At 31.0% G+C, this 62005-nt stretch overlaps 1 protein-coding gene across 1 annotated transcript; it reads right to left on the bottom strand.

Moving 5' to 3' along the window:
- Positions 1-25468: 25468 nt before the first annotated feature.
- Positions 25469-61735, bottom strand: LOC126770686 (uncharacterized). The gene is made up of 4 exons (XM_050490197.1): positions 61532-61735; positions 27266-27379; positions 26438-26539; positions 25469-25944 (listed from the first exon to the last, which is right to left on the bottom strand). The coding sequence occupies exons 2-4, from the start codon at positions 27279-27281 to the stop codon at positions 25799-25801; spliced, it is 264 nt and encodes an 87-aa protein (XP_050346154.1). The 5' UTR covers positions 27282-27379; positions 61532-61735; the 3' UTR covers positions 25469-25798.
- Between the last annotated feature and the right edge of the window lie 270 nt (positions 61736-62005).

Below are 62005 nucleotides of genomic sequence, written 5' to 3'. Positions count from 1 at the left end.
ATTTAATTAAATGTGCAATACGAATATAATGTATTGTTGTCTCACAAAATGAAATTAAAACTATTATTTAATTATTCAATTTTATTCAATTGCCTAAAAATAAAAATGGCGTAGTACGCGACGGGATTGAGATGTAAGCAAAGTTGGGCGTAATCAACTACTTTTGTAATCAGATTAATATTTTGATTGAAAACAATCTTGTAATCGGTAATCAAATTTACAAATATGTATGATTGATTTTTACGTAATAATTATATAAATTTGCTCTATTTAAATGATATGCATGCTTACCTGTTTACAGTATAACGAAAGTAATAAAAAAAGTAAAGTGTGATTGAGTCAACTAAGTAACCAAGAGCATCCCCGCGCGTCCTTTTCAGAATCAATCAAATTTCATGGGTAATCGTGAGCGATGATTATACGTAATCGTAAATTATTAAACTGATTACATTTTGCCCAAATCTGATAGAAATAGTCTGGGAACAAAAATCGCTTAGTTGTATTGATCGCGAAATAATATTGTTTAAGTTAATGTGAAAAATACAGTTTTCTACATATTCTTCCTGACGTATCCTACGATTTTTTTGCGAACTGAAAATTATTGTTAGGTGTTTTAATCATTCAACAGTAAATGTAGGTCCTGAGCAATAAATAATAGTCTAAAAAAATATTGATAAGGTAACTTTGAACTTTAACAAATTGTTTATATAAAATGGCTACTTTTTAAAATAAAAAGATAAACTGTTTTAAATGAGTATAATATGGTTGTAAAAATTTCATAATTTTATGCGGAACCTTACTTTATTGCTTTTATCTGAATATATTTATTTAAGTTAATTATTTTGTAAATATTTAATCAAAAATTATTGGTACCTAATAAGAGTTTTGTAATCTGGTTGATAATGTTGTAATATTTTTGAGCAATAACGTTAAATTTCTTAACTCTACTACTAGAAGTAACTAGTAGGCACATATTATGCATCTACAGCCAACACGTATGTTTTGTCAAAATTATTCTATCATAAGTAGGATATTATATACCTACATATAATATAGGATACGGATGAAAAAATAGGATAATTTGTAATATATTTAACGTCTTCGTCAATCGGGAAAAGTTTTTGTAGAGGTAGGTAGTTAAGCTTTGTTTCACGCCAATATTAATTATCAATACCTTTGATATGATAGCGAAAAGATCTAATAAACGACGTATATACGAGAAGCTAAAGTAGTATTTTATAATCTAAATTTTAGATCATTAAAAAAATGTTATTATCTGATATTTGTTAATTCTTGAAAATAATTCATTAAATTGCTTACATTTAATGGATTTACATTTTTATCTTTGGGTATTGTCATGCAAAACGTGTGTTTTATTTTGCTACTCGCTTACCTACACTAAACAGAAATACATTTAATTCAACAAACTAGCTGATTGAGTTAAATAAGTATAGAGTTGCAAATGTCTTTACAATATATTTTGGATTATGATGTCGTTTCTTCATATTTTAAATCAAGTAGGTAATTTTATATATTTATATCATTCTTCTTTAAAGGTGATATATTAATAATGTTTTCAACTCGGTGTACCTATTTTGTAGAGTACACAAGCAAGCAAATAACAAGATTCCATAGGCAAGGCACACATGCTAATAATTAATATTAGGTAAGCCGCTGTCAGTTTTGACATGTTTGAATAGTATAATATTAAAGTTTACGCCAATTTTGTTAAAGTACTTTTCAAAAACCTTAAATTAAAAAGTCGTTTAACAGTTTTTCTAACTAGAAATAAGTTATAAAACGTTTTACGGGAAAAAAGCCTTTAATTAATTTGTGTACCAACGTAAAGTGCTATGTCGAAGTATATTAAAAATTATATCAAATCGAACCCATCAATAGACATTATTTCAATTTTAAATGAAATGATTGTTAAAATCCTTTATGTATAAAGAAAAAATATATGTGAAAGGATATAAATTAAGTTAAATTCGGAGATACCTAACCAAGTTCGATATTAATACCGAAATTTAAATATTATATTAACAATTAACTGGTAAAAAAACTAAGATTTTTTTATCGGTTTACTATAAATGTATTAAAAAATGTCGTATTTTTTATTGGAAACTAGAAATTAAAAAGGAAAGGAAAAAAAGGAAACTAGAAAATGAGATGTCTTTCTAAATACGATTAGTCGATCGAAGATAAATTAAAATTAAAAAAAATAATTAATAAGATAAGCACACTTTTTCGCGATGAGAACCCGAATATAAAACTCATTTTATTGTCACCTTCATTACATTTGCTTACTTTTAAAAGTTTTTTTTTGAAGAATACATTACCACTTCAATTTTAGGCTCTCTTATGCTATGCAGAGATGCGGGCTAAACGGGCAGCACTGACCTAAATAGTTGAATATAATTTGAACTTATAAATAGATATATATATAGTGTTCTTTTGCTCTCTTAATAAAAAGTAATTAAACAGAGCACATGTTGTAATAATGAAGTTATCTACAATTCACTTTATATATGAATACAAACATAAAATACATTTTATTTAAGTAGGTAATTGACTATGTAAATTAAATTGTTTTTTTCACTTTTTAATTATTGTTTTTAATAATGAGACTTTTAGTTTATGTTTTCTTGCAATCATCGATAATGAAAAAGTATTGTGAATTCTAATTATTGTGAGTGGCGTCTTGTCCGGTTGTTACAAAAATGCTACGCTACCGTATATTTTTTGCGATAAAAAGGCGATGTTCTAGCTTAAAAATAATATTAGTATATATATATTTAGTTTAAGTTACTCGTAACAATGTGGATGTATCTAGGTAAATTATTATATCTCATTATTTTTATGTTTTTGTTTGTGTGCAAAATTTTCTTATTATTTGTTAGTGTTAATTTAACACAAAAAATATCATAATACCAATAAAAGCGATTCGTTTTTTCGCAGTTAGGATACAAATAAGAAACATCGTTACTTTTATTTATTACTAAAATTTCATTACTAAGTTGCCAGTAACATTTTATTGACAAAAGGTGTGAAATCAAGCATGTTAATAAATAAATAACATTTACTTTTGTTACATGGCGATTTTTATGCAGGTAATATTTAATTAAATACCTGTTTGAATAGCAAAAGCATTGATTTTATAAAGAAAAAAAATTAAGCAATATGCCACCAAGTTATTCGATGGGAACATGAATTAAATCATCTTTCTATTTAAGAATTTTTGAGGGAATTATGCAAAACAATCGAGTTGAAATAGTTTTTGCTGTTCGCTAATTTCTCCCCGACTACATTTTTAATCCACATAAAACGGCACAGTAGTGAAACGAATAAAACCTTTTTTTATTCAAAAGTGCTTGTTTTTGCAAATGCGTATATATGTTATAATAAATAATGTTCTCCCGACCGATTTCGGCCACGGCGGCCAATCTCAAAAGAAATTAGCCAACTGCGCAGGACATATCTATTCCCTAAATCTCATAGTCCGATGGGATGACAATTCGATACGACCGGAAAGAGTTCAGGCGCAAGACCACCGGCTTTACGTCTTTTCTGAGGCAAGGGATATATGTACATACATATATAACATACTGCCAAATAAGAAAATATAATATTTGCGCATTATATTAAAAACTAGGAATAATCATCAAGAGTGAAAATAATATTTTGTACACAACCGGTTTTGTATGTCAAATAAAGAAAATAAATGTTTAAAGAATCTTAACAACCGCATGTTTTTATCAATCTAGTCCACGGAATAGTTACAGAGGCGCAAAGTTTAGAGAATCGATCAATGACGGTTTCGGAAGGCAGATGTTTGACTTCGGATCGCATTATATGTAGGTATATCAAATTCCTTCCATTTCGCTTCTCAACAATTTCGTTTAGATGCAGGGTATTCAGTTAAACAAGTGACACACTTCACTATTTAGCTCATCTGAATAAATCTGAGTTAAAAGTGAGATCAAGTACATAATACAAAAAGAGCTTTTATGAGGCCTTGGTACTTAAGCAAAAATTATATAGATAGATATATCACATTTCGCAACTTGGGTTTCCCAGAATACAATCGATACGTAATAGCTTTGCAGTTACTACATATGTAGTGGAGTACAATATAAGCCTGTTAAAGGAAAGGCGATATTCATTAGCTTTTTTTATTTAGTCGTGTTTTAAAAATTATTAAGTTTTTTTTATGTTAATTACCTTTGCCTTATTTACATATTTTAATTACAATATTTAGGCCAAACCCAAATTAGATGTCATTATATTACCTAAAACAACTTATATTAATAAAAAATATTGAAACTTGTTTTTTTTTTACGTATATTTCGGTATGTACCTCCATCATTAAAATAAAAAACTCATACGGTATAGCATATATACGATCTCTGCCCAAATCAAATAAAACAAAATGGAAAATACATTTTTGAAAAGTTTCTTTTCCAAAACGGCTGTATATTGTAAAAAGCAATATTATATATAATCGCATATATTCTTAAAAGCTATTTTTTCAACATTTTTTATATATTTATTACCTAGCCATTTTTGCATTTTAGGAATTTATTGATAAAAGGTAGCTAGGAGGTACCTAAAAGAGCCGTACGTGAAATGACGGTGAGGACATCTATAATGAAATTTTATCAAGAGTAACTGACGGTCGGCACTTGAACAAATATCAATCTCGCGAATATCTTTACGACAAGATTTAACTTTTCTATATTCAAACGTGAGCTCTTAATTTGAATTATAATACATCATATACATATTAAACGATCCATAGTCATCTGTACGGAGATACACAAGATATTATTCATATAAATTCAGTTTTTTGTTTAACTATTATTATTACCTTTACCTTTATAAAACCTATTTTAAAATTATTACTATATCCACATTTTTATTTAATAACTTTTTTAAATCATTTTTCTTCTCATTTCAATAGGTACTGTATACCAGTATTTTACCTTTTAGAGATGTTATATCATTATTAGTTATAACAATAATCCCAGATCTGCGAAATTATTAGATTCTACGCAGACCCATTTGACCTTCGCAACCGTTATGGGCGAACCACTAACATTATATTAAAATAATTTTCTCACATAGATTATTATCACATATTATAATTTTAATGATAATAATTGGATCGACAGCTTAACTTGCTCCAAGGCAAAATGTTGTCATGACTAAAATTCGATTGGCAATCGAAAATTTGATTTTTGACATTCAACACAGATTTTCTGACATTCAATCAGACAAACTAAATATAAATGTAGTAGAGATCTGACTCAGAACCGTAATTTTTTTTTTTTTACTACTTTACTACAGTATTTATGGTTATGTCGTAATATAATTTTAAATCAGTCGTAATTTGAAATTACAATAGGTTACGGATGGCTTACATTCGTCTCAGTATTCATTAACAATTGGCATTTGGAAAAATTATAAATCATAGAATAAAAATGTTATCAAACGACCTTAATTATTTTAGTAGTTGCCAAGAAAAGAATTAAATTAGTTTTGCCTATTGTTTTCATTGAGGCCAACGATAGTTATGTCGTAATGATTAAATCATTCGGATTTTCTTGAATCATAAAGTTTTATGAACCCCAAGGACATGTCTTGTAAAGAATAAAATTCAAAAACTATTTTTAAATAAAACAGATGATGTTAAAGTTTTTTTATTTAAATTTTGTACCATTAATTTACATCCTGTAAAATTGTATGATCTAAACTATAGAAAAATTTAAAAAATGGTGGAAATATGTGTTTATTTACTTTTAAATCTTTAATATTATAACGTTTAAACATTACAAGAATTACTCAGTAATAGACTCAGTCCTGAGATTCCAAGTTAAGCCCTCGGTTTGTGGCTGGAATAAACGGTATGTGGGTAAGGGGGCGGCAGATGTAAATTTCTCGTGCTATTACAAAATAATTCTCATAACTTGACTTTCTGTCGTGGAACCAGTAGCAATGCGATCGTTAAATGTCAGAATAACATTTAAAGGGTACACTTATCAAAGTAGCATATCATCGTATGTATGTTTTCTATAATTATTTACGAGTGAGTAACGAAGTGAGTTCTGCACAGAAATGAACTGCAGATATGATTTATCTTCGTAGGAACATTTATTCCTCCAGTTTTATTTGTATTTGTTACATATTCTTTGAAATATTTAAATGTAGTAAATAAATAAAGCTTTATTGATTAAAAAATATATTAATTGCTCCCAACTTTACGTCTTGAGAACTTTATTTTCAAAATAATCATAAAAGTAAACAATACAGATTGAATTAATATTATATCAAACCAATATTGCTTGAAGCGATCTCTCCGCTCGTAATAATTCTTATGCTTTCCTTCAAACATTTCATATTAATATTTCCGAAGGTAATGTAAAATTACGATTTTATTATGATAAAAAAATAATACATACATCTGCTTATAATTTATTAGGTAGGTATTCTAGCAATGTATTATTAGATACACCAAAAAAGTAATGCAAAATTTTACGGCCAGAAACTGGAATTGGGTTAAAATTTTGTTGCGAATTTTGACTCACAATCTCACAAATTTGGACTTTTACTCATGGTTTATGTATATGTATATTCTATCTGATAAGGTTATATAAAATAAATAAAGATTGTCTATTACTAAACGTTTTTATTCAAATAAATAACCTTTATATATATTATTTAATAACTTACATTGAATAAGTTACTGCAATAAAATGCAATAACGATAATAAATTCATTATTTAAATATTTTATTTAAATGTTTCTAATTCGATATAGTTACGTAGTTCACATTCTCTATAAAGGACAAAACCTGTAAAGCTTTTTTTATTGAAATTGAAATTGTATTTAAAATTACTATTTTAAAACAATATAAACTTACAGTAAAATTACAATTCATTAAGCAAGTCCAGTAGTGAATAATTATGTTTAACAGTTTCGAGTGTAAAAGATTATCACACCGTTGAAAAATACACGTTAATTTTCTATCACAATAAGTTGTCTGTTCTTTTAATTTATATAAAACTAAACTAGTTTCTTTGTTTTTCCTATTGAGACTAAACTTTTTTACAAAACTATTTACTAATAACTTGATGTAACATGTGATTTTATTTACTTTTGGTTCCCTTGGGAAATCAGGTAAACTTAATGGCCTTTTAATTTGTAACCAATCGCAATATGATGAATAATTTATGTACAAAATTAAAATTAATGGTAAATAATTGCATAAAACTGTTCGAATTATATACACTAAGTTATTGTAACATGTTAATTTTGTACTATCGCAACCCAGTACTGGAAAGAAAAGATACATATTTCTGTTTAATTTAAGAATTAACTTGTTAAATGCCGTAATTAAACGCGATATCCAAACTATAACCGATAACGTTGCAGTCAAGGTTCTTTTAGTATTATATTTCAAATTCTCTGAATTTAAAACAAAGAAAAAGTTTTTATGATAAAAGCTACCTATGTATAATACATTACTTATTTCAGTAAAATAATATACAATACCGAAAAGTTCACGTAAATCAAGTTCACCGACTTCACGATCTCCACTGAAATTCAAATAGTCTGAATTTGAGGGAGAAAGAAGAACTTCTTTACTAAGTGGAGCACGTCCTATCGATTCTTCGCATTCTTTAGATGCGAGATGATAGACAAATTTGCTTTTAACACCTGGTGTAATCCAATCGTTTGTATCAGAAAATAATGTGTATAAAGAATTTTCTCCGAGGTCTTTACTTGGAAGCTTTACCAGCAATAAAGTGACATCGTCTTCGTTTTCTTCACTTTGTTTATCTTCAGATAATCCATATTTTTTAATTAGTTGACTATAATTCAAATGAATGTCTTCATTTCGTATGACCCATTTGTGTTGTGGTAGAAAATATTTAGTCATTTCGTAGTTACCATAACTTTTTGATAAATTCATCAAATCTTCAGTTAATGACAATATGTCAGAAATCAAATCAAGATCGAAGTCGAAGATTGGGTTATTGTGTGCATATCTACAATCTTTTAAATACAATATTGTAACGAAAAGCAAAAACTTGCTTTGTTTTACAATGAAGTCACCATTAAACATCTTCAGAAGAATATCAGTAAACTTTAAAAAATAGTTGGACTGCAATATATATTAAGTGCTCTAATGTACCTACTAAATGGACAATCTTTTAATGGCGTAAAATTAGATAATTTGAAATGGTAGTGAATAGTAAAGGCGCACTATTTCTATTTAATTGGAGTAAGTAGTAAGCGCGCAGTCTCGTTTGTTATTTATAAAAATAAATTATATTTTTTATTCATTCTTATTTTACTGCTATATGTTTTGTGAATTGTTAATTGATTTTTATACGATTTGTAATAGTACTTTAAATGCAAGCGAGAATTCCGATTTTAATGGTATTTGTGTGAATTTTCTTGAAATTGCTTCACATTGGAGCAAAAATGTACTCTACATTTATTATTATGAATATATATATATATTTGTTAATTTAAATCTCATCTCAAAAATTTTGATAAAAAAGGTATATTACTCAACACAAGATTATATAAATGACAAAAAAGTGTGGAGTTAGTATTTGTTGATATCCAAACAGGACATGCATAAATATGATTGACTGTATTTAAAAGAGTAGAAAAGAGTAACAACTGAGTTTCTTGCCAGTTCTTCTCGGTAGAATCTCCACGTAGAACAGGTTAAAGCTTTACGTTTAATTCAATACTGTAACATGACGATTCAAAAGTGATCTTATGGTTATTTTTCATAGTTATTTTCAAATGCGTTTGTAACTGCTCTTTTAGAATAAGTTAGCCCCGATTAACTGTAAATAAAATAATATCATGTAATAAACAATTAAAACATACTTTATTCAAGTAGGCGCTTATAAGTGTATTTGAATCATCATTTTTAAAAAGTAATTATAATGTAAAACTACCAACGTTTCGGAATGTAATTTCTACCAAGTAGAACCGACAAGTAACCCAATAACCATTAAAAAATGTACCTTCATGTAATAATCATAAACAATTATACTTATAAGTCCTTGTTTATTAATATTTTATAAAATTATTATACTTTTTAAATATTTATGTGAAATGGTAAATGGGAAATGATCGCGGTAATTTATTATGGAATCAAATAGGTACCCAGATAATAAACTTATTAACTTTGTGAACTCAAAAACCTAAAAGTTACAATTTCATCTTAACTTCTAGTGTTTATACAATGATGGTTTCATTTATATTAAAATCTATACAATATTGCACCACAGTTATTTTTTTATTTTCATTTCATTCGAAATAGAGATATGAACATCTCTAGAGAGATTAGCCAACTGTGCTAGAGTTATTATTGTGCACAAGTGTGTGCGCAAATACAGGTCCACTCTTTATTCTCGAACTCTCATAATCGGACGGCACGACCGGAAAGAGTTCAGGCGCAAGACCAATGGCTTTATATGCTTTCCGTGGCACGGGAGTGTACGTACTTTCAACTTCAAGACTCCGGGCTTCTTCTGAGAATTTTTGACAGCAAAACCCAATAACTTTTTATTGGTCCAACCTGGGATTTGAACCCAGGACATCGGTTTCTGAGGTCTTATATCTAGCTTCTTGACCCAAGAGGCTGCCATTCTATCATATTTTCTGTACAATAAATAGATTAACATAAACACTAACAAAACTTTTTTTATATACTACCTGAACCCGTGTGGAATTACTTTGTGATGACTTTTAGCGTTTGTCTCTGGCAGTTATTAGTACGAGGCCTTAATGTATTAGGTCCTTAGATATGAAATTAGCGTTTTGTCGTACTGACCACTTTAATCTGAAATATCTTTGGTTTAGAATTCCAAATTCAAATTTATAAATTCATTTAGCTGGTACATTTGAGTTTTGAAAACAGTCATTCATTTGTTTTTTCCTCATTATTTTTTTCCTTGGCGTCGCTTATTACCGCACAATGGAAAACATGAAATATCGGTATATTTACGAGTACGAGTTCTACCGTAGCACCAGTACTACAGAAACAGCTCGAAGGATTAATGATGTGTACGGCGCTGGTGTGGCAAAGAAACCACGGTACTTTTTTGGTTTCAACGTTTTTGTTCTGGAAATTTCGACCTTCAGAACCAATTCCGTGGATGGAACCCCCGGAGACCAAAGTGAAAAATGAAGAATTAAAGGCTATTGTGAAAGCGGATCCATCACAAAGCACTTCAGAGATAGCTGCAAGCTTTGGGTTAAGTGATAAAACTGTATTAATCCACTTCAAGTAAATCGGGAAAGTTAAAAATCTTGAGCGATGGGTACCTCATGAATTAAGTGAATCGAACTTGCAAACACGCGTCGACTGCTGTGTTACTTTGCTCAACCGATACAATAATGAAGGGATTTTAAATTGAATCATTACTTATGATCAAAAGTGGATACTGTACGATAATCGGAAGCGCTCGTCGCAATGGCTGAACCCTGGAGACCCAGCCAAATCCTGCTCTAAACGAAAATTGACTCAGAAAAAGTTACTTGTAAGTGTTTCGTGGACTAGCGCCGGTGTCGTTCGCTACAGCTTTCTAAGATATGGCCAAACGATTACGGTAGATATCTATTGTCAGCAACTGCAAACCATGAAGGAAGAACAAACTGCTAAGCAACCGAGATTGGTCAATCACTCTAGGCCACTGCTGCTTCACGACAACGCAATACCATATACTGCACAACAAACAACCACTAAGTTAGATGAGCTACAGTTGGAATGTCTGCGACATCCACCGTACACCCCGGACCTTGCTTCAACAGATTACCATTTTTTCCGGAATTTGGACAACTTCTTACAAGAGAAAAAATTCAACTCCGATGCGGCAGTCCAAGCCGTCTTCAAAGATTTTATAGATTCTCGCCCCCATGGTTTTTTTAGTAAAGGGATCAATGAAATACCTATGATGATTAATTAAATATATTTTACAAAAAAAAAAAATGACTTTATATTCCTCCCGTACAAAACGTCAATTTCGTATGTAAGGACCTAATATTTCCGATATATTTTTTAATTGTGTACACTATTTTTCATTCCTCTCTCAGCTTAATTCTGAAATTCACGCATATGAATTCGCATGTAGAAACTAATTTATAATATTAGTAGGATAGTATACTATAGAATTATTAGGATTTACCGGAATAAAAGTGTCCTATATGTTAATCCAGGTTATTAACTTCGTTCAGCCGTTTTTTCATACATACAAACTTTTACATTTATAGTACCAGTACGATCCAACCACACAAATAAAGTCGCAAGTAGAAGCTGATACATAAAACGAAAATGAACGTGTTTTTGGCGATACGATCATTTATCCCTTGGGAGTCTTCATTGGCCAATTTGTCACTGTCTATGTTACGGTTCTGAAGCTTCTAACAGATCTATCTTATTTTAAATTATAAGGAATGATATATTTATTACTTTTTAATATGCAAACTTATATACAATATACATTTTTTACATGTATAAAAGTAATATAGACGTTGAGCTAATACGTATAAATTATTATATGTATATAGATTCCATTATAGATCTGTGTTATATCCTACCGGTCTATTGCAGGCCCACCTGGGGTGTTATTATATACTTATAATCTGTCGCTATACAGAAATAGTACTATTGCAATGTTCACGGATGAGCGAATATAATTACAAGCGCAAGGTACATAACAGCTTACATAGTCTGGCTATATATAGAAGTTACCATGCGAATATGAGCAGATAAATATTTACTATCACTTGACTCATTTGTCCGCCGACTGCCAAATAAAGCAGACCAAGCTAGACATTAATCTCAAAGTGACTTTTGCTATCTACATCATGTTCGAATGAATGAAGACGTTCATGAGGATTTATATCGGTATTGATAAATGTTCACAAAATAGTTTTTATAATATAAGAATTAAGGAGCTCAACATTCTGTATGTTGAGCTTCTTAACTTTTGCTAAGTATTACGTCTTAGTTACAAAAGTTCTTGGTAGTCAGAGGTAGTTAGACTACGTTTGGTAACTGGCTACGTTTGCTTACAAATAATTTGATAGCGACTCGTATGACTCGTATCTATTATTCAAGTAGTAATATGATGAAATTTATTTAATCGAAATTTTGTTTCGAGATTAAAATGAAATGAATTGAATGAAATGAAGTCTAGATTAATATTATCTTAATTTACTTGTATCTCTTTTATCAAATAAAATAAATACTTTGCTTTCCTAAAAAATAGTAAAAAGTGAAAATGATTATAAAAAGATTTGATTGTATGACATTTGGTTGGATAGTTAGATGCTTTTTCTGTAATTATGAAGAGAATGTACATCATCGAAAAAAGTTGCTTTTTGCGGCATAGCGTTGATACATTACAATGTATGTGCATACATGCATTGTGAAGTATCATTGGCTTCCGACCCACTTTTGGATTCATAGTATTTTTGTTTAAAGTCCAACATATAAAACTTTAATCTTAAAAGTATGAAATTTTATAATGATTCTAAAGTTAATAATGAAATTTGTATGATATATAATTTTGAACAGTTTAGGGTCGACCTTTTCTACTACTAGGAGTTTGTATGTTAGATTGCGCTGATCTTAGGAACTACAAGTCTGATATGAACAATTTTCTTTTTGGCGTCAGGTAACCTGCTTATTAAGGAAGGTTAAAGGCTGTAATTTCACGCTACGGCGTTATAGAGTGGAACAATAACTATAGTCCTTTCTGGCAAACTGTTAAGTACTACTTATTACTTGGTTAACGGGATGTATCTACTTAAATACTTATACTTATCATGATGAAACAGACATGGATAATCCAAATTAATTACAGGTGGCGCGGGGTAAAGCTAATTATAAATGCTTTAGATTTTTAAGTAACCTTAAAAACATAAATGACGTAAATTGAAATGAATATGAAAATAAAGTTAACGACGGGTCTGGTAATCTGTTACACGGAGAATTGCTGTGCTGTTAACAATTTATCATTGCCAGCTCTAGAAGATATGCAAATTTTATTAGCATTTCCATAACGTAAATGAATTGTATAAGCTCCAATTAACAATATTGAAAGCTATTGTTCCCGTTTGAATGAAAGTAATAATAATACATCAAAACTGTTCATATTTAAAAAAATAATAATAAAACGAGCATATAAATGTGACTCCAAATTGACTACCAACCTAAATAGTTATCATCACAGTTTTTATACTTTGGTAACTGATATTTATGAACAACTGTTATGGAATGTTCACTATACGCGATCCATGCCCTAAATGAGCTTCCTATTAAAGTAATAAATAAAATTAGTGGCAAAAATTTGTAAAGCAGTTTCGTTTCATTCAGGTGGATAAACTAAAACTATGGGTGGTTTATGCTCAAGGAAAATATTTGTATTTTTGTATTAAAAAACGAAAACGATACATTTTACTTTTTTCTTATAAAACGATTAGCTTAAAACAGTCTAGTGTCCTTAATTTTAATGTAAAAAGTCGAGATAAAACGGTTATTACATTGTCTGTTGGTTTTATTGTTTCTCTTCAAGAATGAAGGTGAATAAAGATAACAAATAGCAAAAGTCGCCCGTCATATTTTGTTTATTAATTAATTTATCAATGTCGCTTATATTTTGTTTTAAGGTATACTTTAATTGTTACTGAGCACGTAGCAACGTGACTTAAGTAACATTTGCTATTAATAAGACACGACACATACTTTTGTATAAACAATTTCTGCATAGTTAAAATACTTAAGCATATTCTGTTGAATATTATTTAATAGTATATTTTTAATAAACGCCGAAGAAATCCCATTTTCTACATGACACTTGAACTTGACAGTGACGAAGATGCATTAAGATAAATTGTATGGAGGACTACGCATTTAATGTAATCCTAACTCACGTGCCTATACCTGCCGAATAAATTAAGTTGTCATACACATACAATATATCAATTATATTATTTATACATATCTAATAACGTATAATATAAACATAACAGTATAATTTTGTATTAAATGATAAATAAAATAACCTAAGAATATTAGTTATTTTTTATGTACTCATGGTATAATCAAATTATTATTTGTTATCACATTCTGAAATGAAATCAAGCTGAATTTAAGTTTAGTTTTAGATGTAAAAATAATCAAGTGGAAATTTCCTTGGTTTTTGTAATTCAGAGATAAATATGTTATCTGGCCTTCTTCAGTGTAGAGTAAGTGTAACTAAAAGCGGTCATTACCGCAAATAATTAATCAGGCATTATATCATTTTCGTCCAGAGGGTGGATCTACCAGGTATCTGTCCGATAGCTGGTTGGAATCACTACGGGTACGCGACCCCGGACTGCTTTTCAGGGCTCACTCACCTTTCAAACCAGAACCCAACAATACCAAGTACTGCTGTTTTGAGGTAGAATATCTTATGAGTGGGGGGTACCTATCCAGACGAGCTTGCACAAAGCTCTACCACAACAGCCTGTGAATGTCCCACTGGTGGGCTTAAGGCCTCCTCTCCTCTTTTTGAGGAGAAAGTTTGGAGCTTATTCCACCACGCTGCTCCAATGCGGGTTGGTGGAATACACATGTGGCAGAATTTCAGTAAAATTAGACACATGCAGGTTTCCTCACGATGTTTTCCTTCACCGTAAAGCACGAGATGAATTATAATCACAAACTAAGCACATGAAAATTCAGTGGTGCTTGCCCGGGCTTGAATCCACGATTATCGGTTAAGATTCACGCGTTCTTACCACTGAACCATATCGGCTACACCAATAAAATAAAAAGCTTCATGCAGAGACTATCGCATCGGCAAAGCAGCCTCTACTTTCGGGAGGCTCTGTACAAGGGCTTGGGATAACAGACATCTTAAGGTAAAAACGAAAATGCTTGTTTACCAATCATGTGTCCTAAGCACACTTTTGTATGGAGCAGAATCGTGGACAACGTACGCAAAACAAGAACGTTGATTGAACACATTTCACTTGCGCTGTCTTCGAAACATTCTGGTCATCACGTGGAAGGATCGTGTGACAAACGAGTCTGTTCTAGGCGAGGCACAGCTGCCTAGCATCACGGCCATTCTCAAAAAAAATAAAACCGTTACGGTGGCTGGGACACGTGCATCGAATGGAGCAGACTCGTCCTACTGCAGACCATACGCAGACCTATTTTCTCATCTGACTGCTTATTGTTGTGTTGATGCGCCCACACATTAAATAGTCGCAATTGTATAGAGTGCAATGCTAATTAATTTAAAAGTGTAATTTAATAAAATATACAGAATACTATCGTGATTAGTTTGGTTTATGCAAGATTTAACCAGCTCACAACATTAAACCATTTTAATAAGGAACTCAAGCATTAAATCGTTTGAAAGTTTATTTCTCAGTCTTTGTTCCATTTCTTACGTAATTTTAAATTCAAAAGTTTCTAAAGAAAGACAAACTCTCTTTAGTTATTGCAAGGACTATTGATTAAAGTAAGTTTAATATTATTAGGTAATTGGTTATTATTAATTGCGAATGCTTACTGACATTAAAATTAATTGTTAGCATTTTTATCGTTGGTAAGTTAAAAACATCGACGTTCTTATTAGTCTGTTCAACTCATTAAAATTTTCCTTTTTTTCATTGCAAACTTTTATTTAACGATGTGAAAAAGCAATTTCATAATTATTAATAGTTATTTCAATACCTCGAATTGATTGATGGTATCAATAATTTAGTGATTTTAACAACGTTTAATATTATAAAATCTGTCGAGTCGTGAAACTTTAATAAATTTCTATTGGAACTAAATGAAATGAGTAATTCGTACTAAGTTTGATTGTTATTCTAATTTTTTTTAATTAATAAGCGTAATAATTTTTTGTATTCCATATGTTTGACAGTACGCCAGTAAGTCTGCATATGTTGGATAAAAATCTGCCACTTCTGTATCCACCAACCTACGTTGGAGCAGCGTGTTGGAATAAGCTTCATAGTTTTTCCTTAACGGGAGGAAGGCCATAGCTTACCTATTATCTTATGTAAGTTAAAGTTAAATAAATGTAAGTATAGTAGCGGATCAATGTAATTTTTCATAACACTTTAATTTTTGATAATTAGATATTTAATTATATATATGTATATTATTATTATATATGATATAAAAAAGCACGGCAAACATTATTGATCTTTTCTTTTTAGTTGTACAAAGTGCTAAGAATAGAATTGTATTGTCTACTCCTTTGGAATTGATTCTGAAAACATTTTCTTTTATCGTTTTTGTGAATGACCGCAACGTAAGACAGGAAAGTATTTATCGAGACAATTGAAAAGAAAAATTGTAAAGAGCACTCGTCGAATGCTTAAGCGTACAAGTTTTTTTTAATTTCTTTTATGTTTCCTTTATCTATTTATTTGATTGTTTTCTCTGACTTTGTAAAATAGACATTAAGCGTTTCGTGATAAAATAATTGTAGCATTTTTATTAGCATTTAAGGGTCTGACAGACTGTTAGGTCATAGATGTTTGCTAAATCATGGAATTTAAAGTATATATATATATAATGTTATAAATGGTTTAGATATATATATATATATATATATATATATATATATATATATATATATATATATATAAACGGGCGAACGAATGATGATGATAAATTCATCATAAACATCGAGTGCTCGGAGATAAACAGAAACTACACGAATAACCTGCAAGGATCAACCTGCTAATGAAAGTGTGAAACATGCATATTCTGCTTCCACTGCAGCAACGTAGTTGAATAAGCACCAAACCTTCTCCTTAAAAGGAAATGAGTCCTGTAGGTTTTTAAGAGCTCACTATTAAGAGAAAATCTAAATATATAGCTAAACATTTACATTTTCTCATAGCAAGCGGGCGGAAATTAAACAAGTAGCATACTGCAACGACCAATAATAAAATTGCTTACTAATACTCAGGTTTTTGTGAAATGCCCAATCACTTTGTATTTTGTGTGAAAGAGAAAGTAAGTTTGGAAATATGCAATTATGCTCTGCGCTGCAATCAGCACAGATTCGTTCCATGCGGCATATTTAAAAATGCCTGTTGCATAAAGCATTTATGCATACACAAGTTCGGAATATTTTACAATCAAAACAAGAATAAGGTTTTTGAACAATGAAACAAATTATGCTGAAGTGAATTATATGTTAATGATATATAAGTACGTCGTTATATGACATGTATATATACTAAATGCAATAAAAAAATCGAAAACTCCACCTTATTATCTCTGAAACTAATGAGCTTATGATTTTGAAAAAAATCGGCTTTTTAAACTATTAAATACGGGACATTTTTTTCCTTCTGATAGTAATTTTATTTAACATCACTTGGTTGAATTGCAACTAAATTTTAAACGAGAACTATCCCTCTTTTGTTGTTGGTGACAGCACAATGTAAATGTAAAGTGTAAATAGTTTAAGTACGTGGAGTACATTAAACATTGCTAGTAAAAATATTTTTACTTTAATTTTATACTTATTTTCAAACATTGTAGTGTAAGGTTTTTGCATCGTAATAGTAAGAAATCATCTTGCACGACTTGCACTTGATCGTTTTTTATTGCTGACTAAATACGTTGCGAACGTATATACAAGTCAGAAATATATATAGAAGTTTCTAGAAGAGGTAACACAATATCTATGATCAAAGATGCCAATAACCTATTTACTCTTCTATTTCCCAGATGTAGGTATATTTATTTGTAATAAATTGTATATATATATTATAAGCTTTTACAACTACACAACCTATTAAGCTAGTTAAAAAAATATAATTCTATTACGAAAAAAATTATACAAAATACAGAATATATTTTGTGTAGCACAATATAAATAATGTGTTAATTAATTCAAATACTTGAAAACAGTTACAGGCACAAGAGGCATAACATCTTCGTTCCCAAGGTTGGTGGCGCATTGGCGATGTAAGGAATGGTTAATATTTCTTACATCGCCAACACCCATAAAGGGCGGTGGTGACCACTTAACATCAGGTGGCATATTTCCCCGACCGCTTTCATATAACATAAAAAAGGACATAACTTTATTTTAATATAACTATTTAACATACGTACTGTATGTTGAAACTATTATATTATTTCAAAGACATTGTCAAAATGTCATTTACTTAAACTGTCTGTCAAATCCTATCTACGGAAATGAAAATATGGAGTATGACAAGAGCCGACGATCAAAGTCAAATAAGATCGATAAAAGCTTATATTTTTCAAACCCTAATATAAGAGATTGAAAGTATTTATATAAGTTTCAATGATTACTATTATATATTACGTATATACTCGTATATTATAATTATAATGATGTCATTAATCTTATTTTTTATTATTCACATTTAACTATTAATTATTTATTATAAATGTTATAATTATAATAATTCATCTCGCGCTATACGTGAGGGAAAACATCGTGAGCAAACCTGCATGTGTTTAATTTCACTGAAATTCTGTCTCATGTGTATTCCACCAACATTGCATTGAAGCAGCGTGGTGGAATAAGCTCCATACCTTCTCCTCAAAAAGGGAGAGGAGGCCTTAACACAGCAGTGGGATATTCACAGGCTGTTATTGTTACTGTATAAATGTTAATAAGTCATTTTTTGAAGATCTGAATATTTCAACCGTAGCAGTAACCGTTTAGATTCGACTGTTTGTTTTAAAATAATTCATAAAATTTCGCAAATGAATTTAGAGGGTTGTATTGTTCATGACGTTTTGGTGTAAAATTATTTTCAAGAGTTCAAACAATTATTATGAATACTATTTTATCGTAAAATATGAAACAAAAGCATAAATCGTTAATATTTAGAAAACAGCCAGTAATAATATTTAAGAATTATTTTTATTACATAGCGACCATTTACACAAGAAAATTTGTGTTTCTCGTTATATATATAATTAAACATTTTAATGGTGAGTGCAGTCATTCATTTTTCATGATGACAGTTTCATTATGGAAAATAATAATTATCGTCTAAGGTCATAATATTATGGGACATTATTCACACAAGGCCATCTGATCATAAACTAAGCAGAGCTCGTACTATGGAAACCAGACAAGTGATATACTACTTTTCTTTTGTAAATACCTACTTATACAGATAATTACACCCAGACTCAGGACAAACAGATAACTTTATACACACAAATGTCTGTCCTCGGTGGGAATCGAACCCACGACCTGCGGTGCGAAAGGCAAGTATCTACCAACCACGCCAACCGGCTCGTCTGCTCTAATGTTTATGTCAAGATTAGAACGATACACTTGTATAACAACAGATTTATGTATGTAAGCTTTGATTAAATTATTATTACAATGCTCTGGGTGGAGATGACCGCTAACTATCACAGACTTATATATCTGTGTTCCTACTAAAATAAAAAGAATACTGTCTTAATTAAACTAAATAAATACTTATTCTAAATAGACTATACTTTAATTCATATTTAATGAATGAACCAAGATTTAATACGACAGTCTATACCAAGAAAGTGAAATGAAATGACTACTGAAAATGATGCCATTTGAAGAGCTCTTATTCACTTCACTAAGAGTCTACCATTTAAACTTTAATATTTCGATGACCCTGTTGGCACAGTTTACAGACGTAGTTTCGTTAATCTCAGCTCATTTCATACGGCCGGATTGAGATAGATGTTTTCAAGTCACCAATTTGTATACATTAAATTAAGGTAATCCTTCGATCATAAGTATTCGTAAAAACAATTTGAAATTCCTTTTGAGATACTTAAGTTTGCACTGTGACTAGAAAATTTATTATTTTTATCCGCCTTCCTGATTTGTATATTAGCCAAATAGATAACTTAATTGATGTGCTTAATTTGGGCTTAAATTTTATTTTCTTCTTATAGGACCATATAATTATTTATTAATTTTATTTTTATAGGACCATAGGGTCCTCACAAGTTTTTTCTTCAATACCGCATAGATGCATCTATATGCATCAGATAAAACTTACTACATTTGTGATCTCCAGCCCGCACTAGAGCAGTGACGTGAATAAGATCCTAATTTTCTTGTTAAAAGAAGAGAAGGTCTTTACCAAGCATTGGGATATTTACTAGCTGTTAATTTACTTTACTATTTCTGGACATTCCATTTTTTTTTCTTTTCCTTTGTCTTATTTCTACTTTAAATCACATGAGACATGGTACGTACCCGGCTTATAAGCAAGCTTTGCTATAGATAGTACAACTAAGCCGAGTAATAACTGTCATGGCATTCTCTTGGTTTCACGTAGTAATCGCGGCATGTCGCGTATGTGTTTCCATATTGTGACTATCTCTATGCGATGTGAGGCGTGTAATAACTTTGCGAATAAGGGAAAATTAAATGTCCTTTTCTATCTCTGCATAGAATATGAATTATATAATTGAATACATTTGATATTTATAAAATAATGCCTTATGATTAAATTAAATTCTTTATGGTTAAGTAACAATTAATATTTGTTTATTTTGATAGTTTTTTACCAAATTTTATAATTATTATAAATTTAAAGTCAGTGCGGTTTTTACCGAGTAGAGATTGTTACATGATGCTTATTTACAATGAAAAATACATTTTGCAATATGTGAGGCGATAAAAAAATATGTTATTGAATTTTAATTTGGAAGTTTGTTAAACTGTAAGTAATATTCTGTTTTAACGGCTTTAGCTTCATTTTCAACTATTGCAGTACTCTCCCGCATTCTATGCTCTTTAACAAATAATAATAACGTAAATAAATATTCCGAAATTATGAAGGTAAAAAATAACGCGATACATGTAGCATCGCGTTATTTGTTAAATTAAAGCTTATAAGTACATCGTACCTAGTTATATTAAAAAGTAGTATAATATATAAACAAAAATCCATTTCTTTTGTAGAAGGAGCACATTGCGGCAATCGCCTCGGGTGATAAAATGTATATGAGATGGGTATTAAGATCATCTTTTATAAGCTTTTTTATAATAATGGCAAAAGTTAATGTGACGTTTAATAAGAAACATGTGTAAGGAAATAAAAAAATAATAATAGTTTTATTTCAATCACATTAGTCAAAATACATATTAACTAAAATCATGAGCTAAAAGTTACTCGACTCATCGTAATGTTGATTAATTTTGTAGAGATAAATTTGTTAAAAACCATTATTACTTAAGACTCTCATAGAGTACAACTTAATTAACGTATTAATAAAGGTCCCTTGAGTTGCCTATTTAAGTAAAGTATAGTGACGGTGTTAGTTTCCTCATTACATATGTACATACATTTATGTATATGAGATATATGTCTATTTGATAATAAATACGTGGTTCGTTAAATTATATAATGTTCCAAGATCTTAGAGAGTCTAGAGCTACGTCTGTTTGGATGCTAATAAGCATTTTTTTACGTGTGCTTTTAGTAAAAACTTAAGTAAAAGCGTAAATAAAACCGAATTAAATCAAATTAAAATATACTTTATTCGTGTAGACTTTTAATATCGAGTGGCAATTTCAGTGGTTACTCCTTTCCACCATTTCAATTACAATTATGTCAACCAAATTCAAAGAAATTTATATATAACCTGCTTGAAAATAAAAAAATATTAACTTTTGTGGGTAACAAGTTTTACTTTAAATGATAATGCGAGTTTTTATATCTTCTATCTCTTCCCATGTGCCGTAACTACTATAATAATAATAAATAATTTCTATGCGATCGGATATTTCTTTGTTTGATAAAGTATTTTATTAAGTGCCGTTTGCGGTCAAACAGCAATGTTTTTTTATTGTGGTGTTCCGGTTATGTCACAAAGCTGGCAGCGATTTGTCTTCGAGTAAGAGTATAAAAATGGGGTTAAATGTTGGGTATTCAAAAAGAGTTTATTCTTAAATACCTCGATGATTCAATGGCGTGTTTATAAGGCTGTTTACATTAAAATCTTGGGTTGAAATCAGACTTATTGAGTTTTTCTAAGAAAAATTCTTAATAGAAGCTTACAGGTAAAATAAGGCAACATTTGTGCCCCAAAAAGAAGGTAAATACGTTGTTACTGCGACCATTATTTTCCAATTTTTGTCGGGTTGCCATTTCATGGGATCATGAGCCTGACTGAAAAGAATTTTGTTCAAGCAACTTGTATGTTATAATATCCCTGGCAAGACCCTAAACTTTGCAACCTAAACTAAACTTTAGTCAGAAGAATTGAACATAATTTACTCCTATATTTAAAAGAAAATATAAAAATAATGCTTTTATGAAACTCAAAAATAACTGCGTTTTATATGTTCATAAATATAGATAAGGACATGAATAGATATCACATTTATAATGTGTATATAAATTTGTTATCATAAAAGCGTTCCTTAAACAGTCTGTTACCTTTGATGTTAAAGATTGGAAATTTCTCGCTATAACTTTACCTTATTAATTATAATTATACCAGTCGTAATCATAATATATAGATTAGAAGTATCTTCTGGTAGGTATCTAAGGTAATTTGATAATTCTGGTATCTAAGGCATATGATAATTCTGGTATCTAAGGTATGTGATAATTTATTGCTTTAAGATGCTAATCGACAGTATGTATACTTTTGTAGTGGTAATAACAATAATAAAAACTTCTAGTGTTAAGTTTTATAAAAACACATAAGTAGTATGAAGGTTAGTAGTGGGGAACTGTAATTTTTGTTTGTTTTAAAAAGGTAAATAACAAGTTATATCTTATCCTACATCACATAGATATACTTAATAGAGATTTTATCCCTAGATATGGAAATATTTAATAAAGAAATACTAACATAATTCGAATCAAGGCCAAGTGAGTACTCGTCTCGAGTTAACCTTGGGTAAGTGCTGATAGAGATTATCGCAGAGATACGCCTTTTTCCTTATGTGTTATTTAGTACCACCGAATGTAATCCGTAAATTCCCTGATGCTTACGCCCGTTTTTGTTTGCGGGAAATGCAAAGCTGTTTATGTTATTTAACTAATGGCAAGGGTGGCCCTTAGATATGGCACTGTTAGAAATGTTAGCCACTTCATTCATTTTAGGAAACTAAGATGGTATATAATTTGTGCCAGTAAAAACACTGGCTCAATCACCCTTTAAAACAGAACAAAACACGAAACGACTCTTAGCAGTATTAGTTATTCTTAGGTAGAATATGCAATAAGTGGTACCTACCCAGACGGGCATGCATAAATACCTACTATCGAGTAAAACATTTACACTATATTTATGAACCAAGAGTTCAGGTAAGCCTTTCAGCTATATTTATCTTTATGAAATAACAAAAACGACTCTTGCCTCTATCGCCATTTCTTATAGAGTTCTCTGGAATTCGTAATGATGTGAATATATAGATTGGCGCTGGTTCCCGATTAACGAGGGCGGGCTCTATTGTGGCACGCGACCTACGTTGATACATTACCCCGTCTCATGCCAGGGAGGCATGGTGGAAAATGCTGAAGTTTGAACGCGGTGCTTATATTCATTTACATACTTTGAAAAAAACCTGTATTAGTAAAAGCTGATCTTCTACGAAAAGTGCAAATAAAATCGTAACTGATCTATTGAAAGACAGTTTCATTATGCGCACAGATCATCGGAATTGCAATTTAACGGGGAAATGCTATTACCACTCCACGCGATCTTTATTTGTATAGGTTCCTATTTTCTTGATCTTGATACATATTACTTAAGTCTTCAATGTACCTTTTGACAAAACTTAATACAGTATTGCAACGTTCAAAATGCTAATGTGGTTTTGTTCTTGAATTTATAAGATTTCATCAATAAAATAAAATGTTGTATTTTATTGAAACAGCTACTTATAATTAGGTATATTTTTATCCTGTAATTGTTTTTAAATGTTTTCACCAAGTGTCAAAAGAAGGAGTAGAATAATATACTTTTTAATTAGTATTTCATTTATTTATGGTTATACCTTACATCACTTTAAGATTAAGGCAAGATACGGATTTTATTTACAAATGTTACTGATGGAAATATTTTACATAAAATATATTCATTTTGTCGATGTAATTATATTAAGACAGACAAAATTATTTATATTGAAAAATGTTATTTTATATAATTGGCAGTTAATAACTACAAAAATTACATTTGCTATAGTGGTCACAAAATTTCCTAGAATACTATAAACATTTATTTTATTTAGCTTATCAAATAATTAAGAAAATAATTCTTTACAAAGGTGAATCCACATCTACGAAAGTGCACGAGCGGTGCACAGGAAAAGCATCGGATCGTTGTAGACGCATAACTTTGACAAGATGCGAGAATTTCAGGAACAGTTTGTGTGTGTGCTGTTTTAGCTGAGCTCACTAAGTTGATATTTCTCATTTATTGTAGCCATAAATATAGAAAAGCATTTTTAAATTGCTGGATTGAAGCTTATATATACACGCTAAGTTTTCGGAGTATATGACTATCATAACATTCCTGCAAATTACTCGTAAATAGCTCGCTAGCGTCACGTCTATACTATAAGAGCTTACGGACAGTTTTTATGTTTCAAAATGATTGCACGGATCATGCACATACGTATTTATGGAAGTTTCTTAAAATAGTTTCTCAGTATTCGTAATTCTATAAAATTATATTAAATTTATACGCATAGCTGAGCGATTTTATTTTGAAAAACATCGTGGCTCAAAATTACATTGACAAAATAAAAAAAATATTTTTTTGAGTATGTTTTAAATTATCACAAGTTTTTACTCTGATATATTTAGACTGTTTTGTATAGGCAGAGAAAAAGCACTATTGAGATTATGGCTTCAACACATAATTAAATAATATACCAACAAACGTATCGAGAGTTAGGTAAAAGTCGTTCTTCCAGTCAACGTATTTTTTAAAAAGTTAATCTCACTCGGGAATTGGGAAAAATATCCATTTAACGTGCCTCTTAGCTGAACGAGGCTATTTTAAATATTAGTTATATTTGTTATTAAAATACTTCATTTTTATTTTATATGTTATTATTAAAGGCAAAAATATTAGTAGAATAAAAAATATATTTTCATAATACTTTATCACTGTATTTCTGAACCACCAGGAATTATAGAAGTCGTATATTTTTTTTGGAAGCTTAAGCTTACATTAATACTTTTCATTAGCTATCATTTTATCCTCTCTGAGGACGTCTACATCCTTTAGTCCAAAAATTCTATCACAGTAAGTATCCTATTTGTATTTAAAAATGAACAAATTGTTGAACATTCATACATTGTTTGTAAATATTAAAATTTGATCATTCATTTCACATGCACATTTTGTCTACAATTATTCACTAATGATCAAACAAAATTATAAATATATGCTATATCTACACATTGATTCCTTTCTTTAAATAAATTCAAGTTACGTTGGCATTGAATACACATTTTTTTATTTTTTTAGATAATTTATTTTGAGTCACTACAGACTCACTTATATAAGATAAAATCACGCGTTTATGTATATTTCTTCTTTACCGTATGACGGATAATCCTTAGGTGGTAATTTAAAACTATCTCTCAAATATGAGAATCGGTGGAAATTATAGAAATATTCCGTTCCATCCGGTGAGTACTGCGGGTAGAGGGTATAGGCTGGGAATTCGACGTCGGTGAGGGAGTCTGCAAGCGCGTGCTTCGCAAACTCCTCCTTGTATCGTCATGATTGTTCTCTGTACGCCTGCCTTTTGCTGCATTTCTCTTTCAGTATATAGCAGAGTGCGATTGCTATTAAAACAGCGATGGCGATCGCCATGCTTATGCTTATCCAAATGATCTCCTCATTGATACCACTCGTTGATTTACCTAATCAAAAAAATATTTTTACTTAATTCATTCATGCCATGGAATTTTAAATCAAATGTTGTTTATGATTAAGCACAATTTCCTTCATACGATAACGTAAGTTAGTCCATTTAATCTTGTAATACGACCTTTATAAATACATGACTCGTGCGGCACAAAATTGTTGGGTGTATTAGGGTCGGCGGAGATGACTTGAGTGAAGAGTAAATATTCATCCTAACATTTTACGAAAACGATTTTTAAAGCAAATTTTTTATTTTTGTAAAATGTATGTAAACGTTTTCTAAAGATTTTATAGAATTGGAATACATTTTTAATTGTCCAGAAATACTGAACAACTACCCTACTTAATGAAATATAGTTATGATATTATATAATTTAATAACATGGAAGTTACTGTCTAAATAAATAAACATTAATTTACAAAATTCATATGGAGATATTTTTACTTGTTGTATATTATAGCTATTTCAAGCTTATGTAAAATTCTAACCTCCCATTTTATTAGAGTAGCCACCCATCTTTCCAGCGACTCTTGCATAGGCACCGCTGACTGAAACCAGCACCACGACTCCCGTCCGCACACATCTTTGACCTTAAACATATAACCTATAAGTACAATAATTTAGTACGCAACAATTACCAAATAATAGTTTTATTTGAAAATATAGCAGTTGGATATCTAGGGACTGTTATCGCTAATATCATAATACATTTATTGTTTAAATTTCTTTAAAAATACCAAATTAACGTTTAAAATTTAATAAAAATACCTGTAGTGATTTTGTTTTGTTTACATAAGCAATGAAACCGTTTTATAATCACGGAATTGATAAGATTTTACACTGGGCTGGTTGTTTAACATTTTAATAAAGAAAACCGTGTCTAGTTAAAATGACTCTCTCAACATTTTACTCGTTATTTTTAATTGAAAAAAGTACAAAGGCTGCCATAACAGAGGCTCACCGACTACCATAATTAAGGTGTAAAATTTATCTCAACAGCTGGAGTGGCGGAATTTAATGAAGAAATTTTCCTCTGATGTAAGGCGCAATTTTTCTATTTAATTAATCATATTAGGTCCTGAATTTTAAAGAAGGTTGTATTGTTTGCTGTTGAAAGACTATATATGTATATGTAGATACTGATTAAAATAAAACTCTTTTAATAATGTTTTTTTTTTGTAATTAGTGTAGATATGTAAGTTTTATGGATATCTTTTTCAGGTCAAATATATTTCAAGATCTATTTTTACTTAAAAAGAAGCAAATTTTAGTACTCAGGTCTTACGTTCTTATCTTTATATTTGCATATTACTTACCGCTCATAATGGCCATCTTGCTGATAGTTCAAATTTACGGATCTTTCTTTCCACTAAGAACTAAAATGTTCGTATTTTAAATCACGTGGAGTCCAGCATTCTCCTACTGGCTTTCTGCAATAAAGTATTTCAAGATATTAAGCATATATATGAAATATAAAATGTATGTTAGTCTCACTTTACTTCACAGTCTTATTTTATGAGATGGTTTAATTTTTGTACCAGCTAAAACTTTTAATAAGTTTTTAATATGGAAATATACTTTGATAGACGATAGTAATTTCTGTCAGCAATTACTTTTACTTGTAAGTTTTTTCGCTTATTTCTTGACTGAAGAAGCAAATACGACGTTAACAGTCCATATGTTTATGTTTATCTGTTCCCGTTTAGTTTCTAGGCTACTTTCATATTTTGACAATTGGCTTATGTACTATCAAATTAAATTTAACATGGTGGATAAGGCTTAAGTATAAGCCGAGATGCCCTAGTGGTTAGACCGCGTGAATCTTAACCGATGAACCCGGGTAAGCACCACTGAATTTTCATTGGAGCAGCGTGGTGGAATCCTTCGCTCCGTGCTCTAAACCTTCTCCTCAAAAAAGGAGAGGAGGCCTTAGCCCAGCAGTAGGACATTAACAGGCTGGTACTGGATAAGGCTCGAAAAATACGCAAAGCAACAAAAAATATAGTGTAGTGTAATTTACAGATCCTTAAAATATATAAAATAAAAATATTTCGCCTTTTTTAGAAGTCGGATTTTAGTTTTTTCATATAATACCGTTAAATAATAAACAAGATCCATTATAAAAATGTATGGACACAACTTTTATAACGTTCTATAATTTCTTTATGTTTTTAATGGTATCTCAACGTGAGATTGAAGACATTAATCAAACGAATAGCGCTCGTAGCGAACGCCATTTCATTTCAGAATGGAAGGAACTTATAGTGGATAGTTTCTAGTGTATTGTAGAATTTTAATTTAGTTACGAGTACCATTGATGTTGAGGAGAGATAACATAATTAAATGCATAAAGATAAAAGTTGCAGTCCCTGCGTATGTTTTTTAAATATTAATAAAATTATGAATTAATTAAGTTCAGAATATAATTTATAGATTAATGTTTAAAAACTATAATTTAATACTGAAATCCAATGGCAAAGTAGCTAGAACTCGTAGATATTTACTAAAGATTGCGGGTTCAAATCCAGGCAAACACCACTGAGTTTTTATGTGCTTAGTTTTTGTTTAATGTATATCGTGCTGATCGGAAGGAAACCTAAATGCTACCAATCCTATCCATCAAACCACATTGTAGTGGTGGAATAAGCTTTGCCTAACATTTACAGGTGTTACTTTAGAATAGCAACGTGAAAATATTTATGAAAATGAGGAAAAAAATGTTTACAAAATCCGTTAAATGATATAATTATATGGTAATTTATTTATATCTGTAATAATAATAGATGATGATAAAGTAAACATAGATAACGTAAACTTGAAATTAGATAAAACTTATATTTAGCTTAGGAGGAAATTTTAAATTATGACACGAGCGAAGCCGCGGGTTTACCGCTAGTTATAATCAAGAGTTACAGTAAAGGTATCCGGGATGTTACAGAGTAGACAATCAATACTCGATTGCCAATATAAATTATTGCGCAAGGAATTCGAATTTCAAATTTGATACTTAATATATTCTTTATTTTTTAAATCAAAGTTTTTTTTTAGAAAATCATCACTTTGTAAAATCTAGTCATTAAATTGTAATACATGTAAAAAATATACCATCCAACCCTTTTAGATTTTAGATAAAATGATGCTATAAAGGACATTTTATTTCGTTTACTTTTTACAAAAAAACCTCAGTAACAAAGAAACTGTTTTATTAGTGCGTGGGTAGGCCTTTGTCCGTGCAATGTGGCGGGAAATGAGTGGCACGTTCCAACGAGTTTACTCGCCGGTGACCTGCTCTCTAGATGGTTTAAGCCCGTTTTAGTGGAATGAGATTTACATTACGTTGCGATTAGGTGAAACTCTTGTCGTATGTGAATTGCAGCTACAATATAGCTGCAGTCAATTATTTTATTAAAAAATACCGTTAAATTGATAAATCTATTCACCTTACCGTTTGTGTATAATTTAAGTAGGTAAGTAGACTGACAAATGATGGTAAGTGATCACTACCACACATAGACATTAGCAGTGTAAGAAATATTAATAATCCCTTAAATTGCTAATGCGGCATCAACCTTGGGAACTAAGATGTTATATCCTCTCCATGATTCGAAACATAACAACACTAAGTAGCTGTAAGCTGATTGGCGGTAGAATATGTAATGAGCGGGTCGTACCTGCTTCGACGGGCTTACAAGTCCTACCAAGTAGATATGATGCGAGTCAAAGATTAAAAGTAGAATTGTCAGCGATGTTGTAATGTTAATAATGTTATAAATTCATCATAAAATTCCTTCTGAAAACCTTTTATATCTCGTGCATTCACGCACCGAGAGTTTCGCAACACATTACGAATTAATGGTTGGGAAGGGTTGTGGTATTTTATGGAGTTACTAGTTTATTGTTAAACGTACACGCTCGTTGTGTTATCAAGATGAAATAAAATATAAATATTTTATACATTAGTTTACACGGACAAATACGTAGCAGTTCTAAGAAAAATCGCTAATGTCATCTAAAATGGAGAAGACGCGAAAGAGATTGATTGATCCAGATAGTTGTATGACAACGATATGTATGTTGTTTGTATGTTTTTATTAGTAGATATGAAACAAATAGTTGTTTAGCCGGGAAGCCGGATCTATCGGCTATCAGTAGCCGGACATTCCACTAATCTGATGTCACTTTGCATATTGTGTTAAGCTTAGCACTGCACAGGTACTGCGTATGCGATCGCAATACCCACACATGTCAAAGTTTGCCAGAGTGTACCTTTGCACCTTGCAACAGTGCTTATTGTAGAGACTGTTTTCAAAAGCTAGCCTCGCATACGAAAACAAGCGAAAGAGCTTGTTACTGGCAAATGTCGAAACTTTTGTTTATACCACGAATTAATTTTGAGTATTAATTTAATACTTAAAATGATGTAGTGGTAGGTAAATTGTTGTGTGATTGTTTCCAACGCCTCAAGTTAATAAATCATTCCTGGGAAGAGGAATTCCTTGCTAAAATAAAATTCCACTGATATTTTTAACTTTGCCAATCAATAAATTTAAACCTTTTGTTAAAAAGCATTATCATATCAGGGAAAATTCATATTATTGCTTGATTTTTATATTTTGATAAATTAGTTATTTTATAAGTAAATTTTGTAATTTTAAAATATCCGTTATATTTGAAGTCTAAGGAATTTTGTAACATCATTTTTTTTCATTATAACCTGAAATAGACAAAGACCAGTAATTAATATATCACTTTATATTTGTATATTTGACGTAGCCTGACTAAATAAATAAAAATCTACTTACAGGAATAAGTAAGTTCGAGTGTGTGGTACATACTGAAAATTATTATTATAGTATTTTCAATAGAGATTTTATTTACCAAATTTGGCCTGAATTTTTCATGTTAGTTAACTACGGTTTTTAAAATAACTACAGAAACAGTACAAGACGATTCAACTACAACATAAGTCTAATTATATTATCATTTAAAGAAAAAAAAAAACATTTTTTTTAAACCAAAATTTTAAGTCATCACAATTATATCATATGGTCATAATTATATATTTATATCATATAGTCATAATTATTTTTCGTAATTGGTTGTCAACTGCCTACAAGTATCATAATTCATCGACACTGCTGTAAATGTACTTTTGTCCATAGTAATGAATATTAGTGACCTTCCAACTTGTACTGGTAATGGTATAACTACATAGGTATACAGTTTAGTTAACATTTTCCTAACATACTGATAAATCGCCTCTAGTATAGGTGTATAATGAGAACATATCTTATATGATTAATGCCCTAAAATTAAATAAACTTTGCATCAGAATACCTTAATGATAAATTTTATTAAAAAAAAAATACAACGTAACAGAGTTTGCTCCATTCCTAAAAGTTAAAATTGTCTTAACAAAGAATAAGTAACAAATGGTAGTAACAATTAATTTTAGTTAATATCAATATACCAAGGTTTTTTAGACTTTGTATAGACCAAGATCCCAGGGCCCTAGTATCTTACTCTATTATATTTGTATGTATAAATCGTTTTATCCTCATTTTTAATCTGTTCGTTGTTTTTCTATTATTCCAAATCATACCAATTACATTTGTTAGGTCTCAAGTTTCTAAGACGATGTGAAATGATGCGTGATGATGTTACACCATGCATCAGTATATTGTATGTTATATATTGCATCATAGTATATATTATAGTCGTGTATTCAATTTTGTTCTCTCTCCGTCCGATTGCCCGTGATCAGCATCGTACATCGTAGATTGGGATGGGAAAACGTTTACGCAAGCATTTGTACCATCAGAGGGAATATATTTCATAGTATATATTTTCTTTGTAACAAAATAAATCCACAAAATAATCTGTTCCGGCATACATATTGTACCAGTGAAAGCACATATGTTTAAAATTATTCTAAGCACGATTTTTAATGTTCTAGAAAACATTTACTGTTTTTTTTCTCTAAATATAATTTATATACAGATTAGACTGTTTTTTTTAAATCTGTTATTTATCAAATATTAATTAAGTATTTATTAAAGAATATTTTTAGCATTCACAATATTACTATAAGTATCAATAGTAATTTTATGTCATAAATATTCAGAACACAATAATAGGTTGAAACTATCAAAAGTGCTAGGCGTAGTTAATCCTAATCCATATAAGTTTTTAAATAGAACAAAAATGAGGCAGATAAAACATAAAAAAAATGTTGCAGATATAGTAATCAATTTGAACCTATTATGACAGAAAACATATTATTTGGAGAATTAATTAAATATTCATTCAACATCGTTTTTGCTGTCAAGCGGCGAGTGTTATTAATTTGATCTGCCTACAGACAATATATTGGCTCGCTATTATGGTACGTACTACACGTATCAAGGTATTATGCTTCACATATTACATTGTTTCAAATAAATAACGTTTGATAGTGATATATTGGTTTTTGGTATATTGAACATTTTATAGTGCTGAAAAATTGCATTGCAACAAATAGGATAAAAACGTTTTTTTGCCAAGTGCGGTTTTAAGTAATATGAAAAAATTACATACATTTTAAGTAATAGGGTTTTTTTCCTTAATGAATATAATAAGTAAAGTATGAACTGTGCTGATTAATATTATTTGTTGTTTATTAAATGCTGTTCAAAGCGTCAGTTCACTGCTGTCAATTTCCCCAATTGTAGTTATATAATGATGCAATTAAATTTATTGTTTGCCATATCGGTTTTCATTTTGGCTTAAAATGAGTATTAGTTCTTGTCATTTTAACAAGGATATATTTTATATAGTGTCCTACAAATGATTACATTAATTCTATACAAATTAATAAAATTGAAATGCCTGTTTGTTATTTCAAAATAACTACCTCTTTTTAATTTGCGAGTAACCAAAAACACAACAACACAAAGAAAGAATCAAAGACAATACTGCCAGTTGTTTAAGATATAAAATAGGCACAGAATGACATCGCGTGTCAAAAGGGACGTGTAAGAGACGTGTGAGTGAAATCTGAAATTTTGTTAGTCTTAGGCGCGCTTTTAACGACTGGTGTTTATTGAAAATTATGGCATAATAAATGGACAGCGTCGTCAAGATCCATAAGTATACATATTAAAAAATATGAAGAATAGTTTTAATAGTAAAATCCGAAAATGTCTCCCCTTTAAAATTCAAGAGCCAAAACGTTATATCAATTTATCTTCTGTTTGAACGTAGGCGTAGGCGTAGACAATCTAATAAAGACGAGCTAACACTTTTGAACGGTCCTAGAAAAACTTTTCACATCAAATAGTTGCTTTTTAAAGCATAACGAGCCGGTTGGCGTGGTTGGTGGATGCTTGCCTTTCACGCCGAAGGTTGTGGGTTCGAGTCTGGGTGTTATTCTCTATATAAATATATATTTACAAAAGAATAATAGTATATGTAATATATTAGTTGTTTGGTTTTCATAGTACAGGCTCTGTACAAGCTTAATTTGGGATCAGATGGCCGTGTGTGAAAAATGTCCCAGGATATTATTATTATTATATTATTTTTAAAGCATGTTCTATTTTCGTATGCGAGGATCTAGTTTTTTTTAAAAACTGCAATTTTTAGTATATACTACTATTATTTTAATATTGAAATGGAAATCACACACAATGATAGAAAACTGGTGTATCATAAGTCTATATGATGTATCTTTCATTGTGTAGATACAGAGTAGTACATACACATGCACACATGCATGAAAAGTAATACGATACATATGATATGCAAATTGTCATTTCTGCAAGGAATATTTCTGTAGAAATAGTTCAACCGTTTTACTACACCTAACAAGTTTTTTAATATTACACAGGTGTACCTGGTGTCCGGTATCCATCCGGATGATTCGGATGACTTTATAAAGTTTCCAAAAAACGGTTATTGAAAATTTCAAAAAGTCGTTCTAAAAGCGCAGAATTTGTTTTTTTTTTCTTTAAAAATTTTTAGAAGCGATCAATTATCATCTGAATCTATCTGATTATTTAGTTACTAAATTTTCGTAGACTTTTATTTATCTTTTTTAATTGAAACAATAACCGTCAGTTTTCACTTCTTTCAGTGTAGGTCTTGCTTCCGGACTTTCCAGTTATTATTATACGCAACTGGTAAACCTGATCATTTAGATATGGTACAAATAGTTAACGATATTATATATAGTATTAATGACATCTTACAAATATGTTTAATTAATCATGTAAATGAAAATAAGACGTTTAGAAATAGTCCGTTTTCTTCATTCGTCCATTTATATATGTTTATTGGCAGAATTTTGTAAAAGTTTAATCAAAACAAGCCTATAAGAGACGAGTACAAGTAATATAAAGTAAGCTCTAATTAAATAAATGAGCGCCGATATTTGTTCGCTTCTAAAAGTTTTCTCAATGTAGGTCACACCGCTTTAGATCTATATTTATTTATTTTTTTTATTGAAAAGGAAGCTTATTTTTTTTATTTATACAGTAAGATTTTATACATCAAAATTGTCGTATGTTAAATGATGTATAACAAATGATTTTCGATACCCATGTCACTGTAGAATATAGATGATGAGAAATTTTCGAGTCACTGGGGACGAGTGTTGGTGACACTAAGTATTATTAGTTAGATACAGTCTTAAAAGTGTGTGTTGTGTGTTTATATATTTATTTCTTTATTTATTTAAGATTCACCAGTGGTAAATACATCAACACGTACAAAGGTATACAATTTTAATACAACTTAAAACTAAATGCATTACCTATTAAGGTGAATACCACTTGCAAAGAATTTGTTTATATTATTTATTTATGAAAGAAGAAAAGCTACTCTAATATTTATTAATTTTTATGCTATTATTATATTTTATGTGTGTAAATAATTCATACACATAAAATATAAAAATAACAAAAAGTGTCAGTGATTTCAAAATACTGTCTGTTTTTAAGTTAATATGGCTATTTATGAGTTACCAAAACCAAAACTTTTTTTTAATTTTAGTTTACCGCTGTTACCTAATAATTCAAATATTTTGTACCATATATAATTTAAATAGGCATTATGCAAGTTAAAATATCATTTTGAATTATTTTCGTCACAAACTTAATTACACTGCCGCGGGTATGCTAGTAATGCTACAAAGATGCTAGTAAATTAATAAAATGCATTCACAAAGAAGGTCTAGCACTTATTTTATTTATTTAAAAATTGGTTAATCAAATAAAAGATTTTACAAATGTATTTTGTTCTCTATATATAGCTAATAATTATTATTTACACCGAGGACTTTATAATATATTATAATGAAAGGTGTGAGATGAGTATACATATATTGTATATATTTATATTATAAAATCTAGTAGCTAATAAATCATGAATGCATGAAATAGTGGTAAAACTGCTAAATGGCATTTACTCGTTCAATTACAATTCCAATTCTTTAGTTCTTCTGTTACCTTTGTTGGAGTTAAAACGAGGTGTTATATATTTTTTTATTCCTTTATCTAGGGATGGTTAAAGTCCAACTGTGTCAATTATGACATAAATATATATTATCATTGAATTAAAGATTATTATAATATACAAACGTATTATCTATACAATTTTAAAATATGTTTGAATACAATTTATATATGTATGTACATATGTATACTAGAAAGGTAACAACACTGAGAATTTCATGAGCAGCTGTGGTTGGAACTTTTAAAGTTAATTCAAAGTTCTCGCATTGTACAGAGCGTACATACACTTATGAAACTTTTCGATAACCTTTTTACGATTTGTTTTGTGTAGTTAATTTAAAATATAGTAAAGTTTGCCTGGAAGAGATAGCTGTCTTAGTGGTAAGGCCGTCTCTTGTATAACTTCTTTGTCTGTTTTCTGTTTTAAGTTTCATTGCTGAACAAAAAAGAGTATTTGTATTGTATTGTTTTGTAAAGGAAGATATATTTTCCTCTTGTTGAGAAGATTTGTTCAAATGTGGGTTGGGGTGTGTGAGTGACACATCCGTCACAACTTCATCAGACACAGCATGAAGGTTTCCTTTCAATGTTTTCTTTCCTTTATATGTGTATATATTAGTTTTACTAATAATATAAATGTAAATGTGAGTTTGTTTTTTTTTGTTACGCTTTCACGCCTAAACCATTAAAGCGATTTTAAAAATCATTTCATCAATGGAAAACTACATTATCAGCGAATGACATAGATTACTTTTTCTCCTCGTAATTCCACGGGAAGGGGACCTACGCGGGTAAAACCGCTAGTACACTATCAATATAAATTAAGGTCATGAAAAGAATCAATAGAACTTGCTCAGGTTTGTTGCAGTTTTCTGTTAAGATTCATGTGTTCTAACAACTAGCATCTGCGCCGAACAATTCGTAATACTACGTGGCGACCACGACCGCTCTGACAAGTGTGTTACGACGAAGAAGAACAACTAGAACACTTCGACTCCTCCATTTAACATAATTTATATGGAATAAATGCACATTGCTTTAATTGCAGTGAAAAGAATAAATTATGAAATATTTATTGTTATCTGCAATTGACTGATCACGCTAATATATCTTAATGCATAATTGTGAATGCGTTGCAAATAAAATAAAATATAAATTATCTTCTATTTTATTTGCATTGCAATGTCATTAAACTGTGAACAAAACAGACTTCGTAAATAATCTGTATAAAAAATTAACTATGATCTAAAACTTCTAAAAGTTAGTACAATATGCAATATCCTGTCAATGTCCCAAAGCTGGGCTAAAACCTTCTCTTCTTATGAGTACAAGGTTTGTAGAACGTGTTTTGTGTAATGCGTATCTTTAGTCAAACTTATGCAATGAAAAAAAAAACAAATTGTGTGTCTCTCTATTTTTATTCGGACGTTGACGTCCGCAGAAAGTATACGTAAACTCGACATTTTTTAAAAGCGGCCTATAAGTTTTTACTTAATGTAAAAATGAAAATATACAGCAATATTTTTTCATTTCCCAAGTAATACATTTAGGGTTTATATTAAATAAAATCATTAACAGAAAATCTATACAAATATTTAGTTGATCAAAAAGCTGTAGGTAACTTGAATGTATAGATTAAAAAAAAATCTATTTATAGAATTAATTGTATCCGTTATTTTATTCGCATCCGCATTCCGAACTGTTGGTAGCTTAACATTTAATTTCATTTTGTTGATTAGTGATTCAAAAACGCTTTCTTTGAATGAAGCTCAATTTGAATTTGATAGTGTTTTTTATGGGTAATATCCAAAATTATGTAACTAAATACAGTACTAAAGTCATTTTGAAAATAAGAAATATATAAACATTCATTAAACTTTTAGCACTTTCATTTAAAATTAGAACGAAGTAGAGCTGCGAAGTTCAGATGGGTTTTTAGTTTAGTTTTATAATAACAAAGAAATATTGTTATATATTTAGTAAATGTGCAGAAGGAGTCTTAAATACAGCTACGATTTTAAGTTACATAACCTATGCCTATAATGAGACGAGAATATGAACAATGTTGACGTCACAATCCGGATGGTAGTAACTACACTTATCATAGGGATCCAAAAGATGTGGTTGCCAAAAGGAAATAGCTTGGCGTCGTTTCCCTTTAAAGTTTACGAGATTTATGAGACATGTCATGTACTTGAATACATAAAAATACTTATAACGTTACAAGTTTTTTATGAAGTCAAATTATATTATTAACGTTAATTGTTTGCTTGCTTGCCATTATTCAGATTACTTAAAATAATAAAATTGTTTTGGCAGTGGAAGAGCTTGGTTGGGCGTGATGAAGGGAATTTTTAAAATTTGAATTTTACTGTCATGTTTCTTTACGTAAAGATTCAAAACACTTTTCTCAAATACTACCTCAGTCACGTATTGGATACTCCTTTATAAAATAAAAATGTTAACCGGGCTTTAAACTTGTAAAGATTAAACGTGGATACGGCTTATTATACTCGAACAAACTGAACAGTATGCGTACTATAGAAAAGATGGCCTTTGTCTGGGTGTCTTAAAGTATTCGTAACTCTGGAAGAGAGCTCGAAGGGGAACATTTACTGGCGCTTATCTTTTGTTTGTGTTTGTCTACAGAATAAAGTATGCCTCTTTAACAATAAGCATTGACTGTCTATGGTAATGTGGCCGATAGCCTTGAATGTCGAAGTAATGTTTTAAGATAATATAATTTATCAAAGATTTGTTTTCAAATACCATTAATGTAATTTACTTCACTCTAACTGCAAAAAAACATCTCTCTATATTGCGAAATTCAAATTGTAATGCTGTACATTCCTAAAGCGAAATTAAACGTAGTGTCACCTTTACAGAAATTTGTAATTAACCTTGGATGGGCGGCAATAAATTTGCCTTAGTGTAGAATTAGCAAAATATTTATTAATATCATGACAACACCTAATTTATTTTTGTGCGGGCGTGTTTTCAAAGCTAAATTACTTATGGAGGCGATCTTTTGTTCGATATCAATATTTTTCTTTATTAATGGAAAACGTCCTTTGAAATTCAGACTGATTGTAATTAAATCCGGTTTATATTATGCAATATCCCGGATACTAATTATTTATATAGCTAATCTACATTTAATTTCGTTAATTAATCTTCAAAAAACACTAGATACACTTGGTTTTGACAAATTATATCTGTCACATTTGACATACAGTTGCTAACACATCTTCGGTGCAGCAGAAGACGTAACAATGCCGTAACGGCCAATTAACGGCCGTTATGGTGCTGAATTTTTTTTTTATATTCGCCGAGAGGGCAAATGACTCTATTCCACCTGAGGGGAACGCGTGATCTGGTAAGGAATTTCATTTTCTGGAAGTGCGACAAAGAAAGGAGTTGCCAAATTTCTATGTGCGCGATGGAATTGATGTCACAGTTAGGCGGTGACATTTGAATTGGCCTAAGTACGGGGAGTACGGGCGGGACCAATCAATACTTATAAAATCGTTTATCCTGATTTACTATCAATGCACAGCCAAAATCACTGTGTAGAAAGCCGAAATTATTATATGTAAACCTTTCTATATATATACATATATATTTATCTTTAACGCAAGCTCTTCTAAAAATCTCTATATCTAATATTTAAAAATCTCGTGTCACGGTGTTTGTGGTCGAACTCCACCGAAACGGCTCGACCGATTTTTACGAAATTTGTTATGTATATTTGGGAGGTATGAGAGTAGGTCATAAAGTATATTTCATACCGCTAGGTGATAAGGGTCGCTATCCAGATTTTTTTTTCAATTTTTTTGACATTTTTTTTATTTTGTATTTTATTTTGATTTAATGTCAAAATATATATATAACACCAAATTTTTACCCTCCTAACCTATCATCACATTTTTTTATCACGATTTTAGTATGAACAAGGTCAAAATAATTTAACCGTCCTTTGTATTTCAAATAAAACGATATTATTCATAGTGTTGAATGACAGATGGCGCTATGTCCGCCTCATCGAACTTCATCCAGACACGCGCAAGTCATTCACTAGAAGCGTGGTATCATTTCGACACATTCTGCTTTTCTTTTGTATCACAACGAAGTGCGTGCAAAATTTTGTACGATTGATTTTAATTTATAAGAAATATTATATACGTGTTTTATGATTGTAATACGAAAAGAACAAAATATAAATTATCGGTACAACGTTTTTCATCAGTAAGTACTATTTGCGTGTGTTTGTTATAGAGAATAATGCAAGCACGACGCAAGACTTAGATTATTACTACTTAGACGCAAGATTTTTACTGGTGGTAGGGCTTTGTGCAAGCTCGTCTGGGTAGGTTACCACCCACTCACCAGATATTCTACCACAAAACAGCAGTACTTGATATTGTTGTGGTCCGGTTTGAAGGGTGAGTGAGCTAGTGTAATTACAGGCACAAGGGACATAAAATCTTAGTTCCCAATGTTGGTGACCACTTACTATCAGGTGGCCCATATGCTCGTATTCCGCCTTCCTATTCTATATAAAAAAATAAAGATATGAGCCATCGAACGAATAAAGCAAAAACATTAGAAATAGTAGAGCAGAAATAACAGAATAACAAATCCAACAAGATAACGAAAATGTGCGTGTGAGCATGCCACCATTCGACCGACGGTTTGCTCATCAGCACGTATCCGTAGTAGCAAGGCAGTTCCTGCAGTCCATTCGCACACGAAAAAATATCGCAAAGGACATCGTTCCTCCCCGGGTCACTTTTTCCCCAACTGCACTTTTTTTCTTTTTTATCGTTTTAATTTACACGTTATTTATATCCTGTCTTTATAGCAGTTTTATGGAGGAAAGTCGAGAAACTGAAATTTTAGCATTGTACTTTGATAATATTCAAAATAATATCTTTTAGAATTAATATCATCATTTTGAATCAAATTTAATTATTTTATACAATAAGTAAAACTTAATTCCACCCCTCGTGGAGCGTGTATCACAGTCCAAGGGACAGTGATAAAGGTGAAGGCCCAGATGAGGTATCTGGGTCTGATCCTGGACGGAAGATGGAGCTTCAGGCAGCACTTTGTCCAATTGAGCCCGAAACTCATTAATGCCGCAGCCGCCTTAGGCCGCCTCCTACCTAATGTGGGAGGGCCGGAATCACCATGCCGGCGATTATACGCCGGTGTACTGCGCTCCATTACGCTATATGGTGGACCCATATGGGTAGACGCTCTCACCGCTCGTAATAGAGCTCTTCTAAGGAGACCGCAGAGAGTTATAGCGGTGAGAGCGGTACGAGGTTACCGTACGGTGTCGTGGACGGCGGCGACACTTCTTGCGAGTGATCCGCCCTGGGAACTCCAAGCCGATGTACTCGCAGAAGTGCATCGATTTCGGGTGGAAGCCAGGACGAATGGCGACCGTCTAGGATCAGCGGAGGTGGGGCGAATCAGGTCTGTAGCCCAACAACCTCTCATTCGCAGATGGGAGGAGGATCTGGGATCCCCATCAGCAGGCCTGGTGACAGTGGAGGCGATCCGCCCCCACTTGAATCGCTGGGTAACAAGAAGGAGCGGCAAACTTACGTTTAGACTGACGCAGGTACTTACCGGACACGGCTGCTTCGGTAAGTACCTGCACGGGATAGCGAGGCGGGAGATATCACCCACCTGCCATGAGTGTGGTGCGCCACTGGACACGGCACATCACATTTTGACGGAGTGTGCTGCGTGGGGGCCCCAGAGGCATACCCTAGCGGCGATAGTTGGCGGAGACATCTCGCTGCAGAGCGTGATTAATGCTATGCTTGCAGCGAGAGGTGTTGGATGGAGATGGTCTCTTTTTGCGAGTGTGTTATGTTGCAGAAGGAGGTCGCGGAGCGAGAGCGAGAGGCGAGGTCAGCCGCCGCTGATTCGCTCCGCCGAAGAAGACCCGGGAGGAGGCGCCGACGCTATGCTCACCTTCTTCCCCCACCGTAAGCGCCGCTGGGGTTAGGGGGGTATTCAGTACCCCGAAAACCCCCGAAGAATGGAGGCCGCTTGAGCGTGCCAACCGTCGGTGCGTCACGGTAGGATGGGCAAGCGATCCCGTGACGCCCGTTTTTTAGTGGGTATTCCGGCGCCTTCAGTGCCGGTGAGCCCCACATACCCCCCCACCTCATGTGGGGGAAACGCGTAAATCCGTTTTTCCAGCGAAGAAAAAAAAAAAAAACTTAATTCCAATTGAATTCTGTTAGCAGCGCCACCTTTGAACAGACTTTGGTTGTTGATATAGTTTGTGTAAAATAAATCATCTCGAGTTGTGTAAAATAGTAAACTATATTTCAAAAAATATTTAGCAGTAATTCAATTTGTCTGTTTTCATAAAAACTGTTAATTGCTACTAATGCAAAGTTTTGAATCGATTGAAAGGCATTTAAAAGACGAGGTTGCCTCACTGGAATTATAAAATTATTCATTTGAATTAATATCTTAAGAGTCACGGCAAAATTAAAATTCTCACACAAGAAGAAAAATTATGGTGCCAATTAGGTAGCCAATGCAAAGATTTCGTATGTTCCATTCGTATGTACTATGTTTATTACATATTCTACCGCCAAACAGCAATATTTAGTATAGTTGTGTTTCGGCTTAAAGGACGATGGAGCCAGTCACCTACCTGTGTACCTACCTACAGGCACAAGGGACAATTTAGATCCCGACGTTGCTGGCTTCCCAAGGTTGCAAGGTTGTTGATAGTGCCAATGTATACGGGTGGGGGTGACCATTTACCAATATTAAAAAGAAAACAAATAATGGACCACCTTAATCAAAAGTTCTGTCTCATAATGTGGGACGAATGTACGATGAGCCTCAACTAACAGACAAAAACCGTAGAAAACAATAATAAATAAACTCATGAAAAAATTCGCAGTTTGTTTATTTTTATATATTTAGTTTATATATATATATATATATATATATATATATATATATATATAAACTAAATATATAATATATATATATATAATATATATATAATATATATATATATATATATATATATATATATATATATATATATATAATAACAATCAATAAGTCGCAAGGCCGCAAACGATGTCCGTTTGTGGCTTAGATTTGGGCACACCATGTTTATCACACGAATTATTATATAATTATACGTGGTATGTTCTCGGGTGGGCAAATCGAGCTTATTTGTGTTGGCTAAAGATGGACTGATAAAAAAATATTGTACACTCAATTGCTCTTCGAAATTAATTAACTACTTTAGGATAAAAATATATCACTTTTTTCACTTTACATTTAACTTTTAATCAAACAATGAATATGTTCATTACATTAATGAAATACATTGAATTGAGAAAATGAATGGTTGGTTTTTATGTTTTTATCGGCGCTCATTCACTTCAGCGCTCCTTTCCTTTTTCTGTCATAGATCCCATCCCCACACACTAGAGTAGATATAATTTATATGGCAGAACAACGTTTGCCGGGTCAGCTAGTATTATATAAAATGGATAGCACAGGTCATGAAAGTACCAAACTGTTAATTGCAAAGTGAAACAAATATATCTTGGACTTGGCGGTGGTTTCAGACAATTTAGACCATATAAATAACTTATTCCTAATGGCACATTCTTTGAATTTAACCTAGTATCTCCTACATACTACAAAAACACAGCATTGCTTAGGCTATAGCGGTTATGGTATCAGTAGGAAAATTATAGTTTTTTATTTCTTGATTGTATTTCAATATATATAAGACTTTTTTTTCTTTTAATTTGCTATCTATCCTAGCTCTTCTCGTCGAAACTAAATAGAACGCCGTTGCAATGGTGTTTCATGTTGCAATGGTTTTAATTAGATTTTATTAATTTGGGTCCAGTACTTATTGTATGATATCAGATAAACGTAGAAAAATGTTTGCTTACTAATGTTTTAATATATTAAAATATTGACAAATCATCCGTTAATAAGGTGGTGTTTTGAAGGTCATAGTCATTGTCAATATTCCTGGTTAAAGGCTACTCAGAATGTTTTATATTTGAGTACGACATATTAAAAAAGCCAGATCAAATTTAGCGGCGTTTTCCGTCATGTGATGTTTGGTCCGAAGTAATATTATACACACATATTAATATACAATATGTCGAAAATCTAAATTCCCTAAGTTAGAAATCGCGTTAGCAGGCTTTTAAACTTATTTACATATAGTTTAAATTTGATTTGAGTTAAGGCTTCTGGAAAGTTACATCGATCTTTATTAGTATGGAGATGTAATTATCGGTTTCTCATTGAAAGACACTGTAAATGAATAACCATCACGAATAAAAGTATAGTATAGTATTTAAAGTATAGTATAAATTTTATGAAAAAAGCAATGGTCATTATTCATTCATTTAAATATATTTTTTTATAATGAACTATATTTGAATGAACGGTTAATTTATTATACGTTCATTAATGAACGAAATTATTGTATTTGTTTATAATTAAGAGTGGAATTATTAAAAGTTGGTTGTATAAGGATATATTCATATTTTTTAATATCTGCCTCTTTGTTGGTGTAGTATCTTATAGCTTATGAAAAAGGTATTAAAGAGTACATCTCTGTTTGCTTACACACTTATGCTTTAATATATCCTGTCTAGTTTGTTCTTGAGACTGGCCGCCGAGGCAAAAATTCGGTCAAGAAGAGTTCTTTTTATTACAGATTTCAAAATACAAACACTATAAGACATATGTAGTATTTGATAATGTTTTTCTTTAATCAACACTTTTTTATTTATAGATAAAAAGTAATTGAAATTACTAAGAATTTGCATTTCCTCATATATTCATATTACATCTATTTATATATTGTATAGAGGCTCTTTTCGCAATGCAGGTTCTCGTACAAAAATGTAGAGACATGCAACAAGACGTTTTCCTTTGTTTCATCGATTACGAAAAAGCCTTTGACAGAGTACTGCATGACCGTCTAATTGCAATATTACATGATATCGGCTTAGATGACAAAGATGTACGTATTATCCAGAATCTGTATTGGAACCAGAAGGCTACTGTACGAGTTGACAATGAGGAGACTGATGAGGTAGAAATAAAGAGAGGAGTCCGACAGGGCTGTATATTATCACCCACGCTATTTAATTTGTACTCGGAACAAATAATAGCAGAAGCAATTGAAGGCCAAGAATGTGGAGTCAAAATAAATAGCCGGTATATTAACAACATCAGATACGCTGACGATACAGTCCTAATAGCATCATCTCCTGAAGAGCTGCAATTAATTATGAGCCGTGTTAATGAGTGCAGTGAAAACGCTGGTCTGAGGATGAACCTATCAAAAACGAAGATCATGGTGTTATCTAAATATAGCTTCGATGACATAGCTATCATTGTAGCAGGCCAAAAAATTGAGAGGGTGCGCAAGTACAAATATCTGGGGACATGGCTTAATGACACCTGGAGCTGTGAACAGGAGGTGTGAGACTCGCATCGAAATAGCTCGAAGTGCCTTCTGCACGTTGAAAAAAGTACTCTGCAATCGCAGACTTAAGATCCCTGTGCGCATACGACTCCTACATTGTTACATCTGGCCTATACTTCTTTACGGATGCGAGGCGTGGACAATTAAAGAAGACCTCAAAAAACGTATAGAAGCTTTCGAGATGTGGGCTTAAAGACGTATTTTGGCCATTAGTTGGACTCAAAAGGTCTCGAACGTGGAAGTTCTGCGACGCGTCAACCAAAAACGGCAACTTTTGGAGACTGTCAAGAAGAGAAAAGTTGCATATCTCGGACACGTGCTTAGGCATGAAAGATATGAACTTTTGCAACTGATTATGATGGGAAAAGTTGCCGGAAGGAGAGCTGTTGGGCGCAGAAAAAAGTCTTGGCTGTGCAACATCCGTGAATGGACGGGAATCGCGAGTGCTGTCGAACTCTTTCGCCTCGCGAAGAACAAGAAGGAGTATTTAAAGCTGACTGCCAACCTTCGCTAGTCGGAGTGGCACTCGAAGAAGAATATATTGTATGTGTATTGTGGTTAAAATTTGTTAAAATATTTTGTTTGAAATATATTTTTTCTATACAAACCATCATAGACAGGAAATGCAAAAAATGAAATCTGGATGATTTGATTATTGTTCAAAAATGTAAATAAATAAATACTAAAATAATTCAGGTTTAAAAAATGGTGGATTTGTTACAAGATTTGACCTAAACTGCCTAAATAAAACCCCGTAATAATTATCTATTAGATTTCTGATTGACAAAAGCCATCGTCTATGGACGGTGGTAGCCACTTACCATGAGGCGCCACATTTACCCGACGACCTAGCAACTTTATAAACAATAAATAATAACCTTAACAAGATATTTCAAGATAACTATTCTCATTTTAATTTTCAAATCGAATCAATATTGGGCGGTATGAGCTTGTCGTTGTGGACGATAGCATAAGTTTAATTGGTCGTAGCATAAATTTTAAGATAGCTTATTAAGTTCTTTATGAGTTTTAATATAATAATAAAAAATGTAATGATTATTCGCATAAATAAATATATTTCCTGCCGATATATTAGTATGGTATTGTGGTCTTTAAATTAGTTTCTAAATTCTATTATCCGAACTACTGACCACGTCACATGCAGCTACCCACTTATATTCGTAGTCAGATTAGCCTGTAAGCTCGATTTGTTTTTTATTATATTTTAATGTATGTTAGCTAAAACGCTTATAAAACTTATTATTACGTTAGTAAATAACGGAATGTAAATTCCCGCTTGTGTAATTTTGAAAAGTTTTCTGCACTATCATAAAAACATAATATATATATAACAGTGAGAAAAATAATAATCTGTAAAATAATTGTGTAATTACGGCTGACTGAAATTAAAAGTAAATGTTTTCAATTCTAATTATATTTAACGAATGTTATAGTGGTTTACAACTATATAATTTACTAAATAATAATATTTTCATTATAAGTTTCTTATTGTATTAAGAAGGCAGACTGAAAAGTGGGCCACCTGATGGTAAGTGGTCACCGCCGCCCATAGACTTTGCCATTGTAAGAAATATTAACCATCCCTCACTTCGCCAATGCGCCACCTTCCTTGGGAAGACTAAGACGTTATGTCCCTCGTGCTTGCTTTACAGGGTCACTTACAATAATACTAATTGTTGCTGTTTGGAGGTAGAGTTGTTGGACAACGATTGGCTGTTGATTGATTGATTGATTGGAGGTAGAGTATATGATGAGTGAGTGCTACCTACCCAGACGGACTTGTGTACCCCTATAACCAAGGGTATTAAGTTTAAATAAAAATATAATCAGACACATACTTTCTCTTAATTTAATTAAATATATAAAAAACGTAATGTCTTTAATGGGCGTCGAAACGGATTTTCGTTTAAAAAAGCAAAATTATTGTTGTCTTACTACAAATATTCATGTATAAACATTTGCTTTGTAATACGTTATGTTAACATATTTATACAAGTGTCGCAGGAAATAAAATATGTTGCACTGCGTTGCAAAATTCCGACCTCATTTGTGAGTAAGCTATACATAACTAGTTTTACTTGCAAACAGTATGTTTCTCTTTTCCGTTAAATTATACTTTTTATAGAAGCATACATATATTCAATCCATGGTCAAGTGGCTGAATGTCGTTATTAATTGCTTCTGCTTTATTCCAGAAATCCAATTACTGGTTGTTGTCTGTCAACAAGTTGTTTTCTATTCTGTTTTTCGCTTATTGACGTTTGTTTGAGTACTCATCATACACAAGCAAATGTATAAAAGAGTAATTCTGTTATCTAGTGCAAAGGATATATTTGATATGCAGTAATCCATTAAAACCTTTTTTGTATAATGAATGAAAACGCTATCATCAATATTAAAAGCGCTGTTATGAGATATTAATTAGTTAGTTTTCGAAAAACTGCACTTAAAATCACTCGCCTCTGTTTTCTCTATTTTCTTATTATTCATATTAAAAAAAATTCTTGACTTATCGATTTCATAGATTTTTCTCAGACAATACTCGTTGTATTAAATGATGAAAATCAAAGTGTTATAATTAAATATTAAGTGTATTTCGTATCAACATAGCAATTTAATTTGAAGATTATGTGATGTATTGAGCCGGCTCTATATCAAATTGTTTCTGTTTCCTATTACGGTTTAGTCTTTAGATCCTAACGTGCTTTACCACAAGAGCATGGACGTACGCCTATCGCTATCACAATTGTTTCCAATATTCGCATTGTTGATTGTGCCTCGTCTATAAATCATTCCATCACATTTCAATATCACAAAGTACTGTAGTAAGAAATTTAATAAAACATGTTAGTTTTTCATCAACTTTAATGATATTTTTATAACGAATTACAAAAATATATGATAAAAAAGTTATGAGCTTTTTTATTGTTTTAATTTTTCATCATACTAACACCACCCGTTCATAAAGAAAGAAAACAATCAGATATTTTGTAAAAGAGAGAGAAGTAAGATCTGTAGTATTGTTTACTGTTTATTTCTTCCCACTTATATTCATTTAAGTTGAATGTAATGTTAGCATTATAATTGAATTTTTTAGTTTACGACTGTAATATCATCCAATTATATCTTTCTAATTGCCTGTGTAACACACTGTACGACAGTCTAAAGTCTAATAACTTTTTGTTTTTATTTTTCTTTCTTATATGAATAAATAAAATAAATAAATATACTAGTATGACTTAAAACATAATGAGAACAAAGAAGGCGAAAATATTGAAAGCCACGATTTTTTTTATATATTTGTTTAAGTCCAATAATTTATTTGACATATTCGTTACGTTTTTGTCTTAATAATTTACTGTGAACGACATTTTTAATAATTTAAAAAAAATTGTTTGATACAGTAATCAAACCAAAGAATTTGATCTTTAAATACATAGCAAAATGATTAGACTAAATATACCTAATATATACATATTATTACATTAAAATAAACAACATATGCAAGTTCACTCTATAAAATTATGATAAGATTATTGAAAGAAAAATATAATCAAGCATAAACTTCAAGAAATACTTTCCAAATACAATATTCTTGTAAGAAAGCTAACAAACACCTCAAGGGATTTTAATGTCACGTACAAGAATATACTTGTCTGTCTAGGAATATAAACATAAATTCGCTCATGGCAACTAGAGTAGTCTCTTATAAATATATTAAAAAAAATATGATAAAATCTAGTGATAATTGGTTGAGGATAATTGACTTAAAAAAACTTTTCCCTAAAAGAACATGTACATATATTTTGAAGAAGATCTAATTTGTAAACGAACTTTTTCTTTGCATAAACATTGAAAAGATTAGACTAGTAAAAGAAAACAAAAGGAAATTAGTATGTTTTTATTGATCGAAGAGAGTATCAAACAAATAAGGCGTTTGATTTACCTGGCGCTTTTTTACCTGTTTCACTAAAACTGCGCTGTGTTTTGTAATTAAACCTAAGAAGTCACATAGCCTACAGTGTGCAATCATCTTTGATATGTGACATAAGAGAACGTTCAAACGTTTTGTCAATAGAAATTACGTTATAACATAAATATTTTGATGAAGGCTTATATAAATATTTTGAAGGTAAAACACATAGACGCATGGAAGATATTACAGAAATAAGAAGCTCATGATCACGTCTCTTAGTTTATTTAAAATCCTTACGCTTTTCATCAGTTTCTTCAACATCTTCTCTTTAACTGAAAAAATTAAAAATTTCCTCCAAATATTTAAAAATGTAATTTTAATGTTTGAAAAACAACATAAATAAATTAGCGGAACAGGAACACTTAATAAAAAAATAGTGTAAATACTAATGAATATAAAAAATAGATTAACAGGGTCACCTGATGTCACCTTTGCACATTGACATCAGCACGGCAAGAAATACAAACCACACCTTTTGGTCTTCAATTACACTGGTTGGCTTATCTTTCACGCCGAAATACAGCAAAACAGGGTTGTGATGTTTGTCGATGGAATAATTGGTGATCCCAACAATGGATAAAAACTCCTCTAAAAGTAAAGTTACTAAAAAAATAATGTGTTTTTTATTTAAACAAAATACAAAAAAAATGCTTAGATGATATATGGTCTTTTCTGAAATATTCAAAGTTGATAGAGGCAACTCTTAAGTAAATTCACCCATGAACCCAACTTCACCAAAGCTGCTGACTTTGTTGAAAAGCTTACGTTACTTTACCACTTTGGTACAGATTAAGTTTACTTTGATTACATTAAATACACATAATGCAAAACTACTTAATAATAAAAAAATGTATTATGTTAAAGTATTGATTTAACTTAAACATTTTAGGCTTATAAGTACTTTCGACAACATAGTTAAGTTTTAAAAGAACTTCGTACAAAAATATAAAACTAATTTACTTCATATAGGATTCTTTTAATACTATTAGCAATTCCATCCATCCGTCCCTTTGATCCTTCATCACTTTGATAACGAGATTTACGTGTCAATTTCCTAAGCACTGCTATTTATATTTTAATATCACAGACTGTTTGGAAATCATAACAAGTTATGGTTTCTAAGTTTTAAATGCGATTAAGATCTTATTTTCATCATAGATACTTATATATGCGACCTTGTATTAATATCTTAGTAAGTTAGTATTCATTATGTTCAGAAACTATTGAATTATATTCCCGCAATAGATAGATTGTTTCAACAGAAAGGTTTGGTTATACAATTTATGAATATTTTGTGTAAACTAGTTAATACTTTAATAATATTATAATATTTGTTTATTATGCCGAAAACAAGTGATTTCTTAGAATTTCCATGGTTCGACGTAGTTTTATATGAATATTCAAATTGCTGGGGCAGGTTTATCAGCACGGTAGGCTTGTTCATATCATACTGATGACCAAACATTTTTGCGGATTTATTTTATGGCTGATTCTTAGATACACGAACATATATTATACAAAAACGTTTATTTCTTAATACATATAACTCTATTGGATTACGCCAGTAAATATCCCATTAGGAATAATTTTTCGGATATCGTCATATTTCAGCAAATTTATACAATACTTTAATGAATTACACACATAAACCTATCACATAAATTCGTTCACAATCCATTGGTGAAAATCGTTTGAAAATTCGTAGTTTTTGAGATTATCGCGCTTAAACAGACAGACAGACGCTGTGGAGCAGCTTTGTTTTATAATATGTAGTGATTTAGGTTTTGAGCGCGATACTACAATAATATATTATAATATTTCGACAGGTGTCTGAATATAATAGATAAAGACAAAGAAAGAAATATGTAATATATATATATATATATATATATATATATATATATATATATATATATATATATAATAAGAAGAATATAGAGATAGAGTATGTACAATATTTTAAACGTTAAAAGAAATGTGTTTCTATTGCTTCTAATGACTCAAGTCTTGTAGATACTTAGTGCAAAATCAGGTCATTACACATATGTATATACGATCGTTACTCAATCACGCACGAATGCCTAGACGGATTCTAGTAATAAAATGTCATATAAATTGAATGTGTGAATTGAATTAATAAATAATAATATAATAAAAACAGTCATTTATCCTCATGCTGTTTCGTTATTTTGAATAAAATATTTTTAGAAATTTATTAATAAATTTCATTTAAAACGATGTAAGATTAAATTAATAGAAAACTATAAATTAAATTTCAATTTGCATTTTGCATTATAATTGAAAACGTTTTAGTAATATTACATAATAAAATAGCGGGTTTTAAAATGTCTTTTGGAATGAATTACCGTATAAATTATACCAATATTTACAGCTTAAGCACGAACTGATTTATCTTGAGTATAGAATTTTATCTCAGACCCAGAAAATGATTTTATAACAGATGTAATTTTTTTTTATATACTTTATTATTTTTATTAATGGACTGTAAATCACTATGTTCATTGGTATTCTTACAATATTCTGTTTATCTATAAAAAAACTAAAATCCGAGTACGGAAAAAAAGCGAAATATTACAAATAAATAAGAAAATATTCTTGTCCGAATTTATCATCTACTTCTAACTATTCATTTATTTGTCATCTAATATGTAGACAACTTATATATTTTTATTGAACACATACAGTGTTGGTACATACAATGCGATCAAGTCACTCTTTAGTCGAATTATGATCGATAGTTTAGAATATAAGTGAGAACAGATAGACAAACCAAGAGCCAAATGCTGCCAATCCCAAGCGAATTCTTCGATCGGCTTCCTTCTCGAGATTTACAAGCCTACCTATATTTGTTTTGTTGACTTCTCAAAGGCATTTTACTCAGTAAAATGGTCCAAACTATGGAGGGTGTTGCTGGACATAGGTACACCGAAACACTTAGTTCATCTTCTTAGGCGCCTTTTCGTAAAAGCGCCTAAGGTAATGCGTATTGCGCTTGAGGACTGGAGTGACGGTGCTGCAGTTGGTGGGCCCAAGATTACAAATTTGCGTCTGTTTGCATCCGACGCGGTTCATATGGAAGAATTGCTTCTTAAAATGGAACAGGTATGCGAAGAATTCGGATTAAAGCTTAACCGCAGTAAGACGAAGATGATGATCGTAGACCGGCCGAAAAACAACTGGCAATTACGAGAACTGCAATGGAGAGGCTGAAGAAAATATAGAGGAACAGAACATTATCAAAGCAACCAAGATCCGGCTCGTACTAACGCTTGTTTTCCCCAGATTTTTATACGCTGCGGAGACGTGGACTTTGCGGCAGGTCGAAAAAAAGAAGATCGATGCTCTGCAGATGTGGTGCTGGAGACGAATGCTAAGAGTTTTGTGGACCGAATTTCGCACCAATATCTCCATGCTTTAAGAACTCGGCATCAAACAGCGTCTTTAGGCGCTGGTTCCAAAGCGCATACTTACATTTTTTGGACACGTCTCCCGGCAAGGAAATGACCCCATAGAGCGCCTTGTTATTCAAGGCAAAGCAAGGATGGCACCAGACCACGTGGAAGGACGCACATGCGATGGACCGACCAAATAAAAACAACTGTTGTCGGTCCTTTGCATAAATGCACCAGGCTCACCATTAATGGCAAAGGCTCGTGAGGCGAATAACATCTGCGCCGAAAAATTCATAATACTTTATGGCGACCACGACCGCTCTGACAAGAGTGTCACGACGAAGAAGAAGATAAACAAACAAACATACACTTCCTGTAATTAAATATTACAAGACTATGAGAGAACGAATCATAATTAGGTTTTGGATTGTATCTATTTATTGAAATTTGTGAAAACGTGATGCTACATACATTCCAATACTCGTATAGATTAATATTTACTTTTACTCGGTAACAAGATCGTGTCTGTACATGAAATATGCCATAAAAGATTAGTTGATCGATATAGGCATTGGTAATATAATACAATGAGGCCAATCCGAAATTGTCTAATCTGTTATAATTCTTTTATAATATTACATATTCAGGTGTCGACTTGTGAGTGTAGATCGCTTGAATCTCCCATTCAGATACCACGTGATCCCGACAAATGTTAACTGATGAAACTTCAGTCAAAAATGCATCATTTTATTATATAATTCCTGCATTGTTGATTGAGCACTGGGATAGGTGGCGCTGGGATGGAATCCAATTGAATACAACGATTTTTAATAAAAAATAAATGTAATTATTATTTCATTCGTACCCGTAATATTTATATTACAACTCTATAACAATCGGATACATAGTTATCGCGTAAATTAAAATGAAAATAAAAAAATTATGGCATATACGTGAGGCGCATAATAGTAGTTGTTACTCATTCTCTTCGCTCGGCGTGCTCGTAAGGTATCACTTCAAGGGTTGACCACTTGGGAGTTAATATTGGAAAAAAAACCGAACACAATGGCTATCTATGTAATTTGTGAAGATTATCGTTAGAAAATTTCGAGTCTGTAAATTTTAGTATTAAGAAACACGAGTGTGATGTGAATGGAGACCGACGCAAGTACCTCTTCTTTTTCATCCCCATCGGGATATAATTTCGTGAAGCCATTTTTTGTGTCTTTGTAATAAAATAATCATCTTTGTCAATTTCAATTATATACCATTAATATTATATATATTATTATTATTTATAGTAGGCAAACAATGTTGTCTTCTTCTTTCGAATGTCAAATCAATGAGAGAAAGAACAAAATCACAGTTTAACCAAACAGCCGCTAAGCAACGTTTATAAGTAAAGTCGTATAGTTTTACAATAATCGCCATGAATAGACACGCTATTACAATATATCCTTTTATGTCAAAATCTCATTTCAGACTTAAGTCATCGATTGAATGAATAAAAAAATGTATATATAGAAATTCAATTAGCATATTCATGCTAATGATATAAATAGCCTATTTTATTGGCGTATTCAGACGACGATAAAATAGGCATTCAGTAAGATCTATAAACACATTCGTGTTGATTAGGGAGTGTTATTAAAGTGTAAACAAAGCCTGATTTTGAAGCAGGCTAATTATCTTTGGAAATTAAGCACAGAGCAAATAGTACACAATGTGTCTGTTGACTCATATGTTAATTTGTATATGGCATAATACAGAAATATATTACCTACTCATGCAGACATTTATGATATACGGGTAATGTTCGATATGGATTATGACGTAAACTTTACCTGTATCAAGCCTGTCTATATATCTCTATGGTATATTTAAGTATCTACTTTTTAACCAACTTTAATTATCTGTAGAATTAATGCGCAGCTGTTTATTGTTTGCGTATGACTTGTTTGAAGAACAAAAAGATATAACAAGAGATTATTATTCGGAAGAAACGTTAAATTTTATAAATAAATTTAAAAATTATTGGTTTTATATTTATATATATTTTATATATTAAGGTTTATTTATAAGTTTAATTAAAAAAAGTCACAAGTAGTAAAATTTTTACTCCACTAAACTAAATGACTATTTTCCACGTTCCTAGCTCAAGGTTTCTTCTTTAAGAATGCTAAGAATTAGTATTCAAATAGTAAGTTCGTTTCAAGCTATTTGTAAATGCCATTTGTACATTTAGATAAATTACGTCCTAACAACATTTCTAATTGAACAGACATCATTAGCGTCGTTCTCAATTCTCATCTATTTGTCTTTCAGCAAAACTGTAATACTTAACTCAAATTATCCGCGTATCTTATCTTCCAGACATGTTTGCAAATGAACACAAACAAATTTTATGAGTTTAATCAACTTACTTTTTAATGAATAGATTTAATGTGTGTTTTGACAATAACAGTAGTCTAGAAGGATTAATCCTACAGTATATTTCATTGCACGAAATAAAAAAAATGTTATTTAGTACTACTAGATACTAAAAACAAAAAAAAAATACGTTTAAGGCTCTTATAAATAATAACAACGTGAAGAATATAAGTATATTGAAATAATTTTGCCATAACATCGGCATAATAGAATAAAAAGGAAAGTAATGTTTGTCATATTATCTAATTTATTTAGAAAAATGTTCTTCAATTGATGTAAAACTTTTGGTAAAATTATAGTTTTATATAGTTTAGATGATGGATTATATCATGTGGCCGAGGAAAAAATTTATGATACAGCGGTCGAATTCTACTAAGCTACAAGATTACGATACCTTCCCAATTCTAGTCCGATCCAACTTTGACTATTCTATATTTAATCGGATCGGAACCGAACCGATATATGTTAGTATATACCGTTATGTCAAAAACAAACTTAATTGTTAACTTTTATGCAAATATTCGATAATTAAATTGAAGAATAGGAAAATGGATACCGTTTATCCGTTTTCCATTCTAACGATCACGCTTCGATTTTGACAATTTGTTAGTAGAATTGGTTCCTACGATTCCTAATTGTTATGTGGTAAACCCTGCCAAAGTATAAGAGTCGATTCACATTAAGTCGGTCTAACATATTATCTATAACTCTCAAAATTGTTTATATATTGTCGTATGTATTTTAATACTGTAGACTATTCACATTAATGGAACCAGATCTGATAAATATCGAAATGATATAATAAACTTCTGCTGTGATTAAAATGTGTAGTTATTAGTACGAAGGTTTTTTTTTCGGTGTTCACACCTATCGCATCGACTTACGATCCACCCTTTTATTCATTTCCATCGTACATGGTAATATCAACCCTTACAACAGATATACATATGTACCTATTCAAACTGTATTGAGCTTAAAACTTTAAGCTGACCTTTTGCGAAAGCTATTGCTTACACTTATCCGATAATAAATTAAAGAAATACGATTTAATAGATTTTTATTACTCTTCTTGAGAATTATTTTGTTAGTAGATTGGTTTCTCGCTACTACTGGATGTTAAGAGTAACAAAGTGTTGGTTATTAATGGTTGGGCTTAACACAACAAGGCCGCTATATCATAATAATAATAATAAATAACTTTATTCACCAAAAAGAAACAAAGACAAAAAAAAATTTAAGGTACAAAACCATAAAAAAGAGATATGTATATGCATTAAATGTATTTTTTCTTTTATTATTTTGATGGTAAGTGGTTACCAACGCCTATAATCATTGGCATTGTAAGAACTGTTAACCATCGCTTACACCTTCAATGCGCTACCAACCTTGGGAACTAAGATGTTATGTCCCTTGTGTCTGTAATTACACTGGCTCTCTCACCCTTCAAACCGGAACACAAAAATACCAAGTACTGCTGTTTTGCGGTAGAATATGTGATGAGTGGGTGGTACCTACCCAGACGAGCTTGATTTTTTGCACAAAGGCCCTACCACAAGTAAAATTTTATTATTTTAAATTTTATTATAGTGTAATTACAGGCACAAGGGACATAACATCTTAGATCCCAAGGTTGGTGGCGCATTGGTGATGTAAGCGATGGTTAACATTTCTTACAATGCCAATGTCTAAGGGCGTTTGGTGACCACTTACCATCAGGTGGCCCATATGCTCGTCCACCTTCCTATTCTATAAAAAAAAAATATTATCAAATAATCGTATCCATTATCGTATATATATACATATATCGTAGCGTAGCTATTAGCTGTAACCAATAGGTTGGTTGGCTGCATATTGGTGAGCTGATTAAAATCAATGTCTTGTTTCATAATCTATCTGTCTAATTATTGTAGATGAGTATAATATAAAAATAATATAATAAAGATATAACTGATCGCTATCTGTACAGGGAAGATATACGAGTAAAACTATATTCGGGGCCCTTATCAACGTAATAGAACCCAAAACAATGATTGTTAAATTTTTTGTTTGTTTATCTGTAGATTTGTGCTAGCCTTGAATGGCTTAACTGATTTGGATGCGGTTTACTAATGTTATGTAGCAAAATTCACTTAAAATTTTGTGTATGTTTTATTTCAATCGGTTTATAAATAAAAAAGTCATGTCAATTTAAAGAATCCTGTCGAACATTTATTCGATAAAAATGATTTAAAATAAATTTTTAGTTGATATGGCTGAAACTTTTGGCATCTATAAATGAGTCTGTAAAATGATTATGATTGAAAGTTTATAGGAACAAAACAAAGTTAAAAAATGTTCACTTTTAAAGACTTAGATTTTTCCAATGTAAGTTGAGCTCTGATCTATCAATCATATTAAATAGGGATCAGCTAATGCTGGATATACGTCGGTAAACGCGCTCACGCGTATATGTAAAGCGCGCCGATTGTCGCGCTGTTACCTACAGCATTGAATATTTGCATTGAACGCACGTATGTCGGAGACGCACTGCGCTCCCTGGTACTCCTCTAACTGTATTCGTTTGTAATCTATTTTGTTAGGTTACGGTAGTAATAGCTTATAAAAAAACTGCGCATATTACGGAATAAAAATATATAACAATATATGTAATACACAATTCTTTTGTTTTTCGATAGCATTTATTTAACTACCTATTGCCCGCGTTTTGTGCTTGCTCCTAAGTATAGGTATAGTATAAATGATTATATGGAAGTCTGTGATTTTAAAGCATAATAACAAGCATGAAATGTCATTCTGATAAGAAAAAAGTATATTATGGCGTTTTTTTTTACATTAGTGAACTTACTGAAAACTATTAATTCGATTTAATATATTTTATAGTGACTTAAGTTGAATCAAAATTTATTTTATGCATATCGTCCGATTTACGATGCTGCAGCTCGGATGTCCCCGTCATCCACGTCGTTGTTAATACTGTAAATGATCAAGTGCACAAATATTTTTTAAACTATTTAACTCACTGAAAACTTTATTTATCTATACTAATATTATAAAGCTGAAGTTTGTTTGCTTAAACGTGCTAATCTCAGGAACTGCTGGTTCGAATTGAAAAAGTATTTTAGTATTGAATAGCCCATTTATCTAACTATAGGCTATATAACAACGCTATAATATACGCTAAAACCAATAGGAGCGGAGCATCAATGAAAAATGTACCAAAAACGCGGAAAATTTATTAATTTTGGGAGCTTCCGTTGCGTGCGCTGCGTAAACGGTTAAGGTTAAGCAAAGGTTATATGACGGAATTGTTCCTCTTTAACAGTTTTAAAAAACTTCTGTGATGTCATATTTCCATCTGTATATATATATATATATATATATATATATATATATATATATATATATATATATAGAGATGGAATATAATATATGTATATATATTAAGGTTGGCTCACTACAACCTTTTGTATGGTAGTCAAAATTGTTCTAAAATAAAGCAGTATTCGCGAAGATGTTTTTATCAACATGGCATTAATTGTCATGAAAGATCGATCGATATAAGATCATAGACAGTTTTTAGTACTTTTTATTGTTTGACATATTTCAACAGGTAGTTGAGTGGGTTGTAAGTTTAAGTTTATAGGTTAGGTAAGTATTTTGTTTAGTCGCCGCATAAATTATTTTACACATTGTTATGGAAAAATTATACTTAGTCGGTTTGTTGATAATAAGTATAATACTTAATTTTTAAACGCACAGAGTTACCATTCAGTTTTAAAAGGCCACAATATCCTGTGAAGGTGTCGTTTGATTGTAAACGATAACTTCATAGGAAATAAAGCACAGGAAAAGACGTTCAAGTATGTCTGAATAGATTTAAGGGAATCTGTTTTTCTCATGGCCAGCTGCTAACTGCCCTTAGTGGTTTTTTTTTAAGTTATACGCGGGTGAAACTGCGGGCACAGCTAGTAATATATATATTTGATTAATAAAGCCTTTACTGACCCTGTCCAGCGTCAAAGCGAGTCGTTAGTACGTTATAAAATGTCAACAAAAGTTATTCATAATGCAAATACCGTATACAGTCCACCGTTACTCTCAGATTAAGAGCTTGGTATGCCCGTGACTAGATGGCTCAATGTTTTTATTATTTCATATGCTACTGAGGCTTAGTTATTATTAACATTTAGTTATTTCTTAATACGTAAGCAAATAAACATCAAACAATCTTTCGAATATGAGTTTTTTTAGTATACTTATCACAATATTATATATAAATAAGTAAAGATAAAACAGTTAAGCAAACTTTTCTCCTCTGTTTGCCAACCGATTTTTTGTTTGGTAGCTCTTGGTGAGCTTTAGTTTCAACAATAAAAAATTGGAAATAAGAGTAGTAAAAAAATATGTTCGTAATATGCCGATGTTTATTGAATTGAATTTCGAATGGCCGAACATGTGATTAATAAAACCATAAAAAGTACAATTATTAACTCTTTTTATACATGTTAAATCTAAGCATATTAGAGACATAACATCTACAACAACATTAATAATGTAATTGCAAAGAAAGAAAGCACTTCTCTAATACTAATACTAATTGGAGGAACGATTCTAGTTCTTTTTCTTTAACTGTTCGACTTTATTGCATCACTAGTTCTAGTATGGGCAATACGACCGTAATGTGAATTCGCTGTATGCTGTTTTCTAAACGAACTGAAACATTTTTTGCTCTAATTTAAAAATCGAATTAACTTTTAAATTTATTGTCAAAACTCTTTTGGGTATAAATGATTATAACTTACCTACAAATAATAGAAATTTCAATATAAATGTGTATAAATGATTTTCTTGAAGGTGAACAGTTTTTTATTACGTTCTTGTCTTTATACTAAAAAAATCGATTGTGCTGAACAACTATTGCATTGATAGTCGTTCAGCCAAAATTACTGTAGACTCGGAAATATGAAATTTGTAATATACGTTTAAATTTATATCGTAAGCATACGCTTAAAAAAGGATTTTTAGAAATTTTAACTTTAAATTGCGAAAATGGAACGAATTTTAATCGTACGAAGTTGAAGTTGGAACAGACGGCTAGTTTTACCTACATATGTAAAAACATCCTTTTTTTGATAGAAGTAGAATAGTTTGAGAATATAAATAAAATATGCTAAATCATTGTGTTACAAACGACATAGCATATGAATTGTACTTGATTGTTGAAAGTAAAATCAATGAGGTGCCTCGTGCGTGGGACGAAGTCGACAAAAATAAGTGTTGAAGAACACTCATTTGAAGTCATTTGTAAGTGTTATTTGATCCATGAATTATTTATTTGTTTTGTATTCTTTTGAAGACATTAATATAGAAAATGTATCTTAACATCGCTGTCATCTGTTTTTAAAAAAAGACTCAAGAATCAGTTACAAATATTATTTATGATGGTAATTTATTGGGCTATATAGATAGATACTATAAAGGTACATAAATATTATATTATTAACAAATGGTTAATATGAGATTGGGGAATTTTTTTAACATTTCTTTGAAACATACCATTGCCTCGTCATTCCTGTTTAACATAATGTACATATGTTGCGGATAATAATAGAACTGTGCTAATACAGTTGCTTCATTCTGTTTTTGAAAGTTATTAAATTATAAGAAATAATATTTTTCCAAATGGTGTTCATCGTTGCCCATAGACACTAGGACTGTGAAACGCATAAACCAAAACACCGTCAATTAAACTGTATTTAAATTATTTTCTAGTTGCCTGTTATTATATTAGGACATATCCTTTAAATAGTACATTTTGACCGTCGAACAATTTGTGAGTGGGTGCGGTACCTACATCAACCCAAATGGACCCAAAGCCTACTACCGTTAAAATGTTATAGTTAATGTTCATCACCAACTATAAATATTTGCAATCTGGTTATCGTTATATATACATTGTTTATTCAAATTACAAAGTAAATATTGCTATTTAGCGGTATAAATGAAAAATGTACCTACCTGGCTTCCACAAAGGCCTTACCTCTAGTAAAAGTATTAAAGATGATTAAATATTTATTAATTTAATGAAAAAAATGTTTTTCGGCGTAAACCCACTTTATTTAAGAAAATATTATTGAATTAGGAATTCATAATGGATATATATTCATAATAACTTGTAAATGTAATTGTTCTAAACCGAAATAAGGTGACTAGTGGAAGGAATTGCATGGTTACATATAAAAAGGACAGAAATACAAGAAAAAAATCACACAAAACAAAATTGGAGATTTAGGAAAGTAGAATTGAATTACTAGCGTAGACTGAAAACGGTAATTCGTTTTTGTCGACCTAAAACGATGCCTTTATGAAGACAAGTGATAATGGTTTAACGCTACGAAAAGTTGTCGAAGCATTATTAAAAATATGAAAATAATCGATTTGAAACTAGCAGCAGCGATTTTTTATGGTCGTTTTAGTTTGCCAGTTTAATATTTCTTGTATATTTATAGGCGAATATTTATAGTATAGCACTGCTCATAGCATATTTCAGTATTATATAAATAATGAATAAAATTTCTGCATAATATTTTAATACTTCTTCAAATTATTAGATTTTTTTAAACTAAATAGTTTTGACAACATTGCGCATTAATTTTAACGTTAGTTACAATGAAAGCTTTATACTGTCAATGTATTATCAAGATTTATTTTATAAATGTAAATGTAATTACCAATTCCAATTCATCTAAAGTGCGTACAAATCAGCGTTAAATCCTTTAATCCACAGCATAATCCAGGGCACTAATAAATAATAGTCGCTTTATCGGGTCGCCTCACGAAGGAGCACTTCACATTTTCGAATCGGAAATATTTGAAGCAGCTTTCCGGTTGGTAGTCATTTATGTTCCGAAGAAGTTCGATCGTAATAGACTTTAATTCACAAAGCGAGCGTCCGGAACGCTGTCCGGGAGAGCACTGGAAGTCGCTGCGAGTCTTGCTCTCGTGTCCCGGGTGTGACGCCGCGCCCAAACCGTCAGCTGAATTTGTTGAGGTATTCTCTGGTTTTCATCCCTTTAACTTTTACGTTTGAAGACTTACATTTCAAATCGCATTGTTTTGTAAAAGGATTAAAATGTGGCTCAAACTATTGTTTTGTATCATACAATTCATTTCATTAATTTTTTTTTCAGTTATAATTCGTAAAG

This window comes from Nymphalis io, chromosome 9 (genome assembly GCF_905147045.1).
Source record: "Nymphalis io chromosome 9, ilAglIoxx1.1, whole genome shotgun sequence".
Classification (NCBI taxonomy): domain Eukaryota; kingdom Metazoa; phylum Arthropoda; class Insecta; order Lepidoptera; family Nymphalidae; genus Nymphalis; species Nymphalis io.
The sequence above is the reverse complement of the archived record's forward strand: the minus strand, read 5'-3'. Positions and strand labels throughout refer to the sequence as shown.

Coding starts and splice junctions, on each gene's coding strand:
- LOC126770686 (XM_050490197.1), bottom strand. Junction 25,945..26,437: donor CTACTCTAATAAAATGGGAG/GTTAGAATTTTA, acceptor TTTTTTGATTAG/GTAAATCAACGAGTGGTATC.